This window comes from Lates calcarifer, linkage group LG10, assembly GCF_001640805.2.
Source record: "Lates calcarifer isolate ASB-BC8 linkage group LG10, TLL_Latcal_v3, whole genome shotgun sequence".
NCBI classification, from domain to species: Eukaryota; Metazoa; Chordata; class Actinopteri; family Centropomidae; genus Lates; species Lates calcarifer.
In genome coordinates, this window is record NC_066842.1 from 19,743,649 (window position 1) to 19,808,702 (window position 65,054).

Here is a 65,054-nt window from a genome sequence, read left to right on the forward strand (position 1 = left end):
CTTGAATCATGATCCGGGATGTTTTTGTTTTTTTTAAACATTTAATCGAAATTACAACATTACTATGCACAAATTGTAATTTTTGTGTTTTGGAGATTAAACCCTAATCCAAGCCCATGTCAGATAGGATGCGAATCCCAGTCTCCATTGTCAAAGTCCAGCAGTAACCAGATCACCTCCAGTTGACTGTGTGGCACAAGAACATAAAGATTCACGGAGAGAGCATATTAGGCAAAAACCATTGGTGTGTGTGTGCCCAAAACTACAGTATGCCTTTAGTATTAAACCAGAACCATGCTTTAAAAATTAACCACCCACATTTATTCCTACTGATAAGTCATTCCAAAAATATGTATAGTAATGCCAACCACTTTGAACGAAAACATCTGCTATTGAGTGTATGAGATGTAATAAACAAAGCAAAAAACAAAACAAAAAGGAAACTCTGCTTCTTTCCAAAGCATAAATCCGTGGGTGAAATACCACAGAAGCCTTTAGAAGCGACAGCAGCAGCAGAGGGTAATGATGCTAATCGCTGAGTGATGGCTGACTCATTACAACTGTCATCTGAGTGTCTCTAATGATGCTGCGAGTATCTTGCACCCTTCATATCTCTACACAGTGTAAACAGAAATGGATGTGCCAATGCGTGCACACCCACACACACATGCATGTTTACTTTAGTCACTTTTAGGGAATTTAAGTAGACTTGCATTTGTTTCCTGGAGACAACCCTAACCCTAACCACTACTTGCCTATTCGTAACCCGAACCTTAACCAAAAAACAGCACTATTCCCACTAGGGACATTTTGCCACCAGTTGCACATGCTGTCCCCAAATAACTGGTCTTTAGACTGAAATTTGTCCCCAAACGTACACACACACACACACACACACACACACTTGTGTTTGATATAATGTCCCTGGCCCCTTACCCTAACCCTAAAACCAAGCCCTGAACTGTTGGACCCCACAAGTATAGTGGGCTCCCAATTTTCAGACCCCATGAATGTAGTTAAACAAGCCACCCTGCATACACACACACACACACACACACACACAAATACCAAATACCAAGGAAAGGCTTTCTGCAGCAAAACTCCAGCACAGTCCAGGACATTAACTTCTGTCTTGGGTCAGTGAGAGAAAGACTTTCTGTTTTATTGCACAAACCACTGGTGGCTGCAGCCACAGTGAAAGCAAATACCTCATGACAGCAGAACAGAAACAAATAAATCAAATATGTTACAATGAGAGCACATAGCTGCTCATGGCAATAAGATGTGGTAAAACAAATCTGCTCATGATAAAAGAAGAGTTACACACATGTACACATATAGACATACACACTTTCTATTTTTATGTTGCAATAAATTCTGATTAATTAGAAGAGTAAAAGACTGAGAACTCCTGGAAATAGCTTTGTGCAGAAGATGGAAATTGGATTCCTTCCTCCCCTCCTCCTCTTGACGGTGAACATTAAAAAGCACTCCTTTGTAAGATAAGAGTTAATGTCAGTAATGTGACAAATGCTCAGTGACTGTTGCTAAGCGCTTCTATCAACCATCCCAGCTTCCATAAATAATAAACAAATTGCTTTTTCTTTCCTTTATGCACGATGAAAGTGCAGTGTTTGAGGATATCGCTGTAAAACATCTTCATTCATTCATCATGTATTCAGACAGTGTTGTTAAGGGTGTCCTGTGTTTTTTCAAATAAAAAGGCTGCATCACTGACTGTGTCCTGTTGACTTTACTGTGAAATCAACCTGTGATGGTGCCACTCTGGCAAACAGACATGACTGTCGCAGCAAATGAGCCACTGTCATTCCTTCACTTACTTCTGTCTGATGGATTTGTTCAACTTAGCAGGAGTAATCGGAACAGCAGACATGGAAGCAGAGGGAAAACTGCATGTGTGTGTGTGTATGTGTTTGTGTGTGAGGCAGTCCTCCCTGTTAGTGGAGATGAGAGAGCATCTGCAGTGCCCTAACTGTTCCTCTCGGCAGACGGCGGCTGCGTCCTGTGAAGCCATGCATCAACATGGAGATGACACAACGAACATTACGTTCACCACCACCGGGCCTTCCGAGCCACCTGCCTCCTTCTTACCCAGTGGCACCTGGCAGATGCTGCAGTGGCCAAAGTGCTGCAGAGCAAGTATCACAATGAACACATTTAATGAAGCAAAATGAAAGATATTCATTTGCTGAACCGTTTAGAGCCTTTTTAAATGGAAGGTAATCAAAGGAATAGTTAGACATTTTGGGAAACATGCCCATTTGCTTTCTAGTGGAGAGTTAGATAAGATTATTACTCTCATGTCTGCACCTTAAACATGAGGCTACAGTTAGCAGGCAATTAGTTGAACTTGGCAGAAAGTCAGGAAATGGGGGGAAACAGCTAATTAGGCTGCGTCCAAAGATTATAAAAGTTTGATAACCAGCACCACTAATGCTCACTAACACATTACATCTGGTTCATTTGATCTACAAAAACCAAAGCACAAAAATGATATCTTCTTGTTTTACATTTGCCTACCCCAGTCTAGCTAGAGTTATTCCTATGTTCCCAGGGTCCTATTTTTCTGAGGTTCTATGTTCCCCAGCTCAATATAGTACATAATGGGGAGCTGAATAAGATACATTGGGGGTGGGGGTGGGGGGGGGTGTTCAGGTGGTTGGGTTGTGTTGGGATCCATCAATTATCTTTACTGCTTATCCTAAAGGGTCACAGGGGGATGGAGCCAGTCCAAGCTGACACTGGGCGAGAGGCAGGATATACCCTGGACAGATTGCCAATATATTGCAGGGTTCACATATAGAGACAAACAGCCACTCAGACTCATAGTCATACTAGAGTCACCAGTTGACCTAACCTGCCTGTACCCACACAGGCACAGGGAGAACATGCAAACTCCACACAGAAAAACCCAGGCAAAGGGGGTTGAACCCGGAACTTCCTCTTGCTGTGAAGCAACAGTGTTAACCACTGCACCATTGAGCCACAGATAATGATCATGAAATCTTTCAACTTGTAATGGGTCAAATTTAACTCAAATAACTTAAATATATGTTTGAGTCAGATATGTTTCAATCAAAAATCACAATGCAGTTTGTATCCACTATAATCTGTGAGAATTTAAGTGTGTCTTGCAGCATATGAGATGAAGTTAAATAATGATTTCATTGAGAAGACTTAATATTCAAACATGTGCTCTGAGCTGTTTCCAGTTTTAAAATAAGAGTCTCCTGACTCTCACTAATGGATTTACATCCTCGGGAACTTGATTTTGAACGATATGCTCAAACAATGTTACCAATTTTGGGAAATATTCAATACCCATTTTCTCAAACACAAAGGTCTACTCTACACCCGGTGTGAGTTAGGCTCTATTTCCCCCCAACCACAGAGTGAATTCGGATGCAGCTTCAAAGCTTTTCCCTGAGCTTTAATCACGTTACAAACAAAGTGCATTATCCTCAGCAGGTAGCAGGGGAAGTAAAAGCACTCAGTCTGAGCGTTTTGACTGAGAAATCACAAGCCTGCTGTGCATCGTCTCTTTTTCCCCTCACAGTCATACAGAGTTAAACCTGATTAGAGAAGATTGGTAAGATTGGTTAGGAGCCACTGATGGAGAAAAAGGCCTCGGAGCTCTTCTTTTTCCCGTCAGTACCACTTTCTAATTAACTTGCAGGAACCTGTGAGTGAGTGCATGTGTGCATGTGTGTATGTGTTTGTAAAACCAGCAGGGTGGGCTTTGGGTCTGATTCGAACCTGATTATTCAGTCTAGACTTTACCAAACTATCCCTAGTGGGAGGGTAAACTGGCAAAGTGGGATTTTGTTTGTTTGGGTTTGCATGCTTATGTCCAATCCAAGTAAGACCAATGCTTGCGTGTGTCCCCTACATGCATATGTTTTGGTTCTATCTGGTGCATCTGATGGTAATCTGCATAGCAACGGGCTACTTCCAGATGGCAAATATGCCTGTGGGCATGTTCATGCACTGCTGTGAAGCCAGTCCCTGGGTGCGTTAAGGACACAGTGAGGAACGGACAGAATGATCATTGCTTTTCATGGTTTATCTTTGTCATCACCACCTCAAATACATAGGCAAGAAATTGAAATAATACCTACAATACAGCTGTCACATGAAAGACTCAGAACAAAGAAATCAGCAAGACGTAGCAGCACTTCACTTGGCCTTTTATATAGGTGTGAGCTCTCTTCAAACAAAATAGTTACAATGACACAAGAACAAGCTATTTCCCAGTTTTGCAACAAATACCCGAAGAGGTTGGGCTGAGAAATGGCCGTTCCTTGTGCCCCACCTCTCTTAATTACTGTTGCTAAGCCTGTCAACCTGTTCATTCTTGCATGACGAGTCTATGCAGTTTTGAAACTATGGTTTCTGGATTTCAAACAGAGATAAAAGAGTTTTTCTTTTCTGTTTGGCAAACATTGATTTATCAACGAAAAAATAATTAGGGTTAATTCCCAAAGTGGTTGAAAATTCTGCCTCTAGCCAGCTACAACTGATGATTCAAACATGCAATTGATGGCTACACACATGACATCAGACTAAAATACTGAGACTGAAGTTACATGCCCCAGGGAAAAAAAAACAAAAAAACTATAGAGTACAGCAAGATAGCCATAGTAATTGTTTGTAACATAACCTGTAACCCCACAAATTATGTGGTTAAGTAGTGATGTGCCAATGCTAAAAAAAATAATAAAAAGATTAGCAGAGCTGCAGTACCTAAATAGAGTTGCTAAGATATGATTGGACAATTGATGTTCATGGGAAGAGTATAAGTAAAACCAGAACTTCAGAGCTGAAGTCTTGGAGCCCTTCTCAACTCATATGCTTAGATAAGGACTGTAATTCTTATTTTTAGTAGCCCAACAAATGCAGTTTCTCCTAGGTCTTAGATGTTTGTGGATTAAATGTCACATCTTGAGAGAGGAGGTGAATCCATGATCAAGTTGCAGGGCTGCAGTTAGCTCAGACATGTCTGTAACAACAGCAAGTCAGTGGGAGTGGTAGCTCACAAAGTAATCATTGTTTAAAATGTAGTGGATGGCAACTGGTCTTGGAATATGGAAACTTAAAGACCAATTAATAAATGCTGAAGCAGATACTGCATTGGGTTAGAGATGCTAATAGAGCAGAGGCTAACCTAGGTATGATGTCACATCTATTTTTTGACTTGTTTTTTTTTTTTTTTTTTGAACGACACCTTGAGTGACAAGAAGTTATTGCTTTAGTTTTCAACACCCAGTGCAAAAACACTGTAATATTTGACTCTACCCTTTTATATTTAGTTCACCATCAATCATTAATGAAGTGGCTAGAGGCTCAGTATCAATTGTTATTGAGTATCAAGCTGACATTTTAATATAAGATATGCTGTACTCAAATATTAAATCCCTTACTCTACACTGGCTACACAAATTCTAGTATATTAGTGGTATGATACAGCAGTATAAGGCTACTAATAAGATGCTGTGGCCACATTCCTATTTTTTGTTCATCCAGTATGCATAAAAATTCCCCAAAATTATACTAATTTTAAGCTATGGAACACTGACAGATAAGAATTTGTGTCCTTTATGTTTTGGCATATTCTACAAGGTCAATATCACACTGATGACAAATGCAGAAGAGATGGCAAAGCTGGGAACAGCTCTGCATTCCTGTCATCCATTTTTAAGTCAGGGTGACTGAATATACTCAACATCTTTATCATTTTAACCTCTAGATTCCCCTCCAAATCTGTCTCACTGTGAGGGAGCAAGAAGCTCTTACACTGTCACCAGAGTGGGAAATATCAACTTATTTTTAGCTGGTGGAGGTCAGGTGTCCTTGGAGCCACCACCATTGATTCACAGGGTGCTCTCGTCTTTTATGAGAACAGTTATCTGTGAGGAATGTGGCCTTTATCATCGAAGCTCACAATGCCAAGATCAGATTTAAGAGCCTTGGAGTGGCAGCTCGATGCCTCAAGATGAATGACCAGCTTTCATGTAAATCCTTTATGTGTCTGAGAGCCTGTGCAAAGAACAAAGAGCAGAAACAAACAGAAAGAAGGTTTTCTGAGCAATGCTGTAAAAGCCATCATGCTCACAGTCAAATTTTTAAAATGATCATTTGGCTTTTAACCGAAGAACGCGATTTGATTCCTCACTTTCAATCGTTAACAAAATCAACTAACTTTGTCTTTCTGGGCTTATATCACTGAACTATGAATCAGTGGAATCTCCACAGACTGACAGAAGCAAAGCCCAGAGCCTTGTTATACAAATGCAGGATTCAAGCAGACAGTCCTGACCGCAGACAGCCTTCGTCAATGCCCTCTGAAGCCCTGTGTCTGTACCTCTGATCCCCCTGATCTGAATGTCAAATCCATAATAGGGTTTGCTGTCCATCATTCTCTGTCATCTACAGTCATCAAAGTCATGAAGATAGCAGCCAGGTAGCTCTTATCTTGCTGAGCCACAGCTGGGACCAGATAGACAGCCACCATCTTCACTTCCTCCACGGGCAAACCATCAATACACACATCAGTGGTTCTGTTGCTAACCAGGGTTTATAATCTCTACTGTCAAAACACAGATGCAGAGTTGACAGAGTTTCAGCCAAATCATGAATTACTGCATTAACTAATGTCTAGATTTATTTACAGTATATCATAAAATTAGTAAAGACTTTCAGAGGGTTTAATTGTTTTTCTTCAGGAAATGAAGTAAAATATGTGATAAAGCTATTAATCTTCAGATGGACAGTCATCTATTGAAGTCATTTACTTAAGTATTGTACAAACATGTATGAGGCACTTCTGTTGTACTAAAACAGCACTAATTCATATTTTTTTAAAATGTTTTTTGTGTTAATCAATAAAAAGAATTTTGTGGAATGTGAAAAGTTTCATATAAAATTTCAGCCAAATTTTCAGAAATTAGAGAAAAATAAGAAAATATGCATTAATGCACTTCTCAGTCCCCCTCTGTGACAGTATTAGGTTCACTGAGAGAGAGAGAAAGAGAGGGGAGAGAAACAACTTAATGCAAAATTCTCATACTTTTAAAAATGTTTATTTCAATTTGGATCTTTGACCCTTACTGTCCACAATCATCTGTGGTCATCTGAGTCATTTGAAATCACAAGCATGTTTACACTTAGAATGGACTTACCAGTGAAGTAGGTGACATCTTGTGTCCAGTGGTGAAACATTTTAAGTAGAAAATATTTGCTTAGTCATAGATTCTGGAGAAGAGGTAGAAGTGCTTTTAAGAAATTTTAACTTTTTAGTGAAAAAAAAAAAAAAAAATTGAGTAAGTTTAAATGTTTTGAAGCATTTGACGGGGGCTCTTTAAGTAGTCCCATGTTACATTACATTTTACCTTTATGTCAGAGGGAAATATTTTTACTCCACTACATTTATTTATTAACTAGAGTTAGTACTTTAAAAGTACTTCTTTTTACATATATATTCATGAATTTGGATGAATTATTAGAGATAATTACCAGTGTAAGCACTCTACTATTTCCAACATTTAAATGCTACACAGTAACACATATTGGTATATATCAACATTACACTGACAAGGCTTTTCTTGTGTGTGATCAGTACTTTACTTCCATACTTATACACAAAGAAGATTTGTAAACACAACAATGGCTGATGCCCTTTTTAAGTAAAGTAGAGCTGTTAATGCTAATGCTGGATATGCAGTGGTAGCAAAAACATACATATAGCACCTTTAAATACAGGTGAGTGAATAAGTAATCATGCATTATCTGTCTTTTTCTTTCACGGTTTTCTTTTCCCAGTTTTTTGTATGTGCTTATCCTCTCTGAGAGTGACCCACTCTCCCTGATGTTCACCCTCACCATTCTCATCCTGTCCTCACCCAGGACCTCTCCAGTTGGCGCTGCGCTCCTGAGACACCGGCGATAATTAATCAAGTCACACAGGAATGTAGTTATGGCTGATGGAAAGTTGGCTAACGGAGAAACAGTTTGGGTCTGCATTTTCAGGCAGTCTCAATCAATCTGTCATGTTCCGCAGATGTGAGAGTGTAATGAATATGAATTGGTTCTCCAGAATGAACGAGTTTTCAGCCTTTATATTGGCAGGATGCCCTCAGGAGGATGTCACCTGCAATGAGCCGTTTTATAGCCCCCCTCGCTCCTGCATACCAAGCAGGGCCAATTGACTGTTAGAGCCTGATGGATGTCCATATACATTGTTGGAAGTTTTACACCATATTGAAAGGGTGATAATCACAGTCTAAATTAAAGGTGATTTATTTAGCCCCCTTACACCAGAAAAGACACCTGATGTTAAAACTCAAAAGGCTGACGTGTGTGTGTGAAATTAGCTATAATGTAAGCTGTGGCAGTTGTGGCAGCCTGACTGAATGATTGGTTGGAATGACTTCTGCCTTTCTAAATGTTTAGGTTGTTGCATTTAATCTTAAAAGGAACATGTTAGGCCTGGGGACACAACACTGAGGTTTAAATCACTTCAGCCTAATGCTAAATGACTCCACCAGGAGTTATAACAAACATGGTGAGTGCCTGCAGCTCCGTCAAGGTCTGATGAACACATGAAATTGGTTTCATAGCCTGGCTTTGGGGTTTGGGATTTATGCACAGTTGCACACCGATATATACATAAACCTACACACTCATACATACACACACACACACACATAGACACACACATCCACACTCAGTGGTGTCATGTCCAACCTAAAGCCTAAAAATCCCAAAAGTCTGTGTCTGTTCCATGTCTGCGTCTCTAAAATGGCTTATTAGAAGTACTCTATACTGATGGAACTTCAGTCAGTTTGAGAAAAAATCTGAACAAAAATAAAATCAAAGGGTAATGATTAATGACCATGTAAACATACAACGCACACAAGCACTGATTAAGCTGCTCTGTCATTCATAATGTTTGCTGAATAAATACTCATTTAATACTCATTTTATTCCCACTGTGTACATACATGGAAAGCTTTGACATACGAGATGTGGCAAAGATCACTGTCAAACAATCTTTCCGCAAAATGATTTACTGTATTATAGCATGACACAAATTGATAGCAGAGGTCTTCTAGTAATTATATAGATATTTAGCTCTGAACCAAGAAAGTGAAAGAGCAGGCTAACATTTAATTCTGCAACTCTAGTTTATAGGCTTTAAAGTTTGGTATGGTCTGTCATATACATACACTGTTCAGTGTCAAAATGTTCTCCGGGTAGCATTTTAATGATTCATATTCTGCAAAACTGTCTGCCTGGCAGTGTGATCTAAGCCACCACACCTTTGCTTCACTAGATGAGCTTAAAAGGCACATTGTACATCAATCTGAGCTTCTGTCTTCTTATAATGGGATGGAGATCAGTGATGATAGGGCTAACAAAACAAACAGCTGTGACCGAGCAGCACACACAGACGCACACACACGTGGACAACAGCTCTTATTGAAAACGAGTGAGCGATAAGAGCTTCATTATGGGGGCTCACAACAATAACAGGTCAGTACAGAGAGGCAGTTATAGAAGCTTTCTATTGCTACCGTATTTCAGATAAGTGATGAGCAGTCAGCCTTTTGTGTCACCAATCTCATATACTCAACAAGTTGGAAATAATAAAATTGTTATCTGCATGGCAAAACCATACAGTATGACCATTATGTCCTATGATTGATCCCAAGTAAATTTTAACCATCTGAATTCAGAAAACCATGGTGGATGGTGGATTGGTCCCTGCAGGTTGGGAACTGAAAATTATCATTCAAGAGGGCAACATAGATCACAAGAATAAAAGCAGTTAAATGAGCTCTGCACAGGGCTTGCAAAAAAGAGAATTTAAACCTTTACATCTTGGGACAGGATGCAGAGTTTTAATATCCAGGATAAATTCAAAATAGAACCACTGCTCCTTCTTTTTTTTTTTTTTTTAAAAAAAAAGGGAACTCCAATTTTCTGCTACATCGATTTTGATTCTTTTTGAAAAACTGTCCATCAGGGTCTGACAACGTTACAGGGGCAAAATGCTAAACTGGTGGAGTACTCTTTTAAAAGGAGCCAATAGTGGTTTCGGCTCACCAGGATTGACAGACTGAAAGGAGACCACAGGGTAGACCCAGAGCACTGGAGCCAGATAGTATTAGCCAGGGAACGCCTCAGGATCCAATCAGGAGAGGCTGGAAACTTGCACCTGAGCAGCCCACAAAAAACTGAATGCAGTGCGTCAGGATAAATTAGGTCACATGCTCAGCGTGAGGGTCCAGATTTTTGTGCTGAATTGACACATTTGTGAGGCTACTTAAACATTATGATGTGAAAAGTACGATGCAGAAAGCCTCCCATATTGTGTACTGTAGCTGTTTAACATTCTCAGTCAATGACCCATTGAAAAGTTTAGCTTGCACCCTGCCATTGCTGTCCCATTAGGGGATGGATGTATTTCATTAACATTAATAAGATTTACTGTCTTCCTAAAATATCTGCGCAGCATTAAAAGGAGCCAGTGGGCCTGTTGCTGGGTTCTACAGTGGCCCATTTCCATGCAGCTTCTGCTGGGTCATTAAATATGGATCCTCTCCCCAGAGAATGGCACAACTGCAGGAACTTGTGGGAGTGAGGAAAACAGGAGGGAGGAAGAAAGAGACAAGAGCTGAGAGCAAGAAAATTGCAACAAGGCACAAACATTTAACTCTCTGTTCCCAGGGAAGATTTGAAACCAACATTGCACTGCAGTCCTTTTGATCATTTGCTTTTACCACGACCTTTGTGGGTTTTATTTTCAAGCACAGATTCTTAAGAAATCCATAAAAAACTTATTTGGCCTTTCTGTACTCTCCCAGATCACAGTTTACATCACAGAACATGCAGCTCTTTAGATTTGGCCCCGTTTTCAATTTCCTTCCCTCAGTTGCTCATGAAATACATTGATTATTTGTTAAATATCCTGAGACTGTCATAATATGATAAAGGACAGTGGACTGTTTATGATTTCAGTGGGAATGAATTGATCAGAAATGGCAAGTGATGTCTGTATCTTCCTCAAAGCCTGAGAATGCCACATGAAGAACCGCCACCCACCACCCCCTTCCCAAACACACACACACACACACACACACACACACCTCTAAAAAATTTCCATACCTCAAGACCCTGACGTTGTTACATTCTAGGCCAAAAGATGTAGGTCACGCTCCTGATGCCCTCCTACGATGCTGTAAGCTCACTCACCTCATTGCTCAGCATGACCTCAATTTCTCAGAGAGTGGGAAACAATGACTGTTATGGTTTTGCTCAGAGTGACTCAGCCTTTTGAGCATCTATTTCTGGGACAATTTATTTATTTTTATTTTTATTTTTTGCTTGTTGCTGAATGTATTCAATTTAGTATCATATCAGAGGGTTCTTGCAACTCTTCTGTGGTGAGAGTACATAGACTAAATCAAGTCTTTCCATTTCCGATGTCTCTGCTGTATCTCACATCTCTGCCACTGAACCTCACAGTTCAATTAGCACAGTTTCATTTATTGTGCCTGTGCCACAAGTCTGTGAAACACTTTCAGTTACATAATAACTGAGTAAATATAATAAGACTGTGAGAGAAAATAGGCAATTTACAATACAATTTAATAATGGTAATGTAATTTTGTATTTACATTACCATTATTAATCCCTAGACAGACAGAGAATTTGAGTGGGCGCGGCCGGCAGTTTGGTCTCTCTGTCCTGGTTCAGGTATGACTTTTCTAGTAGGCTAAATATTAGCTTGGCACAGGGACTGTGGGTGTGGGGAGGTGGTTAGCTTCTACTAAAAGAGGAGGAATATGACTCCTTATTTACATGTGTATCTTCTTTGCTGTCTGGTTTTGAGTGTGTTAACCCTGCAGCTTCACTGAGGGGATGAGATGTCTGAAGTGCTGGTACTGCAGTACCAGTGTCAGTGACAGGATGTTCACATCATGTCAGAGTAATTGTAATAACCAGTTTCTGCTTGAAAACAGTCTTGTTAACACTCATATGTTCACTCAACAAACAATTTCCTTGCTAGGAATCTCAAGCAATGAGTGAGAGGCGGCGGAAGACTGACAGCTGCCATCTTGAGATGTCTTATGATGTGAATGCTCGCAAGTTGTAAACATGGGAATATTTCCCATCATTACCTCCCCCCCCCATGATGTATAGGTGGCTTTGCAGCTGTTCAAAGCCGCCTTTGACAGAGCTGTGGTGAGTAACATGTAATGTAACAAGTTCTGCAACTTATTATTTTTTTTCCATTTTAATTGGTTATATTTCTCTGCCTTTGTCTTTACTCTCTGACCAGTAACTTGCATAAAGTTCAAGCATTAAAAGAAAAACAATACTGTATTAGAGAAAAGGAACAAATGAACATCTGCTTCTCTGTATTAACCATCACATTGTCACACACATTGTCAGTCAGATGAATTGGGCAGCAGCAGGTTTGTTTGTTTTATCTTCAGAGCCACATGGAATAAAGAGCCTGCCAGTCTGCAATGTATCTTCCAGTCCCATCAAAAGGGCAACAGCAGAGGATACCAAAACGACACTGGAATGACAAAAGCCATTTGTGCGTATGTGTGTGTGTGAGAGACGTTGGTAGGGAATGAGGAGTATCTGTGTGAGCCTGTCTACTGGCGCGCAAACATGGACTGTACGTGCTTTCCTGTTGCTCCCATGTGATTCTGCTCAAACGACCACCTTGCCTCATCAAAGTGGGAGCGCATGCGACAGTCAGTTAATTCAGCCGGCTCCATTTGATCCATTTCCAATGCAGAGACCTATCCCACAGAGTGCTCCGCGGAGCAGCTGATAATGAGTTGGAAACACAAAGCTTTATCTTTGAAACAACACTTCTAATGTGTGCAAAAGTCTGTGAAAGTATGATGCACATAATTTGCCAAGTTTTCTGTCTCAGGAATATAAAAATACACCAGCATGCAACTCGTACTTGCAGTGCCTCCAGCAATGATCAGTGAGTTCTATATGGAATGACTGATGGGGTTATTACTTTCTTATGGTTCCTCACATTGATTTGATCCTTGTCTTGTTGGGTATGTGTGTAAGAGTTAATCTTGAGGTTACATTGTTATGTTATCAAACTTCCATTGTGGTACGATAACCATACATGTCTTGCTAAATTATGGTTTCCAACTTAAGACTTTACACCAACAAACACTACTTTTTTTGGGGACAATGCAGTGTTTTTGCCTCTAAAGGCAAATAGCTACATCAACTGCTATAAGCCACAAACATCACCATGACTCATTTAAATTCATGTGTAAACACAGTTTATCATCAGGAGCCAATCACTGCCGCTGTCACCAATCCGTGACTGCAGAGTATCTAAACCAGCTAAAGTCAACCTCATACAATCAGGCAACATTTCCCCACAACACACAGAAAGAGCATAATAAGGTTCCCAGTCAAGCTTTGATCTGTCAGTCATCTCATCATGCACTGTGTTGCAGGAGGCATGAATGACGACTACATCCGTTCTTATCTTCAGCCTCATTTCACAACACAGAGGTCTAATCAATGTGGAATAAAAAAGAGCCAAAACAACACAGCTACCATGCTAAAAACAGCAACAGCATTTACTGTAGTGTACACAAGCATTTTGTTTCTTGCAAGCTCACCGCTGATGTGAAATTATTCAGTATTTGGTCTAACACTGTAATAACTGACAGCAAACATTGCAGACGAACGCTGCGGCTGGTCTTCAAGGGAAGCAAATTTTAATAAGAAGCTGTCAGGTCTACTGTTGCTTCGTGTCTTATCAGTGTTTTTGTGGGAGAGCAAGGGGGAATAAATGAGGCTGGTCTTGCAAACTGTCAGGGAGAGATTGATGAATTGTGGGAAGAAAGCTATCAGCAACAGAGCCTATCAGTTTTTTGAGCCTCATGGTGGAAAAACAACACAGTGATGACTAGCAGTAATGAGGTCCCAGGCTTACCTGCCTCACTAAGGCCAATGATCCACCAGGGTTCCTGTCAGCCCATGAGCCAACTTCCCAAGGTCTGATTTTGATTGGATAAGGAATCATGTAGGTACTGTATGATTGGTATGTGTGCCTGTGTTTGAGAATTTGAGTTTAGCCTGACTTCAGAAACACCACAAGGCACCTAATTATCAGTTCTGTCCCTTTACCAGCAGCCCAATATGTGTAGTAAGCTGAGTTAATGGTTTGATTAACAAGCAATTTAGGTTGGGCTGCTTTAGCGCAGATAAAAACACTGATACCACACATGTCATGATGGTGATTATTGCACTGCTATGGACTTTGCTTCACTCACTGCTGATGATTTTCTGAGTCTCTTCACAAATAAACCTGACTCAATTAGAGATAAAATCACTGGTCCACACTCCTCTCATAATAGTGGCTTTGAACTCGCCAGTATTTTGATGGATGCAGGCACTGTGACACAGACCAACTGATCTCTTTCACCATTTGAAATAATTTCCCCTGAGGCCTTTACCTGCCTGATAACTGCTTTTAAACCTACAACCTGCATACTAGACCCTATACCATCTGATCTTTTTAAGGAACTGTTTCCTGTTTTAAGAAGACCTGTTCTTGATATTATCAGTGAGTCACTTTCCATGGACTCTGTGCCCTCAGCTTTCAAACTATCATTATTAAGCTGCTCCTTAAAAAAAAAAAAACTAATATTGATCCACAAATTCTGAACAGTTATAAACCAATTTCCTTATTAAACAACAATTTAAAAAATAAAATAAAATTGTCTTTCTGTCCTGTCATTCTACTGAAACTGCCTTGACCAGAGTAGTCGAAGATCTACTAATTACTGTTGATTGTGACTTGACATCATTGCTGCTGCCTCCTGATTTGAGTGCAGCTTTTGACACTGTGGGCCTACTTTTAAGCCATTTGGAGAAGCATATTGGTATCCAAGGATGGTGCTATAGCTTCATTCATTCTTATCAAATAGAACTCATTATTCCTCCCAGGGATTGCTCCTTGGCCCCATGCTCTTTTCTATCTATGTACTTCCTCTTGGCAACACCATTTGAGTTAATTTTCATTGCTATGCTGATGATACACAGCTATATCTACCTGTAAAGCCAAATTAATTATCCCAGCACCTACATTTAAGCCAATCTATCAGAAATGAAAGGATTGTCGGGTATGGACCAAGACAGCATTTTTTTTCATCTTGGTAATATTGCTAAAATCCAACCTGTTATATCATTGTGTGATGGTGAAACTGTAATCCATGCATTTGTATCTCCCAGACTTGATTACTCTAATGCCCTTCTCATTGGTCCTCCTAGTTGTGTTACTAGGAGTCTTCAGCTTGTTCAGACTGCCGCAGCTAGAATCCTGACAAGAACTAAAAAACTGGTCATATAACACTCACTCTCTTCACTGGTTACCAGTGCAAGCTAGAGCCAATTTTAAGGTTCCTCTTTGAACTTATGAGGCCTTGAATGGACTTGCACCAACCTACTTATCTGAGCTAATTATACAATATACACCAGCACTCTCTCTTCACTCTCTCGATGCTGGTCTCCTGGTCATTCCTTCAATTAACAAAACAAAACATTAGATGTTTTAATGCGGTTGATTTGTTTTTAATCTTTATTGTTTTATTTGCTTGCTGTATGTTTTGTTCCATGCATTCTCTTTAATTTAATTCTCTTTATTGGGACCTTGCTTTGTGATGATTCTGCACTTTCAATAAAACTGAAACTGAAAACTGGAGAGGAAACCAATTAGTTGGTAAACATAATAGACTGAGATATGATGTACCGCCATATGGTAACAGCTGATAAAGTTTGGAAAATGTTTAAAATGTGGAGAACATCTTTGCAGAACTTGCACACCTGCCTGTAGCAGCTGACATGTATATATACAACAACAAGTATTTCAAAAGAGAGTTCTCTGGGTAATGTGTCTGTAAGTTACAGTGAAAATCTTGTTATTATGAGGTGAATAAAAAGTAGACAGGGAGAAATTTTACACAGGGGCTGCTGTGACATTCTTTGGTGGGGATGTTGAAGATTTATTGTGACAGCTTTGTTGCACAGATACATGACATTGTACAGGTAATCAGAAATGATCAGCAGTCATGGTCAGCTTTACAGATGAATAACAACAACCACAGCTTTTCTTACATTGCTCTGCTATTTGATGTTGGACTTGATACTGTAACACACACATAAAAGCAGCACACTGTGCAATTATCAGATCCACTGGCAACAATACAACATCAATGCCAAGCCTCTTCAACCAGTGGTTCATAATGAAATCAACTAGTTTCTGATCTAAAGCCTCAGATTTCTCATAAAGTGATATTTTCCAGGAAATTATTACAGTATAATTCAAACCAGCAGTGAGCAATCTGAGTCATGTTTCTCCAAAGTAAAATGTAAAAAGAGGCAGTGGTTACAGCTGTTGGATGATCATGATTTTCCTTATCATAGAGAAGGAATAGGCTGACCCATAATTCAAATGTGGGAAATCGTGAGCACAGTATCTCAAAATTATGAGTCCCTTCAGTTACAATGATAGATAAGGCCTTATGCTGCATTCATGTCATATAGAACAGATGATAGTAAAATATTTATGAGCCAGTTTCAACGCTATTTTCAAGTTGGAAACTAGTAAACATGATAACTTGGAGGTGACATGAACGCAACATTACAACAGAGTTTATTCCCTCTGTATTGCACCGTATTGTTGATAAGCTTCCTCTTTATCCCATTATCTTATCATTTTCCCGTAATGACTATACACCATGCATGGCATTGTGTTCCAGTTATAATGTTGTCATCACTGTCAAATGTTACAGCTAAGGTATTCAAGCTTTGTAATGAGGTAGGGGACAAAAAACATTAGAAATCTACACAACTGTGTGTCCACAAAGCTGTAGACTAGTGAGGCAAGGAAAGCCCTGTGTGTCTTTGTTTCGTATGTTTGTTAGTTTTGTCCAATTTGTCACTGCACCCATGGCTGAAAACTAATCTAATCTTCTGACATGAGCTGAATTTGCACGCCTGTGAATTTAGTTGTGCTTATGCATTATGAGGATATCAATAGCCCAATAAAAACTTAGGATTTTTAAAAATAAATTGAGTCAGAGAAATAGAGCTCCAGTTGAAAAAGAGATGTTAGGTTAAATATGAAACCCCTCTTTTGACAACAACAACAAAAAAAAGCAACCAATCAAGCTAGACTCCTCTCTGCATATTTAAATAATTCTGTAAAAGCAGGCAAAAGTCAGAACTCTCTATCAAAGCTCCTTGGTTACACAAGACGTGTAAACCTGTACAAAACATCTGCACCACGCTCTATCAGCAGGTATGAAAACTCGTATGTACTCTCTGCTAAAAAATACACAGTATGAAACAGTTGGAAAATCCCTTCACTCAGTTGAAGATGAACCCACCGTGAACTCTGGGTAAATAGACATGACAAGAACAAATGCTAAGCCCAAATCAAACGAGAGCACAGGAGAGAGGGTGAATGGGCAAATGGAATACAGTTTGAATATTTATTAAATCTGGCTTGTGAACTGAATGAATAAGTTACGCAGCAAATACAAGTGTGTTGATCTTTTTACAGCTGCCTGAACTGAATCCTAAACTCTTAAGCATATGATTAAACACCATCTGACAGTTGTTCCTGTAGCTCTCACTGTGCATTTAAGTTAATGAAGTCCGAGCCTTTTGCTGCTTCTCTTACCTCGTCTGTGTGTTTGTAAGTGTGTAACTACAATTCACAAAGTTCATGTTCAAATGAACGAAGCAGAATTGCCTAATTAAGCCTCACAAGGCTGTAGTGCCCTCTCAACGATAATGACTAGCTCCTTATGCACACACAGAAAGTCAAAACACATCCCCTCACTACGCAATTATTGTAACTCTGGACAATGGATTATTACCATTGATCTTAGCATTACTCTTTTATCAGAAAGAAAAAGTGACATGGAATTTTCAGCGGCAATCAGCCCTTGCGATGATAAAAGACCACGACGAGCACATCAGAGGGAGGCAAAATGAGATAATTGAAGTGATTTCAGTGCATCTCAGATTTTGTTCCTCTCAAAGTGAAGACTGAAGAGGAGCAATGTCCCAGTGAGAAAGCCAAGTCGTCAACTGCCGTCATCAGAAATGATACAACACATTATAGGAGAGTAATTAGACTGAGATCAAAGAACATCTTAGCGGTAATCTGCTTGACTGCATGATCAATTGTCTGTGTGGTGAAATATTGATCCTTGTGTTTTGGCAAGACCCAGAATTTGTGGGGCTAGTCAGGTGTTTTTGGCCATGCTAGCAGTCATGACTCTGGGCTTGGCAATGTCAGTCTGTGGGTTCACCAGTTTGGTCCAGACTGAAATATCTCAACAACTTTTAGATAGATGTTTTGAATTTTTTATGTAGACATTCATGGTCCCTAGATGATGAATCTTAATAACTTTAGGGCTGAACATTAACATGCAAACATTTACACTGTTATATGCTAGCGTACTAAAGTTGGCATATAGTTCTGATGGTACAGCTTCATAGCATGGCTGCAGAGTTTTAAGCTGGAGATATACTTGCTTTTAACTATGTGTTCACATGATGGCTGTCTCACATATCCTGCGTCTGTTTGGAGCATAAGTTGTGCGTGTCCTCAGAGATTAATGCTATTCATCCATACAATGCAGTATGCACATGAACACTAGGAGCAGAGTGGAGCAATTGCAAAAAGTTTTGAAGACAAGCTAATAGACCAAGAGACAAACATTTACCAGTGTCAGCATGTGCTTGATTTTCTGTTGTTGCTTTTTCTGCCGTAATCTCAGAATTAACAAAATAGCAACCTCCTCAAGTTTTGACATTCGCATCATGCAAATCTGGCACTTATATGTGGTCTGATCCCTCTGGTGTGCCCTCTATCTTCTAGTTATACGTGTATTATATGTATGTGAGCAATATGTTCACAACACAGCTGGTTGTCTATACGAACGCATGGTTAAAAAGCAAGTATGTCTCTGTCCTTAGTTCTCTTTGCTTGCGTGCAATCTGCATGCTCTCCTGCGTGACCGTTATTTTTACTCATTCAGTATCACTGAGTACATAAATCTGTACATAATGCACGCATACATTTTTCATGCATTACACGTATGCATGTAACAGGTGATGGCACAAGGTGTGGGCAACAAAAAGAGCATCAGTGCAGGTTTCTATCCTAGTGCCTGCCTGGGGCCTGACGAGCGTCTGCCCACCCTTTCTGATGAATAATGTAACAAGTGGTGAGTGGTGTGGGTGGTAGAGAGGGATGGCCTCTCCTCAAAATAGACTCCAGTGCAAAAGCAGAAGACTTCAGAGACAAGATACAGTAGCACGCGCTTAGTTATGAAACGGTTCTGACAGCAATGGCATTCTGCAGTAATTTACAAAATCAAAACCACTACAGTGAGAGCAGAATCAGTGTTATAATTATTATAACAAGAGTCCTCGAGAGACCCTCCTGATTAAGTAAAGGTCAAACTAAAGATTAAATTGCCAAAAAAAAAAAAAAAACTGAATAACACCATGGCAGCATTTTACAGTGGACTGCAAAGAGATATTTTCATTAGAGAGGTACAGTGTGGATGTCTTAGGGCTGGGAGAAGAAAGAGGTATCAAAGCAAAGGCTGTGTCATGTGTGTGCTGAGGATGTTCTACTTCATCCCTGGAGTGAATGGAGCAGGTGAGAGGTAGCCTTTATAATTGGCGTCCAAACAGCAGCCAGCTCTGACATTGCTCCTCCGGCCAGTGAGACAGGAGTGGTCACTCCCTTGCACACACACTCGTGTGCGTGCTCCACTCCTAATGTGTGCAACCTGAGCACAGAGCGTCCTCGCTTTTCAGCAAGAGAGTGAACCAACTCCAACTTTCTCTGGACAGGCGGCGTTCAGCACTTTGTGGAGATGGAGAGCGAATAAATGGAGCAAAGAGCTCGATTCCAGAGGAGTGACATTAAGGATAATGAGCGGGAGGAGGAGGAGGAGGGGGGCATTAACGGTGGCATGTGCTAATAAGAAATTCGTGGGCACGTTTTAAGAGTCATCAGATTTCTGTGCATGTACTCAGCAGCAAGTCTTTCCACTCTGTGAGGCAGCAGCGGCTGCGATACTATTTTTAGAAACAATGTTGCGGTAGAGGAATCAATCAAACTGGAGCTATAACAGTGTTTTCATGACAATCTGCCTGCTTTTAGTGCCGCAATCTTCTGAGATTCCTATCTGCGCTTACCGGGACATGGGATAGGACGTTTCATTTATATCATTTGTTTCATCTCAGCTGATGTTAATTATGCCGTTTCCTCTCCTGCTCTCCAGGAACCGGTGAACTGCAAACTTTTGCACCATGGAATCCACTACACTTTACAGCAACAGTGGCTGCGATGCTTTTGGGACCTCATGTAGTTTTGTGTCTTTTCATAGTCTCAGAATTTCCAAAGAACACTGCAGTTTGGGGTGTGAATGAGAATTGTTTTACGATAAAGAACAAAAGAGCCTGAGCATCGGGGGGCGCGCACTGTTTTTTCTGTACTTCTATCAAGTGTAAGCACATTTTTTTTTTGCCGGCTCTTATGGGAATTAAGCACTCATCCCGCTGCATGCTCCTCAGGAGAAAAATGGCGGAGTCTGAGAGCAGTGAGGTAAGTGTTTGACAGGCACCTTTGATTTTCTAAACTAAAACGAGAGAGCCCAGATTTTTTTGGACTCCTGCTAGAATCATAAACGCGCCCTGCAGCATGTGTCCTACCTTTTGTAGAAGTTGCATCTCGGACAAAATGCAGGATGCTGCTGACTGTCCGGACAGTGAGACAGCAATCTGAGTAATAGTCTCTCTCTCTCTCTCGCTGTCTCTCTGCGAGGATGTTTGCGGCCCCCCCCCCTGACAAAACAGGCATTTTGTGCAGAGCAGGCGCGAATATTTCCAACATCGAGTCCACTTGGAAATTTTCATGCACAGTCTCACTGGTCTCATTTTGTTTTAACCGTACTGCTCCGGTGGTTTGGACGCTGTGCAGGGCTTTGAGTGTGAGGAAGAGTAATGATTTCACTTTAATTTTCACTAGCAGACAGGACAGTAACAGGATGCAACGAAAAAGTATCTGTAGTCCCTCCCGTCCGGATCCATCAGACCATGTCTTATATCTAGTTGTATTTGCGGCAGTTTTAATAAGGAATATACTGTGAGAAATATATGTGTGAACGGAATGGATTGCTGCAGCTGTTTCATGCTGCGTGCGCTGAGATCGCAATGACTTGCGCTGTCCAAGGTACTGCAGCACCTTGCAGACGAAATGGGAAATCGCAGGGACTTGATGATGAATAGCAATTTTGCAGAAAGTAGGGTGAGGAAAAAATACGTGATGTTGTCACTCGCTTCCCAATTGGGCCCAGGGGAGTCTCTAAGTGGGGATCCCTCAGGATGCAGATGCTATTTTAAGTCCACCCTTCACAAGCTCTCCAAAAACCTTAAATCCCCCCCCCCCCCCCCTCTCCCGCTTGCACATTATTCTGACACATTTCAGTGAAGAATTCACCTCCACTGACTTTTCCCCCCCCTCTAGTGCTATAAATTCAGCACAGCACAACATGATCCCTGTGTTTTATTGAGTCCTGTCACCATGTGGTTGGATACTGGAGTGGGTGAGGCTGATTTGTTTCAAAGTAAGATTCAAATTCCCTGTGAAGTTGTGGACAGCCTCGTGTTGCTTCATTATACATTATTCATCACAAAAAGTTGCCTCAAAGCAAGCTTGATCACAGGAGAAGCCCTCCTCACTCTCTCAGAATTTTATCAGTACTCTTACCTCTGAGGGCAGGAGGCACCTGATACATTACAATAAGAGGAAACTGGCCGGATGGATGGAGCTGTCCCATCCACTGCTGCTCTCTGCTGTTTTGGAGTATTTGGGTTATCGTAAGCGCCTGAGTGGTGTAATGGCAGAGGACCAAAGTGATTCTCTTTCCTAACTTCCTGAGGAAGTTTTTCCATGAAATGAAAAATTAGGATGATGATTTGCTTTGACTGTACTAAAGTAAAAAGCCCCTCCCTACATTAGGCTATCACAAGTATTGCATATGATCTCTAAGGATGTGCAGGAAAACACTAAACTTCCTTTAGCGTTGACTTAGAGTTTACCCATCAATCAAAAGACTGACATCGCCAGTGCCCTAATGAGCAACAAACAGGGGTCAACTTCCCCAGTCAGACAGGTACAAAGTGGCTGTGTCCCCTCATACATAAGAAACATAAGTACCAAGTGAATGCCCTTCTTAAATAACAAGGCTCACCTCAGTGCAGACATGAGGATCCAGTCTGAAATAGAACCTCAGATGTGTTTATCTGTCTTGAGGGTCAGCGGCAAGGACATGTGCTGCCCGCTCTTTCCCTGTGTCAGGGCATCTCAGTTACACTTGCTGCAGCTGCTCTCCTCTGACCATACTGCACCCCAAGTCTACTTTAATCTGTCCCTCAATGACGCCCTATGGTGATGCTGCTTTTCTGCACTGCAACTTCTGACTCTGTATTAAACTTGGCATCCTTAATCACCTCTTCTGTGGCCCTGTCCGGTAATTATTGACTCTGAGTGTTGGCATATGCCCAGCTGTTTATCAAATGCAGATTTTTTTTGCTGCTCGCTGTTGTAAATTTTATTTTAGAGGATGCCAAGATTTAATCTGCAGCCTTTACACCCAGGAGTGTACGCATCTCAGAACTGACCGTAGTGTAACTTGAGATCAGCTGCTAAATAGAAACATGATTAAATGCATCAATTAAAACACATACTCAGGCAGTTACATTAAAGTTACCTTGATGACCCTGATGATTGTTGTGAGAATATCTATAACAGAAATAGCAGGTTAATACTGCAGATCAACACCACTGCTTAAAGGATGAGGAGAAGTTCAGTTGCCTTTAAATTAAAAGTCAAATCTTCATTGAGTATGTGATCTTTTATATAACAGACAATCAAAGCACCCTGAACTTTACCAAGCAGAGACATTAATGTCCTCCCCAGCAGCTAGTTGCTCAAGAGCTCATGTTATTCAACATTTATATATATGTGTATATTTCAAAGACAGTTTTTATGCTCTTATGTTATTCATACCAGTCAACTTCAAATCCACTAAAACCATTGAGAAGCAGCACTCAGATACTGTGGTTACTTTGCTATGGTATTTTAATGTAGAATGTTTAAAGCAATTTTAGGTTCACATTTTGCACAATTCTATTCATTATTCAGTTATTCACATTTGGATGTCAAAGCAGGAATTAATAGCATCTGGCATGTACAACTAGCAGCTCTGTGCTCACGGTGGTGTTTTAAAATAAATGCTAATGTCAGCATGCTAACACTGCTCACAGTGAGAATGCCAACATGCTGATGTTTAGCAGCTGAATGTTTACTATGTTCACCATTTTAATTTCACTAATTACCACAAAACACAAAGAGCATCTGAGGCTGATGTCTGTAGTTTTGTAGGTTTTTGGTCATAACCCAAAGAAGTGACAAATTTATATTTTGACCTGATGATAGTGCCAGATGAAAAGTCAGGGGATTACCAATATGACTATAATGCATCAAAGATCCTGAATGTCTGCATCGCATTTCTATCCATCAAGTCTGGTCCAAAGTGGTGGACCAACAGAGAGACTCAACCATCTCTAGAGCCAAACACAGCTTGATGGCTACTCTCCGTACTTAGTGAACACCTTAAATCTAACTGACCCAGGTCAGCTTCTGCTTGGACGTACCATGTTATGAATAGGAGTTTTCACACATAATTTTCTTGGTCACTATGTCCTGGTCCATGCTGTTTAAGCCTAGTGGGAAAATAGAAGACGAAAGTAAATACTGTATGAAGATCATTTTAAAGGGATAGATACAGTGGGAGGAAAAGGAGCAAGAACAGAAGAGGAATCGACTTGTACAAACAAGAAAAAAAAAATCAATGCCACTGACAGAAATCTGACTTTAAGTCCACTAGATCTATGTGCCACACAGTGCTGTCACTGTAGATCACAGCAGTATGACTTCATCTATTAATGAGCTTCATCTTATTGACTCTGTTACATGTCAATCCTATTAGATTAAAATGATGGATAAATGATAAGTCACTTATAAAAACAAAAGTGATAATGCCTTGGGCTTACTATTACAATAGTAGAAAATATTTTGTTCCTAAAATGATAGAAAAAGTGCCTAAGAAAAGACATTGCATAAGCCAAAAAGTGTCTTCTTCAGATAAAATATTAAACATACTGTAATACTGAAATATCCCCGTTAGCTGTCCAAAACACCTATTTCTGTCCACTTTGCCAATTATTTATCATTTATTTTTAGACGCCTGGAAGTTGGAATGAGAATAAACACCAGCATGGTTCCCTGGCTCAATACTGAGATGCTGGGAGTCCGTTTCTCCATCTCGCTCTCTCTCTCTCTCTCTGTCAAACTCACACACCAACACACACACTCAACACTGTGGCTAAACCTTCCCAGCAGGCCTTAGAGGTGATAATCAGGGCATTATGGGTGTACCTTCTGTGCAGAGCAGAGCCTTCTGCCTTCTGCTGACAGACAGACTGACTTCATGTCAGTGATCAGAGTATCCTCCAGACTCAGTGGGCTCTGTGGACTCACCAGCACGGAACAGCGAACTGACCGATGAGCTGAGAGGCATGAGAGCAGATGAAAATATTAAGGGAATGGGTGATGAGTCTGAGCCAATTACTGTCCCTGAAAGCAAACCATATTCTGAGTTCCTGTCACATCCTTGTTTCGTTTCCTGCTCCAAAAGGAGTTGGACTGACACAAGTCCAGAGTCATCAGCCTTGATGAAGTGTGTTTCATCTTTATGTCTCCCTCTGCAGCAGCCACAGTTGCAGCCACAGCCAATCCGCATAATTCCGTCCCAGTCGGCACAGCCCACCTCGTTGCCCAAGCCGGTGCCTTCCATCCAGCATGCCCCGCGGCCTCCTCTCCCGCCACACACACCCCATGCCGCCAGCCTACCCAGCTGTCCGGGACGGGGAAAAATGGCCAAGTTCCTTAATCCAGAGGAGATGACCTCACGAGACTACTACTTCGACTCTTACGCCCACTTTGGTATCCATGAGGTACACCTGTACTGTATGTCCTGTCACACTGATGTAAATCATGCATGATAACTGGTTTTTCACCCAATACTCTCAGGAAATAAGGAGTCTCACTAAAAATCCAGTTTGCACTTCTTCTTTTTTTCTGCCACATATAAAAGCTCCAGGAACAAACATGGGCTCTTGCAGCACCTGCAGTTGATACTTGACCCTGTAGAATATGCATCTTCCTCAACACACTCATTCAATGGTAAACACAGCTCCACATAAAACCATAATTATTGCAACTGCATCAACTCATGAATAGAACTCTTCTATAACAAATACAACCAGGCTTTTACTGCAGAGGTGTATTAAATTTGTCATTATGCAAACATCTTGTTTTTCACATTGCACAAGTTGTGTTTGTGTTAATCGTGCACTGCATTGCAAAACTGTGTTTGGAGATGCAAGAGATTAAAACTGAACTAGGAAATATCCCTGCAAGATCTAATTGACATTTACATGGACAGTTATGTTTGCCTTTTCTCTTCTCAATAACACAGATAACCTCAGACCTCCTGTTTGATCACTGGTGTGGCTTCTTAATCTACGTGTAGCAGAGTCACTGTGACTGCAGATCGATGCTATGAGCTCTGTGGACAGTGACAGCTAAATTACAAAAGTCCAAAATTGTAAAAGTTGTATAAAAGTTATTTTCTTTTTTTTAAATTCCATTTTTAATTTGGTTTAAAAACAAAACAAAATCAGGCAATATAACTCAAATCTGCAGAGCTTTACATCTAATAGGTACCTTATTTTTATGTTGATGTCAGTTTTTTTTTTAATTTTGCTTGTTTTTCCCTTTTTAGACACAGTTGTTTAAGACTCCCCTGCCATGTTTTGGTAAGGTACTTTAATGATGATTATGTGTCACTTTAAGCTCATCCTCTTGATCTGTGCTGCCCCAGCAACCTCTAACAACCAAAAACTTCATATCACAGATGGTTAGGGCCATGGTTGGGGTTTCGGTCAGCCAATCCCATCAAAGAACATGAGATCTGAACCCCGTCTGAGAGAAATTTCTGCCTGGGAGGCTCAGCTCAGGGCCGATGATACCACGCATAAGCTCTACACAGACTCTGGGCTTGATGGAGGGGGACTGGTGCAATTTTGATTAAGACATGCTTGTTCATAACTTCTGAAAAAAATCATATTGTTATATGAACGAACTAAGAGGTTCCTTTTTACTCCTGAGTGAGATGTGAAGATACCATAAGGTTATATTTAGGGCTGCCCCTTAAATGTCAACTATTTGATGCATCAGTTGGGAGGACCCTGATTCAACTCACAGTCAGTGGACGAGTTTTTACACTTTTTTCTTTTCTTTTTTTTTTTTTTTTTTTTTAGCTGTCTCACAGTTCACACACAGAGCACCGCAAGAGCAACAGAGCAACAGGCTGTAAACTTTACAACCAGATCTGGTTGGTCTAAAATGACCAAACCACAAAACTGCCTGTGGATTTAGATACTGATAGATGAAAACGGAGGGCAGAGCGACATCGTGAGGCAAGCAGTGAGAGTCTTCTCTCCGCTCCGGTGTCAGGTGAGAGCTGTATGCTAGTCGCGAGAACGGACACCGGACGGACGGTGATATGATGAGTTAAAAACAGGCTGAGAGAACTGAGCTATGACCAAGACGTCAACTTTATGTCTGCTATGTCTCCACTGTATACATTTTATAGCGGCGGCCCGCCGCGGGACAGTTATTGCATGACTGCTGCATTAATATAAATTTGCTAAATACTTGGTTGAGCCAAAAGGGAGAAGAGAGAGAGAATAGACAAAGAGAGCAAATGGTAGAATGAACTAGCTAAGCCAGATTTGTATTTGTATTTTGTATTTTTTGCTGGCACAAATCGCAAATCCCACAGTTTTTATCAGCTGTGTCTGTCGCTACCGGCTCTCTGTACCTGTCAGTCCTCTGTCATTCGGGGCTGTGTCCGTTGGGGCGTCTTCTTCAGTAACGCTGTCGCTCGAGTTTTCGTTAACACTTCCTGTCGTCATTTTCGTCATTTTATCTCGCTCCTTCTCCTGACGTACAGGTGCGCACGGCTGCAGTATCCAAAACATTGGCGCGTATGTTTACTCCTGCACTCTGTGCTGTGTGTGTCAACCTAACATGACCTTTGAACTCTGTTCCAGCCACATGATTGGTTCGGCGCGGCACTATTCTCATTATGATTGGCTTTTAGTACTGTCTGTGAAAACACAGTTTGGACGAGTTCTGTTGTTATCGACCATGTGTTAAACGTCTATCGAGGAAAAGTTACATCGCGATATAAATCGTCATCGTTTTACCGCCTAGCCCTAATTTAACACATTAAATAATCAATCTTTCTTTATGTGTCTCATGTTTCCACCATTCAAGATGATATTTTTATCTGTCTAATGTCCTACCTCAGAGTTCAGCTGCATTCTAAAGAGGAGACAGAAGGTATTAGAGGCTGTGTAAAAAGAACACGTTCTGGGTATGACCTGTGATATGAATTTTTTATATTTTTGGAATGTAGGTCAGATGTATTTTTGTCATTTCTGAACATTCTTCACACTCACATGGTGAGAGAGACAGAGACAGAGAAAAAGATGCAGACAGGCTGATCCTGCAGGCTCATGGGGCTTATTCAGAAACAGCAACTATGAATTTGAATGTAGAACCATACGTCTGTGGTGGAATAGAGCAAGATTAGGTGAAGCCTGTGTGTTATTTGTTGCTGCTCCACTGGAGATAACACAGCAAATCCAGGCTCCCAATGTCCACCCAGTGTTTTTAATTCAACAAAACAAATTGTTACTCTCCTCAGGGGTTAGCCTTGTCAACACCCTCCTGATATAATTTGTCGTATGCTAAACCAGGAGATGCTGAAGGACGAAGTGAGGACGCTCACCTACAGGAACTCCATGTACCACAACAAGCACGTCTTCAAGGACAAAATCGTGCTGGATGTCGGAAGTGGGACTGGGATTCTGTCCATGTTCGCAGCCAAGGCTGGGGCAAAGCACGTGTATGGGGTAAGATGTGATTCCTTTCAGTGGAGCGTTATCATGCTGAACCATCAAGGCCTAATCACTGCAGAGACCGGCCTGACAAGCATGTACTCTACGTGCATGACTGGCTTTCCTGTGTATCTGTACATACATGTTAACCATTTTCGTCAGACTCGCTGTAATCTTCGAGGAATATCTCGTCTGACAGGCAGGTGATAAAAGTGCGTGGCCTCTCAGGCAGGTTGACAGGCTGAGCCGTGGTGATTGGAGAGCTCTCACTGTTATCGTGTACTGGAGCAGAGGTAATTGCTAGTCAGGGCATATCTGAGAATACATGCAGGATACACACCACTAGCCTGGGATAACCACGTGGAACTTATTTTTGTACGGTGGCTCCAGACAGCGTATATTTGCTTCAGGGGAGGAATGATTAACTTGGAATTGCCAAGAGACTTGTTCTGAACTACTGGTTGACATTATGTGTTTATGTGTTTATGTGTGTGTGTGTGTGTGTGTGTGTGTGTGTGACTTTGCCTCGTGTCTTGTGTTTGTTTGCCTTCCCTCTTCTGCAGCGTCTCTCTCTCCCTGGCTGTCTCTATCATCCTGTTTTTGTATTTTAAAGTGAAATATCACTTCAGTTTGTGCCTTACCTCACATTTATGTTATTGCTGTCCATCTGGCAGGGTTTTGGCAGCATAAACGGGCCTAAGATTTCAGGGATTTAGTTCACTTTTGACTTAGATCCTCTCAGTTTTAGCTCTGCACCAAAGCCCCCACACCTTTATCATAAGGCTTATAAAGCACCATGTGAAAGCTGGGCCTGTGAGGTGGAAGGACTGGGCTCTGGGCCAACATGAACATCACTCTATCATGTGGACCTCATTAAAGACAAAAGAAAAGTGATAACTTAAATTCTGGACCCATAAAAGACTTTCTGGTGTTAAATTTCATATGTCTGAGCTACACACGCTGATACACTAAGCCTATATTTAATATCCCACATTTATATTCCATCAGTAAATGATTAACATAAAAATTCACTCATATTTAATGCTGTAGAACTAATGATAAAATAGATGTAAAGCCTTACAAATGCAAAATGATTTCTTAATTTTTTGTGTTGCTTGTTTGTTCATTATGCTTGAATATTTTCTCTGTGATTATGTAACTGAACATTGTTAAAGTCCAACAGTGTGGATGTAAATGTCTACGCTAAACTAGAATATAACATAAGACTTATCTGCTTTCAAACAATCTGCAGTACATGCAACACATTGCTAAGGCTAATATTATTTGTAGCAGGAGTGTACATTAACATCACTTACTCCGAGCAAAGAGTTATTGGTTACAAACATTACTTCAGGATCTGGGATTTTAGATGAACACCACCAAGTCCATATAGTTGAAGCACCATGGACAGACACTTCAGTCCAAAAGCACACACACTGATTATATAGTACCTGCCCAGCTTGAAATTGTAGAGAGCCGATGTAAACTAGACCTGCAAGACAAGCAGCTATATTAGGGTCTGAACAGTCAAAACAACTCAAAGGCGCACCAACCTGGGGAAACCAAGAGGTGAAAATCATTGTGGACTAAAGCTTTTACAGGTGGTTTGATATGTATTGGGCAGGCTCAGGCTGTTTGCAGTGCACAGTGATAGGATCTGATTCATTCAGCATTTCATTCATGAGTGTTAAAAGGTCTTGTAGTTCGGATACTGCTCTCTGCATTATACTTAAGACCTAAAAGACAAAAGTAACCTAAGTAACTGAGTTGTTAGTGTATTAAGTTGTCTATGTAGCAACCCTTCATTAGGTTTTTTAACTTTCAAGACCTCTTTGGGAAAACCGGAACTCCTCTCCCTTGAAGAAAGTAACCATTTCTCAGTGGACGTGCCCTCATGTGTCTGTGTCTGTCTGTGTTCAGTGAGTGGCAGAGGGCATTACCACGTCTGAGACAAGTACCTACTTCCATTAAAAATATCTGGCAATCGTAAATTTGCCAGATTGAGTTCACAATGTTCACATGAACAGAAGCACTACAAGGAGATATACGCATTGCTCTGATTCTACTGCATGTGCTCAAGGTACCTTTAAATTCCAAACTCTACAGAACCTAACCTGAAACTAAACTGAATTCGATATTGGCTAAATGAATAGAGCTAAAAAATAACATGTATTAGTATTTACAACATTTGCTCTTGTCTTACTTTACCCATTTCCAACACACTCATCGGTTAACAGCTCAGACGAGGGAGAAGTTCCATAACACCTGGGCAAAGTTAGAAATTTCTACTTGCTGTGTCTCCAGAGAGAGGGACCAGTGGGAGCCCACAGGGATGAGTACAGTGACAGTGACTCCTCCTGACACTAGTGAGAGGTGCAAGAGGCACAGTGTGAGGGGGTGTTGACTCTAAACACGCCTAGAGGCTTCACTGCTCCCACTGAAGCGTGACTCTGATGGACACATGGCTAATGGCTGTCTCTTCTCACAGAGATTCAGCAAGAGATGAGGAATCATTGCCAATTAGAGGGTCGGCGCTGGCAGCCCTATTATCACACACTAACAGGACAGCAATACACACATGCATGTACATGTACGCCTGCAAGTGCACATGCCTTATTACACCTGGTGCAACATTAGTTATTGCTGTTTTTTTAGCCTGAATTTTAATGGGCAGATGCATCAGTGTTGTGTCAGAGAGCTGTGGGCACCACCAGGAGCCTCCTGACCAGTCTTCTACTAATAGGCAGCAGAGAATAGGGCTGCTCCAGGGAGGAAGTGCTAATGTGAAGTTCCTGCATCTTGTATGCATGTACAGTGGAAAAAACTAGAGACGTCAGCTAGAAAACAGAAGTTCTTTTCAGTATTTATGTTATACTGCATTGCAACAAAAACAATGAATATCCAAGATATTTATTTTGTCCACCTCACAGTTGGCATGTTGCCTGTAAAGCATGCCTAATCAGTTTCTGCCCCCCGAATAAAAGACCCCATAGACCTCATTCTTCCATGAGAGGCCGAGGCACAGCTTCAATTTTTCAGCCCACTCTCCCCACAAGGGTCCCAGCCTGGCTTTGCCTTTTTATGATCCAGAGCACCTAGAGTTCATACAAGAGTCATCTGCTTGATTACGACCAGATGGATTTCTTTTGCAGCATGAATAAGTCCACACGCCTCTGACAAACAGAGTCCCAGGGTAGGTGGAACAGAGTGTGCACGCTCAGGTGAAAATCTATACTCTCAAACTTCCTGATGCTATAAAAGTCTGGTATTGACAAATGCCTCCTGCTGGATTATAATAATTATTTTAGTATCCAGAGTTTATCCTGATGAATGAAGGGGTTTTATTATATTATGACTCTGACATTGCTGGCACTTGAATAAATCATGCATGAGCTGCGCATTGGTGGGCAGAACAGGAAGTACAAAATATGTCAAGCAAGGAACTTAGTATTTGGAAAAAGGATGGCAGAAAAGAAAAGGTATAAAAGAGAGGGCATGGATGAAAATGTGACAGAGATGCAGATATTTGGGGAAGAGAGAAATGGGACAGAGGCAGTGGGGTAAAGATAATTTAAAAGAATATGAAATGTCAAAAGAGTAATGAAACTAGAAGTTGAAGGTACCATCGGGGCTAAATTGCCGGTTGCAGTTGAGCAGTGATTAATCGTCACCTTAATTACTTTAAGTAAGATGCTCTGGCAGCGCATCAGTGACTCTCACCGAGGCTGGTCACCTTGTAAATTCCATCCCTTTATAATCTTTTACCGTCCACTATTTTCAGCTTGACTCCAGGACACTTCTCGCAATGCTAAATTAACCTCAGTGCACGATGCCAGATGATAATCCCTCCCTTGCTAGTACCTGCTGCCTTCAGGCTCTCAAACATCAAGTCACAAACATACTGTAAGTGATAAAAACCTACTTACTGCTATCAAACACTGCAGACAGGAAAAATCCCTTGACAATAAGCCTTTGCAAACTCAACTCTGATTACCTATTGTAGTTCACATTCTCCATTTTTTTTTCTTAAAACTGGCAGCTGCCCAGTTTTCTATTTTGCCATCTTGCTTTGTTTAAAGAAATTAGGTAGACACAAGAGTTTCACCATCAGCTAAAATGCATGTCCAGCTTTTCTAAACAGGTGCAAGCCTACAGTGTTTTATTCTGGACTGGAATGGAAGCCATCCACAGAGAGATACTAAACAAAGCTGACCTTATTTTCTACCCCAGAGATCACCTTATGGGTGGCTGCAGTGTTGGACAGACATTCTAGCTAGGAGCAATGATTCAAAAATAAAGACTTAACTCTGTACTTGGACCTTATTCCAAATCACAGAGGGAATTTGGACTACACTGTGATAAATCGTTGGAGCAACATGAACATGAAAAAAGTGAATGCCACCACCTGTAAAGTGCCACACTAAGCTTCTCGGGGGAAAAAAATAGCACTAGAAATGGAAGCATTCTATTTTTTACTCAAAATTTAGCAATCTAGTTACTTTCTGGTTTAAGATTTTACATGAAGAAAAATATGATAAGCTAATAAGTGCTGTAACAGTGCTATGGTAAAGGTTCAGGTTGTTTAGTGACAAAAACAAGTTGGTTAGCTTTAATAAAAGATCATGGTTTGGTCTAAAAGGGACAAATAAACATGTTGCTAAGGTTATTCTATGATTGGTGTCATGGTGAAAGGCACAACGTTGATTGTTGGTCGGCACCTGACGTCCTCCATTGCTCCCGTCATAATTACAATGACCAGTAGGGACTTTCACTCATATAAACATGTTGTGGGGCATTTGCTGAATAGACTGATGCTGTGTCACATGACCACTAACTGTGGGTTGCAATAGGCTGCCTGCACATGCTAAGGGGATGCCAGTTTATCAGATGGGATAATTTATGTCCTTTTTGTCAAGACATGCTTGGACAAGCTCCCCACATCCAAACCAAACCACCAAGAGTTTATTATTGCTTTTACACAGAGCGACAGATTTGTTATATATTTTCTTTTTTCTTTTTTCTGGTCAGTTTTTGCTGTTCATCAAACAGGCACACCACCGATGGAAACAGTTACCTGAGATGTACTCTTTCCAGACAGCATCAGTACAGCAGTAACATTTCAAGTGTTATGTGTGCATAGGGAAACTGAGAACATGCCACCATGAGTGCATTAGATGTTTCATCAAATATTCTTCCCATAGCATCACAGTCCTTCATTTATGGCCAGTTAATTAGTTCTTCTTTCTTTCTGCTAGATTGAATGTTCCAGTATATCAGAGTACTCAGAGAGGATCATCAAGTCCAACCACCTCGACAGCGGTAAGAGCTGCAGCTGTTCTTTATCGCTCCATTTTGATGACACTGCACTTCATCCTCAGTGAAGGGAGCAACAAACTAGGTTACGGCTGTGATAGACATGAAGAGGAAGGATCAGAGGCTGGCAGAGGAGAAATAGAGGAGGAGTGTTCACTGACCAGGATTCTGAATGATTGTTAATCTGAATAACAGTCTGTGTTTGTCATTCCATACTGCACTGGGCTGACTCATTTTTATTCATTTGCATAAACATGGTTTCAACTTATGAAACTTCAAAGTGTATGTCATAACGTAACACCTCTACAACTCTGAAAACAAATTTACAGCCAAGCTCCTGACTGCATCCACCAAATAATAACTCCATAAACCTCCCTGTCAGCAAATGTCCTATCTATAAACCTATGAATATAAAGTATGTACAAGTAATTGAGAGAGGAGTTAACACTATGTTCACTCTTGAGTTTTGGACAATGACTAAGCAGAGAGTAATCACCAGTTGGAGTAACAGGGTTCACACGACATTCTGACAGACTTCTGTATCACCAGGGAAAGTCTTCAGTAACTTCTTGCCAGGGCAGAACAAACAAAGCTGAAGTCAGCTAATCACAGGCAGGGCAAAGATCCACTCTTGCATTGTGAGCCCCAGCTGGACTCATTTCCATAAGAACAGTAGGGCTGTTGCAGTGGCTCATACTGTTTGAACTCTCTCTGTCCTAAAAGATTTGGTTATGTAATTTATTAAATATTGATACCATAGACTTGTCTTGTTTTTATCATACTGTGTTGGCTTATTCCTATGTGATCATTTATACATTTTAAGCCTGATTGGTCCTAAATTTTAGTGTTAACTGGTTTGTAAAAACTTTTCATGCCAAGAGTGTTGATTAAGGTTTAAAAGATATATTTGTGTTTCAGTGATTACCATCTTCAAAGGCAAGGTGGAAGAGGTGGAGCTTCCTGTTGAGAAGGTCGACATTATTATATCTGAGTGGATGGGCTACTGTCTCTTCTATGAATCCATGCTCAACACTGTCATCTTCGCCAGGGACAAGTGGCTGGTATGATGTATGGAGTCTGTGTGAGTGCATGACATGGTATTGTTTGTTAATGTTTCCCATAATAACTTCAGGGTCTACAGTAAGCTTCAAGGGACAAAATAAACTATGAATGTAACTTTTAGCAAATAACATAATAATCCCCAGCATAAGACTTTTTAACAGCATCTAGGCTGAATCGATTAAAACTTCTCGCAATAGAAAATAAATGACTATTTGAACTGATAACCTCATAACAGTCAAAATTCAATTAGCGGCAGTAGTTCTTTAAAACAATGGTTTCCAACCTTTTCATCTTGTGAAGAGAGGCACTGTGTCCTTACAAAATATTTTTAATCCTTGTTGAATGTGAATAATTTTAGAGGTGAGAAAATGTCAAATTATCCAAGATAATAAAGGCAAAAATTCTGTTGCAGACATATAGTACTTTGCTTTGGTTTTATATGGAAGCTCAATACTGCCACTTGCTGAAAAAATAAAAAAGCATTTTTTTTTCATTATTATGATAACTGTGAGATATATGTGATACTGTCTCACTACTATGATGTAATAAGTCTTATTGTATTTTAAAAATACTAATTCATAAATTTACTTGTTAGTGCAAAGTTAGCATGATCTTTGGAGCCACAGTGGCAGGTTGAAAAATACCAAAAACTTCCTATTACAATAATAAGAAATCTCCAATGTAGTAGGATTGTTGTATTATTTACTACTACCTCATACGTCTGTTTGTACCTTTTTGTTATTGGAAAATACTAGTTACTGTCTTGTAGTCATAAATCATGAACAGTGCTCCTACTCCATTCCAGTCTGCATGCAGAGTGAACAATAACATCTGAATGATTTAAACTTGTTGAGAAATGAAATGTAACCAATGCTGTAATGTAGACCTTTTATTATGTGTTCAGGATTAATTGCTGATTTATTTCCTTGCCTCATTTGTCACACAGAAACCCGGTGGATTAATGTTTCCTGACCGTGCCTCTCTGTATGTGGTGGCCATCGAGGACAGGCAGTACAAAGACTTTAAGATACACTGTAAGTTCAGTGCGAGAGTGTGTATATGGGGGTGAGTGTGTTGATTACCTGAACTTGGATGGTGAAATGCCACTTACTTGTACTGTGCCTGGTGTACTCTACTGTGTAGCTCTTGGGTGGCTACATCCAGGATTATGTCTCTATATTATAAATGAGCCATGGATGTTGAACATCATCCACACCTCTGCATTGCACTCACACAAATGTGGGTGCGCTCGTACAGTACGCAACCTTTCCAGCTCTGCAAATGATTTTGAACTTTTCCTCAGGCACAACACTGGGGGCGATAATTGATATTATAAGTCAACAAGCCTCTCCATCTCTGTATCATCCCACTCTAAACCCCGCCAGGAGGACTGTGGGCGATGTTTTGCTGCTGGACACAAAGCATAAGAACAGCACCAAAGTCAGTGTTAAGCCAGTGCACAACCTAGATGACAACAGGCAAACTGAACAATAGCCCATAGGCCTCCTACTCACACTCCCCCATACATCTGGGAAATTATACAACCACAGTGCACCAGATAATATCCGGAGGAAGTTATATCACATTGTCTCACTGCATCGCAAGCTTTCCCTTTCATGTCTGGATACTTCAATTTAGTCAGCCATTATTCTGTATTTCAGAAGTTTACACATGACCGGACTAAAATGAGTGGTGAGACAAGTGCACATATTGACCACAAACTTCTTCTTCTCCAGGCAGATGGCCAAAGACAACCTTTAGACTGAGTCAGAAGTGTCCCTCTGAAATGCTTCAGTATTCTAAGAGCATCCTGTGGTCATTAGTGCTACTCTGGGCTTCACACTGCCTTAGTTAAGTGGGCAGCAAGAGATGCAAATACAGTACATTACAAAAATCCCCAGGGATTTGTGACCTGTTCATTATCACCAGCTCTCCGACGCACTCAAGTACTTCTCTTCTTTTGGGTCACAACAAAGATGTTTGCTCACACACTATCTTAAGGAGCTCAATGAATAATGTATGGGATGATTTAGCCTAAGCAGCAAGGATATCCGAGATGAGAGTGGAGTCTGCATTCATGGAGTCTCACGCTATAAATCAATACGGCGTGACTTTTATCTGTCAAAATTAAGGTTGTTCCAAAACGACATGGATGTCTAAGTCTAGGGTCATAAATCAAACTGTTCTGGGAAGCTCTTTGAGTAAAGTCCAGACTTGTGTTTCACAGCTGCAGCTCAGCTGTTTACACCACCTGTGGATTTTCCCACCCTAGAAACTGAATAAAAGGGAAGGAAAAAAAAGTATTTCATATGTTTGCAATTTACAAATAACAGCCAAAAATATGTCAAAATAATTCAATGATGCTGTATTTAACAGGGTGGGAGAACGTATATGGCTTTGACATGACCTGTATCCGTAATGTGGCAATGAAGGAGCCACTGGTGGACGTAGTGGACCCAAAACAGGTGGTGACCAACTCCTGCTTGATCAAGGTTAGTAAAATATTAATCATATTTTGGCTGATAATTGTTTTTATTACAAAAGCCTTGCAAGATGTCAGCTGTAGACCTAATGCAGTGCAGAGGAGACAATTTTGTCACACAATAGTGGGCTATAAATTTCATCAACCTGCCTATGACATAGAAAATAGTACTGCATATGACATAAAACAAATCAATCCACACATGATCATAACATCCTGAACAGATCCTTTTGATTGTTTTTTTTTTTTTTTTTTTTTTTTGAAGAATTGTGATGAAGTTACAGTCTGATACATTCTAAGTGGGACATTTTACGGTGTTAAAATAAACTTGTCAGTTTTCTCTGGTGGACACACTCTGTAATGGACCTCAAATCCCAGTTTGGCATTTCTGTATTGCAATTTGTTTTTGTCACATATACAGTGATACCAATAAATCTGCAATACTGGCTGATATATATCATCCTGGCTCAGATCAAAAGTATATTTAGTTATAGCAAGCTTGCTAGCAAATGATCATTATAATAAATTCATTGAAAAACACCACCCTCCAGATCCTTTAAATGCTGAGTACTGTTCTTTCTTGAGCCTCATGCCTGCCGTACCTACATATGGTTGCTAAACTATGACTGGACAATTGTTGTTCAGTGGAGGGTTTAGTGAAAGGTCAATTGTAGTTTATCAGATCTCTGTTTTTTCAGTCCATGTTGGATTGAAAGCCGAGGTACAACAGTTGCAGTAAAGACAACAATCTCTTAATATGAGCAATTTAAAGCTTCTGGTGCTTTCAGTCATATCACCTTAGCTTTTTAGCCAACATAGACTGTAAGTCTTTAAAGTGCTCAGAAAAAATGGAAATCTGAACTTCTAAAGTTCTATCACAACTGGGCATCGAGATGCCAAAGATCATGGAAGCTCCAGAATGGCTACTAAATGGACCTCATGATGGGGATGTTTTCTGAACATTATCACTACTTATGATTATCAAGGTGTTTATGGCACAACACACCATTAGCACCTCCACTTGTCAGCTGTGGGGACAACTATACCAACAGTAACCAATAAGGAGTGATTACAGTGTGCAGTGTATAGTCTCGGTTGTAACAGGGATGTCAGCATGATTTCGGTGGTAAACACACACACACATAAATCATCTATAACTGCTCAGTGACACTGATTGAATGGTAAATATATTGTGTGACATGCTGCGTCTGCTATGAGTTCGACCTTGATGTGTGGCTGTTGCCCTGTCTGTGCCTCACACTGTGTGGATTAGTCTGATCACGGCTGCTGTGCCATGCATGTCAATAGCAGCCCCGTCTGGTCCTCTTGATTGTGCTCCTCGTCATAGTGACCCTCTTATCGCTGGCATTGATTAGACAGCGCAGCCTTGCCTCACCTCTGTCCTGGGGGAATATTGCTTCACCACCATACCTTGACTTTGGCTTCTTTGCTGCCTCTGTGCTGCTGATTGTCGACTGTTTTTGTTTTCTTTGATATCAGTCCGCCTTTCATTTTAAATGCAGCGAGATATTACATAAAAACCCAGCAAAGATATCAGTCATGAGAGTTTAATCAAAATCTCTATGAAGCTGGTGGGAATGCTGCTTGTCTTTGGATCTTGTGAAAAAGAAAAAAGCCTTACAACAATGTTACCCTGCTGACAAGCTTTATTGTCTTTAAATGGATTACTGAATGACCTCATTAAACTTGTATAGCCGAGGAGAAGTACACACAGGACCTCATGTTATTAAACTGCTACTTCAAACTTTGGTAACAATACTCAGTGAGAATCATTACCAAGTATAATCCTGCAGAAAATAATTAATTTAACATTAACAACCTGCATGATAGTGCTCTTAAAATTTTTATTTTGCCTTTAGTGTAATTGCGAGATGGTACACATTGCAGTGCATTACATTGCTGTCTTAAACTTTGAAATGCAACTTTAAGAAGTTTATACTGCATGACCAGAGTAAATGCCTGGTAAATGTGTTTATGGGAATGATTATTTTTTAAAGACAGCAGGGGGGAATCTGACATTAATATTGCGTTGTTTTTACTGCCAGCAAACATAAGGCTCATTCCTCCACAGCAAATATGGCATCTGGCACCAAAGCCAGCGAGCAAAAGCAGTGAATATCTATTAGCACCGATGGTACATGAAACAAGATTATAACACCTCTGCCTACATGTTTACCCTGCAGCGTAGGATTTTCAGGTGAGCTGTGCTGTTCCCCCTCTGCTACTCAGTAATCAAAGCTAACATGATACGTTGGCACAGTGCCGTTCACACAACAGCGAAACTGGGATGTGGAGCGACGTGTTCCTCTCTGAACATGGCCTAGCAGGGGTGATGAGATCAGATTGAAGATATCAGATACCCTGTTAAACTGATTGGAACCAGGGGACATGCAGAGATTTGGCTTGCTACCACCATGCACAAATAACACCTGGAGTCTGGCAACAGTTAGAGCTCTCACATGCATGACCCCAGGCCCCCTCTCCTTGTCCTACCTATAGAAGGGTTTACTGCCCTCATTCTCGATGGTTATTAGGACCTTGGCACAGTCCCCGTGCGGTTTAATGGTGACACTATATCTTTTTGCCAGGTGGAAGGTGTACTGTACTTCTTGATATTGTTCGTCTGGCCTCCTTTATGTATTGTACACAGTGGTATCTTTTCAACTAGCTTGTGGCAAATAAGAACAAGCGCCAGAATGAGAAGATGAATAAGGGTAAAAGAGGGAAAGGTTAATATGACTAACAGCTTACACTGTCCAGATATGTGAGAAGAGTCAGTCTCTTTACTCTTTCAGGAGGTGGACATCTACACAGTGAAGACTGAGGACCTCTCATTTACCTCAACGTTCTGCCTGCAGATCCAGAGGAATGACTACATTCCATGCACTGGTCACCTACTTCAACATCGAGTTTACCAAGTGTCATAAAAAGACTGGTTTTTCCACCGGTGAGATGCCTCACACTTAACCCCACATTACATGCATGTGTAATAAAGCATTAAAACTGCACCACAGCTACTGAAGTGATGGTTATGATAATCTATAATTTTAATCACTGGTTTTTGTTTTAAATTCCTCCACAGAGGGGTATGAGTAAAACTTCAGCAATGAAACAGCACCCTCCAGAGCTCAGATTCTGTATCTTGCTGAAGGCCACTGCTATTACAGCAGAGTGGATATTTTACCGAGGCTGTCAGTGCTTTTGGCTCCACATTAATATACTGCCTTAGCCTCACTTAGAGAGAGATTGTCCATGAGTGTCCCACCAACACACTGCAGTGATTTGTGGGATATGTTTCCTATAGGTTGCAAGCATTTTATACACGTGCTGCAAGGGAGGAAAATGAGGGAACACAGGAGACAGTGACTGAACTTCTATGTCCAGCAATGTTGGTATTATTATGAACATTTTATGTGGGAACTGATACTCGTAGAGATTTGAAATCCAGTCCCTCAGGTCCAGGGCGGCTTCACTAGTCACTTGCAGTATTAATCTAGCTTAAGTAAAATGGGAACGCGAGGCTCAAACAGCGACCCATTTCTCAAGCTCATTGTGTTTCATCCCAGCCTAGGAGGAACTGAGTGGCTTTCATACTAATTACTAACCTTGTCAGCTGGTTACTTCTCTTAGAAAGGACAGGTAAGACATCTGGCTGCTTGAGGTGAACTCACTCTGCCATCTTCCCTCATGATGATTAGAAATACCTCTAATCATAGATGAAAGACAATTTGCTAACATGGTCCTAGAGGAGGTTTTAAAGGCATGAATATCGGAGGCAGGTTCAGATCAGGCTGACCAACATGGCTGAAACAGTCCAGGACTTGTGTGACTTCCCATGGCTAACCTGGGTGCTGATGCATCAAAATCTGTGTGTGACTGACATCTAGTGGCGTGTGAGTGAAATACATCTTTCAACAAATAAATGAGACCTCAAATGTTGGTTTTAGTAATTGGTGTTGTGGCCCTCTGTTATTGATTATTGTGCATAACAATTGAAAAGCATTTACTCTCAAAAATATGGCATCACCTCTACCGTCTCTTTTCCTCATAAAGAAATGTGCAAATAAATAATTTCCTAACCTCAGCTTTTTCTGCCCTACCTGCTTCCCCTCTATTGATTTTCTCGAAGTTTGTCTGTCAAGCAAGTTTTCCTGTGTCAGACCTGCAGATTGTTTGTCTGCCAAAACTTTAAGATACAGATCTAAACTTAGACTCAAAGAGCAAAAGTGTGCGATTGATTCCCCATACGGTCTTGAAAGAAGTTTATATCAGACACCCACAGACTCAGCCGAGGGGGAAAAGGCAGGCAGTAGTCAAAGATTATAATTCATGCTGGTCAGTAGAAATGCCATCTCATCTGCTGAATTAGCATAAGAAACACGGCTAACTTGCCCGTAAACCAAGAGCCCGGCCCGTGCAGCGGCCGTGCTGATTGGCAGGGCCTTTTATCTGTGGGCTCACAAAGAGGTTGTCTGTAAAGGCAGAGCTACCAATCTGTCCAGGACAGCTGGCAGAAATTCGATTTAAGTGCTGCTGACCTTTTGAATCTCGGCCAAGCGATCAGTGATGGTCAGGGCACTGGGGAATGCTCGCATTTGTTTTGGGGCTTGGATTTCAGGTTTTACCCATATGTGTTTCCATGCGTGCGCACATACACACACACACACACACAAAGTAGCACAAAAGACACAAAGTGAAATGGTGATGAAAGCAGACTGACTCAAGCAGCAGCACAGAGGTCAAGAAAGCAGTCATGCATTTTCTGCCTTTTACTTCAGTGCTGTCATCTTGAACTCTCTTGAAGAGAAACCTGCTCCTCACAACAAGGACACTGACTTGATTCCCTGCCTCTGTTCTCTCTACAGTTTGTGTTTATTCTCTACCTGACATTCCCGTCAGGTAGACAGGAGACTGTATAGGCGTAACTGTCTCTGTCTGTTGGCCCCCTGACAATCTGTCCAGGGTGTCTCTCTGACTTCTGCCCTGTCTATACATCAGATCCTTGGCAGCAGTAAAGAGGGTTAACTGGCCAGAGAAATGAATGAATGCATCGCTGATGTGTTTACTGTTGCTTTACCTCAGAGACATTTAGTTGGTGTGTTGCCAAAGTTTAAAATTTTGTTGGTACAACTTTTCTATAAAGCACCCTTACGGGCTTAAATTGCAACTTTTGTAATGGTTAATAAATCACTCACTAATTCATTATAAATCAGTTATAGGCCATTAATAAGAATGACTTTTGAGTTGCCAGGTTATGGAAAAATGTTCCTATTTAGTAATAAAGCAGTTAAAAATGTTGGTAATCATAAATAAATGCTCCTGGGTTTCTCACTTTCTAATAAGTCAGCACTTATGAATGTGAAGTCATTATTGAGAATTGTTATAATGATCCATCATATCTGAAGTTGTAAATTTTAAAAAGATGTTTGCAAGTAGATTTTGGTCCAGATTCTCCGGAGCCCATAATAAACACCACCTTACAGGATTTTTCACAACCTGGCAGCCTGTCACCCCTTAAAGCATCAATACAGTGCATGATTTATGAGTCTAAACTAAAAAGTTATTACCTACAACTTTACAAAAGTTGGTACAGCTTTGCTGTAGGTTAAAATGGCTGGTGTTGATTTTAAAAGTCTGTCTTTGTGTGTGTGTGTGTGTGTGTGTGTGTGTGTGTGTGTGTGTGTGTGTTTGTTCCAGCTCCAGATGCTCCATACACCCACTGGAAGCAGACAGTGTTTTACCTGGAGGACTACTTGACAGTGCGGAGAGGAGAGGAGATTACAGGCAGCATTGCCATGAAGCCCAATGAGAAAAACATTGTGAGTATTGCACAAGCTAATGTTCATATTGTTCTGCCTTTAATCATTAGGGCTCTTATCTTTATATATAGCTAAGCAAGCAAAGACATGACTCATTTCCTGAGCTGCCTGCCCACGGCAGATTGTTTGCTCCTCAGTGCTGGATAGTGGTCAAGCACTGCAGTGACTTCCAAACAAACAACAACAGACTCTACTCTTGCCCTTGTCAGTGTCCTCTCCTGCCTCTCTGGGGTGGAGAAGGGACTGACTCACACAGTCTGTGCTTATTTAATACCATGTTCTGCTTGCAGGTCACAGTGGAAAACCAGACTGCACTTTCTCATCTTACATTTTTTCTCACTTCTGGCTTCATGTTTGCTCAATCATACCTCCCATCTTCCTTTTCTCTCTCTGTTCACCCACAGCGCGACTTGGACTTTACCTTCGAGCTGGATTTCAAAGGACAGCTGTGCGAAGCAGCCATATCTCACGACTACAAGATGCGTTAAGTGCGGCTGAGGGGACCTCAGTGCCCTGTCGAGTGCAACCCTTGAGCACCAGAGGGAGACAGAGACACTCCCATGACCATGGACCGACACATTGAGCGTTGTAAAAGGGGCAGTGAATAAGAGGAAAAACCAGGCCAAAGACCGGGCAGAGGTGCCCCCACTGACAATATCACTATTGTCACCACAGTGTGTGATGAAGGCAGGAAGTTACTGATGCTGACTGTTAAACAATTCTGAATGTAACACTGACAGTTAGAGGTCAGGAATATTTTCTAGTCTTGATGAATGTTATAGATTATTGATGTATGTGTGGTGTGAGATGGAGTGGTGTACCTGTGTGTTTTGTTCAGTATTTGTTTTCCATAATAACTTGGACCTAATGGAGGGATAGTTGACATTTTTAAAACAAAGTAGAGCTCACCTAATGAATTACTGTATCGTCCACATTCTGTTATAACTAGATAATAAATTTAAGGAGTAGTTTTTATGTCATACTATGTACTGTAGGGAATGATTGTCAGAGAAACCGTTTCATTTATAGTTGTATCAATTTAGCAGTGTTGGAAAACTAACAACAATCGAACATCACAGCAAGGGCAAACCTGCGTAGGTACGTACTGTGTATGTGTAATGTGAAAGGTAACGTGTTTGCATAGTCAGTATGTGCTAGTAGCTTTCTGTGAGTGTGTAATAGAAAGTGTCGGAGGTCACACTGGTGCACTGCTTGGACTCCAGATGTGCCCTGTGTTGTCAGTTTGAGCTGTGATGTTGACATGCCAATAACATCCCCTCCCCGTCCTAAATGCCTTGACCAAGTGCCGAAGTGTACCTACTTCTTTTCCGCACTGATGCATTTAGCTGTTTTTCTTTAGTTTAATGTATAGACACTAGCCACTCTGCTTTTTATTGTTTTGAGATTAGGTATTATTAAAACACAGGCTCAAGCCATGAAGCTTCTTTAGTCTACATCTGGACATAATTAAAGTTAAGCAGTCTCACTCTAACTACAATATGAATTCCTTATACCTGAAAGTTGTTCTCTTGGACCAGGGTTGCTTGTAAGCTTTTTAACTCTGATCTCAGATAACAAAGGAGGAGGACTGATGAAAACTGGAAACCTGCAGTATTGCTGCACAACTATTTTTGTTCATGTCTAATGAGATTGAGAATCATGTTTCCTGCGTCAGATACACAAGTTCCATGATGTGGCACTGGAGTTTACAGACTGTGTCTCAGTCTCCAAGTTTATTGAAGCTGATGGAAAATATCTCCCATCTCACCTTTGCTCTTACAAAGGTCATTGCCAAGGTACCTATTAAAGGGAATTCTTCAATCAAGACATGTGGAGCTGGGCAAAGTTTTGTTAAGAAAGTTTTGAATACTTTTAAAACAGAGATATTAGCCTCAAATATCCAGTAAGGATTACTATATGAAATACACTGATTTTTGAAGAGTTTAAATCTTTCCCAGATTGTAACTGTTTTATGATATCGTCTTGTCCAGCCAAGAACCAGCCTCTGTTCTCATGCAGTGCATAGCCCCTAATAAATCTTTTCAGGGCTGCAACCAAAGTGTAGTGTGAACAATTGAGAGCAATGAAAGAAAACAGGTCATTTATAAAGCATGCAACTAATGCTATTAACAATCAACAAAAATTGCAGTATCAAACTGGGAGCTGCCTCCTGAGAGCACACAGTTTGACTATTTCTTTGATCCTGTATTTTACAGGGTGCTGGCTGGTACAAAAAAAGCAATACAATATTATGAGTCATTAATGCTTACAGTCAATTATACATGGTAAGTCATGATACTCATTTAGAATAATTGTATAATTGCACTGACAGAGCACATCTGTCCACAGAAACATGTTTGAGGAAAGCTGCTAAAATAAAACACAAACCTAGAATGCCATATGATTTATAAGTCATAAAACTTCTAATAAATTGGCATGTTAATTCCACATGTATTACTTACTTTGAATATGTTGTTTCACATATTGTCATGTCAACTTAAAAACTGAATAAACAGCAATGTCCAAACTTACTTCACTGAATGACGCTCTACAACTTATTTTAATTCATATACCAGGAGGAAATTAATTATTTACTTTATTACAGATGATGCACACATAAACAAATCTTTATTTAGTCATTTGTTTTACGCTATTTACATTTTTATACATACAACAAAGTGATGTGCAAGATACCGGCAGTAGTGAAGCACTATTGAGTTAGTGATTATAGTGCAATATCAAACAGTAAAATCTGAACTTTTTAACAAAACATCTACAACTGTAACCTTCCTGTAACATACAGATAACATAAGTTATGTAACATGTTACAGTGACACTATTTTTGTAACATACTGGGCACTGAGGCAGATTAAGGTGATGTGAAATATTTTGTGCACTCAACCTGATTTGGTTGGTTGGGAAAAAACAATATAGCTGTATTGTCTTGCACCTGTCAAAATCACAACTGAGCCAACCTCCTGTGCAACAGTTACAGCACAAAATTATAAATCACACACTTTCCAATTTACATGGAATGGACAAAATGACATGAACACCTGTAAAATGTAGAGTAAAAGCAAATGATTTTCATTTTAACTGCACACACACACATACACACACACACACACATACACAAAAATCTTGGGCCAAATAACCACACAATTAAATTAACACATCTCTGACAATAATAATATGTAATGTCAACAAAAAGTGAAGTGATGACTAAAAGCTTCACTAAGGTAGAGTTTACTGGTAATACATTCTATTTTTAGGTGTTCATGTGACTTTGTCCATGTCATATATGTGTACAAAAGGTGAAGAAGACAACAGCAAAAACATTACACATAACACTGAATGAATATATTAATACATACAGTAAAATGCCCAAATGTGACAGACAAAGGGCCTTTGGAGGCTAAATAAATATCTGAGAGTTAGTCAGAGTTTGAGGGAATATCCTACATTTAAAAACTGCAACAGTCTTAGTTTGATTCCAAAGGGACACATTTGTTCAGTTATTTTTACATCTAAAACTCAAAGGGAACATCTGAACTTTTCTTAAATCATTATTAATGTTATTATTTCGCTACATCTTCATATAACATTACCCACAAATTTGAGGTTATTTTTGTACTGCAACTACCACAGGAAATCAAATATAGTAGGCTGTTAATAGTGCAGTAACATCTGTGAAACATCATATATTCTGGTGACTGCTACAAGGCTGAAGAGTGGGTGACAAGCAGTTGAGCTGACATTTTAAATAATGTTTCCTTAATGACACAGTGGTCACACTATCACATTATGTGTCTCAGGAAAGGGTAGTGCTACTGTGTATGTGTTAACTTTCCAGCTGTTAGCAGCAGGATTTCTTCTCTCTCTTCTCTGAGGGGCTGCTGACCAGCTGCACAGTCTTCTCCTTCTCTCGGTCCTCCTGTTCCTTCAGAATTCTAAGAAACACAATGAGACGTCAACATATGAAGTAGCTATGACAGGACATCCTAATGTGTGTCATAATGTCCTACGTTCTTTGTGCTTGCTTTGCTCTTACAACTGATGTGTGTTTTGTGGCTGCAGCTGCTACAGCATTTCAAGCTGCACATGCTGTATCAGGTCTGCATGAACCCTGCAGGGTTGTTATTTTCCACAGTGGCATTAGTTGCAGCACTTCCTGCTGTTATATGTCATGCTGCTGTGTAGCAAATATTGTAGAACCATGAGGTCAAGGCCAACTGTAATGCTATCCACATTTGCAACAGTACTGTGTGGTTACTCTATGCAGAACTGTTAGTGACAGCAGATTACTGACAGTTCTAGCACTAATAGAGATAGACTAAGGAGCTGGTGCTGCTTTCTAATGCAAAAGACTGAAGCATGTTTCAACAGTCTGCCAATATCTCTAATTAAAGTAAAGAAAGTCAATGACATACACACAGATGAAACAATATGGTGCAGACAATGAAATTAACATTTCATTTTCCTCTTCACACCAGTGAAATTGTGAACAATGCCAGATATTTTCACTTGGGAGTGACAGCTTCCTGTTGTGCTGTACAGAACCAGGTTTTAAGAAAAGGTCCTTTGTGCTTCCAACACAGAACAAATGAAACATTTGGCTGTATATGACTTCCCTTATTTCAGTACAGAAATAATCCCACTTCAAAAGCTGCTCAAGCAAACAGTCGCTCCATATTTAGTCTTATACAATTATTGTTTTTTTGTTTTCCTGTTGCATAAACTCACACACTCACCTGGCTAAATGAACCATGGATTCCACCACGTTGTGTCCGGAGCACGCACTGCACTCATAGAAAGTCATTTGGCAGTCCTGGAAAAGAGACAAATGATGATGATGGTTGTCATTACCACAAAAGAGAAAGGCTCCTGTGATTAAAACAGGCTGTTTGAGCAATTTCAACTTTTCACACTCTGATGAGTGTAGGCAAGTAAATTTGTAATAATAGCCGCATTTCTCGTGACAATATTGGCTCACATAGTCCTTTCTAATCTCCATAGAAACTACACTGCACAACAGAGACTAGAGGAATTAAAAACTAACAAAAAATGAGAATAAAACACCCCCAGAATTATACTGGAGTAGTTTCCACATAAAACTCAGATTCAACAATCATCATGTTTCTTCCATTTATTACTGAACTGAAAAAAACACAATTTAATGACTGTGTGGTCTGAAACCGACACTGATTTGTGCAGAACTTTGAGCTTAGCAGAATAAAACAGACCTTAGCGAGTCTTTCGCCCACTCCTTTCTGAACTTGTCTCTCAATCTCCTTGTCTGTTTTGTTTCCCAAAAGCATGATGGGAATGTCTTCACCTGCACCCTCCTATTAAGGAATAGAAGGACAGAACACAGACAGAAAATCATCTTAAGAAAGTCCACTGTGGTTAAGGGAGTACTGCAGCTTCACTGTTGCTCTCTGCTCCCACATGGAAAATCAGTCAGCAGTGAACAGATGCATCACTGTTAACAGATAAAGCAACTAAGCTATATTTGTCTTATATTTTCTACATTATTATACTGTGAACATATTCACTGTACAGCATACAGTATAGTACTATTTCAAAGAAAGATGATTATCAGTCTACTGTAGGGAGTCAAAATACAGAGACACAAAGTAGAACAAAAACATTTCTTGTTTTTGGGGGGATTTTTGTGTGCCACACATGGTGAACCTTACTGCATTACCTTTACACTCGTCAACCATTGTCTGACAGCTGTGAAGCTCTGCTCGGCTGTGATGTCATACATCACGACCACACCGTCAGCCTTGCGAAAGAATTGTTTGGTAATGCTTCGATACCTGCAAGAGGAGGAGGAGAGAGCAGGCAAAAGAGGAAGTGTTATGTTTTTGCTGGTACATCAAAAATGCCTGAAAACTCCCTCTGTACTTTAACTGCATCTGCACAGGTTGTAACAGCGCAGGAGTAATGTTTTCGAATTTGCTTGCTGAGGTGGATTAAGTTTAAAACAGCCTGTAAGACTGTCATTGAATGACTCAGCATTAATAAGGAAAAACACAGGGAGGTTTGTTTTAAACTTTTTACCAGACACAAGGAAACTACTAAAAATCCATCAAGTACATGATTCATCTAAATACCACCAAGAGTAAGAAAAGAATTAGTTACGGTTTTCTTTAAATGTGACTTTGGCCTCATCTCATATGTTGAAACTTCACCTTTCCTGTCCAGCTGTGTCCCACATCTGCAGTGCCACCTGGCTGTCGTCCACAGTTATAGTCTTTACACTGTAGTCTATACCTGCACATAAAGACAACAATTTCTGTAATCAACAGCAAACATTATATTCCTACAGCACAAATTTCTGTAGATACATGAGCAAATATACAAATTGGAGATGTACTCTATGACCTGAATGACCCAATCCTGACAAATTTGAAATGTGAATATGTTCATACGGGAAAAATAATGCTTGGATCAATGCCAGAAACAGCTAAACTGAAACTGGAAACTTTTACTTGAGAAACCCCACAGCTTTTATTGATGAATACAACACATTGCTACTTCTCAAATATTTACACAACATATCCTTTCAAAGGCTTAACTGAGGTACTTCATCAGTATAGCCTTGTAGACTTGTTTCGTTGCTGTGAGAAAATGAAATCCTACAACAGTTGATAGTGATCAATGTATATTGATCTACATATTTTATATATCTACTGTGCGCCAGCAATCTATATATCTATATATACACAATGCATTTAGATTGATACTGTATACATATACCATTCAGCCACAACATTAAAATCTATAACCAGTTTTGTTGTGGCTAATTGGTGTAGATATACAGGATTTACACAAATACCAGCCACAGTAGAAGTGTGTACACAGTATTTAAGTCTCATAGTCTCAAAGATTCCATTTTCATTTTTATTTTCAGTGTTAAAACCAATGAGTACATTAAAGTGCTTTGTAGACACATACAGAAACTGAGGTCAACCACAGGGCTAGTTGCTTCCAGAAGTGTGTACACAGTATTTAAGTCTCATAGTCTCAAAGATTCCATTTTCATTTTTATTTTCAGTGTTAAAACCAATGAGTACATTAAAGTGCTTTGTAGACACATACAGAAACTGAGGTCAACCACAGGGCTAGTTGCTTCCATGCCTTCGCTCACAGGAACTGACAAGGGTCATAAGTGTGTGTTTGCAAAGTGAAGTACGTACCCACAGTGGCAGAAGTGCCAGGGTGGAAGCAGTCATCACAAAATCGTCGAAGGAGGGACGTCTTTCCTACACTAGAGTTCCCCACCAGAACGATCTTGAAGAGGCGGTCTGGAGGTGAGGGACTACCTTCCTCCTGTATAGAGAGGAACGATGAGAGCAGATATTAGAAGAAAATTATTACAACAAACAACATCTTTTTTTTCCACAAACAAAAGGTAAAACATTTAATTAGTGACAGTAATTGCACTGTTGTAGTTCCTCAGTGTTGATCACAGAGTAAAAACATCATTCTATGTCGTAGCTTACATGCAGTATATCAACTGGTGTCCACATGCTTACATTTATGCTGGTCTCCTTGCCAACAGGCTGACCCCTTGGAGATGTGGGGGTCTCCCTTTTCTCCACATTTCCCTTTGACTGCTGCTGCTGAGCAGAGGACTCGTGTGGGTAAATATCACTCATTACCAAGTCTATATTCTCCTCATTATCAGAGGCTTCCTCGCTATACTCCTGAAGTGGGGGTTGAGCCGGACAGTCTGTCTGGAGCAAGTGTGGGAGGTGGTCCTCTTCAATAGAGATGATCCTCTGGAGGTGCCCTCTTGTCTCGGCTGGGCAAGATGGCTGACATGCCCCGTTGGTTAGGTTCTGCCTCATAGCACTGGAGGCCAGCTCCTCCACATCCCCACTACATATACAAAATAGCATTAAAGCCCACATGGTCCAACACATTTGACACACAAATTAGTGAAATTTGCATGTAATATATCACTTGGTGATGGTTTACCTTTTGAAGAAATTAGTGTTTGTGTTTTTCACAACACCAATTAAAGGCCTCTGCTTCAAACTTGGTGTTTTCTTCAAATTCTTTGGATTCTGCAGAATTAAAACATGAAGATTTTATTCATATTGTAAAATGAATAAAATTCCTATTCCTTCTAACTTCCTATTCCTATTCCTCTAATCTTTAAAAAGAGGACACATGAGGTGGTGACAGGGGAAATTTAAATACTTGATTGAATTAATTGCACTATAATAAATGGCACATACCTGATAACACATGTCCCTTTCATCCCGTAAATGTTTGTTCATTTCTCTGGATAAAACAAAGAAATAAAGATCCTGAAGACACAGTGAGAACATCAAGTTTTTTCATACTATTGACCTGTTACACAATTTTCAGTATTGCTTAACTGGCCAAAGTCATTATAAATTTGAATGCCTAGCCTTGTAAGATATGCTGTTTGCTGGGGCATGATAGCTGGCATGACCCATTGGCAAAGTTCTACATCTTCCATCTGTCTTCAGTTCTGTGTCTTATTTGGATCATACCTCAACAGGTCCAGTTGTTTGAGGAGGCTTGCCCGCTCTCGCTGCAGTCCCTCAGTCAGTCTGTAAACTTCCCTGTGTTGAACAACAATGCATCCTTTATTACTAATGCTCTATGACTAAGCAGACAGAGCGTGTGCTGTGCTTACAGTTTATTAAAAACTGGCCAGAAGATATAATCCAGAGCAAAGACAGGCAAAATGACAGTGAGTTAACAGGACAAGCACACATGGTCTTTTCTTGTATACTCTCTCCAAGATACAGTCCAATGAGCAAGAAATAAGAAAGCCAAAGTAATTAAGATTATCTACAGTATAACTCACATCTCCTTCTGTTCATGAACTTGTGTGGACTGCTCCTGCAGCAGACTCAGCTGCTCCTGTGCCAAAATCAGCTCTTGGCTGGTGTGCTCCAGCTCCCGTGCTAACTCGTCATTCGTCTGTTTCAGCTTCACGTTCTCCACCTTGGTCACATGTTGTTCACTGTGAAGTTCCTGGCACTGGCACTCCAACTGAAGACAGACCAGTAGTCAAAAAAGAAGCAGAAGAGAGTGGAGACATCTCAGATAAGATACCTAAATATTTTTGGGTAAGCCAGCCATCGCCTCCCTGATCACATCAACACAAATAAAATCTATAATAGTGTGTTCTGTGTATGGGAAGATAAAAATATCTGACTTGGGTGTTTCCTAGTGGTGCAGGGACTTTTGTGCTCTCAGCTCTAAAAATGCAAGGATATTAAAAGTACAGTGAACTCTTTAGCCCCTAGTCATAGAATAAATGTGCAAAGACAGCATGATATGAAGACACAATACCTTCAAACAACTGACTGTCAAAATGTGTCAAAATAACAACTCCATATAGCTGAGTGTTAAAGGTTAATGTGATCGTTCACAATAGTTGGACTGTACTGTACATATCAAGTATATTAAATTCACAAGCTTGGTCATAGGGAGTAAACTCAGTCACCCACTGGCCAACATACAGTATCACTAAATACTTTTTTATACATATCTATCACAGTTATATAATGATATTTTAATAGGTGTGGTGATGGTAGAGTTGTACTATATTACTTTATTAGCTTTTTTACAGCATTGTGTTATCTGTCATCTTGTTTAATGTGCCTCACATGTGTTGCTGCTCTGACAGTTGTATTGTTATAACTGAAGTTAGATAGTGTACATGTAAAGTCCTTCTGTCCTTCTCCTGACTGTAAATACTGCAATGTACTCTCATGGCAATCATGTTGATAGATCTTACTTACCCTCCTCTGTTTCTGGAAAAGTTGTTCCAGCTCTTTCTCTTTACTGGACAGCTGCAGCTCCAGGTCTTGGCTCCGAGACAGAAATCGCTCGTAGTCCTTTAGTGCAGGGATAAGAGAAGGAGGGAAGATTTGAACAAAGCAAAAGGGTGAGAAGGAAGGAGATGCATAGTATTTGACAGAATTAACAACAAAGAGAAAAAAGTGCTTGATGTTAATGATAGGTTTGTACCTGTAGCACAATCCTATCTTTTTCATTTTTTATTTGCTGCTCCATTTCTTCATAGAGGCGCTGGATCTCATCATCATGTGTTGCTGCTTTCCTGTATGGACAAAATTCAGATGTGATAACATGCTATGTGGAGTATTTACCTCACATAACACATGTATGGGAAACAACTGCTTAGATTAACACAATGTGCATACACATACTTATTGTATATTATAGAGGTGAGAAATCCCTTGATTTGCCCAAAAAACAACAGGTCTATAAGAGCAAGCATTCAAGGGAACAAAGCAAGAAAACAGCTTCATTAAATGACATGCATACACTAATTAGGGAGCCACTTCACAGCTCATCTTAGGCAAATACTCCTCAGTGGAGACAAAGGAATAATCCCTGAACCTCCCACATTGTCTGATAATCAAATACAGAGAGATACTCCGCCCTGACCTTTTGAGAGCACTCTCCATCTCACTCTTCTCCTGGTTGGCCTCTATGATCTGGGATGTCACTCTGGCCAAGAAGTCCTCAAAATTAGATAAAAGGTGTGGTTCATCCCGGCGCAGCTGGGCCCACAAACTGCGCACCTCAGCAGGACTGATGGGATAGAATGAAGGAGCAGGTGTAACAAAGTGGAGCATCGCAGTCAATTTCTTTAATGACATTTGCAGTCTTTGTCACGATTTTTCAGTCGGAATTAATTACCCTTTTTTAGAATGCGTAAAAATAGAAATAATATGTGAGGACATGGGTGGAAATTCTAGCACAGCAACAAGCAAACACAATCGCAAATATAGAGGCAGCTCAGGTATCAGATTATAGTGGCTTTTAAGAGGACATGATGTTCTTTACCTTGAAAAATACAGTTATCATTACAGCAAACACTCTGGCAATTGTCATAACTGTTTTGGTGTATGATGTGCAACCAATGCGCTCACAAAACAGCAAAAGCAAAATACTGGAGATTTAAGTAGTGAAATTTCCATTATAATCACTTCTGAGACAAACAAAGCTGTGATGACAGAAATAGAACAATTATGTAATTATGTTTCCAAAAGAAACAATGTAATGTGGCTCTGAGTTATGATAAAGTATGACTTTTCAACAGTTACAAATACTTGTCCTTAAAGTCCTGCTGACATCAATATCAGTTAGTGCTGCACAAACTGATCTGATCTAAAATGTCATCTCAAGCTTGAACCAGGTAGGTGGAAGCCAATAGGATGTGTAAATCTGGCATCCACCTCTGCTACTGTTTACATTTATTGAGTTTGAGTTGTTTGCTAAAGGTGAGTCTAGTCATGCATTTCATAAGATCCTGTCATTAGATATCTTTCAATATAACAAAGCAATGCCTAAACAGATGTCAACTAGAGTTACTAGTGACCTGTTAATGTGGGAAATACCAATGCAGAGATGGTTAACAGTAATTATTTATGAAGTGTGACTGTTTTCTGGGGGTAAAGCGCTGTCAGATTTGCTCACAGAGGGAGCACAGGAACAATTCTGTTTGAGAGTGGAAACTTCCAATTCTTGTATAGTTTGCACAGCTGATTACAGTCTCAGGCAACGTCACTTAAAATACAGTGTAGGCTCAAAGGAAATGTTGACAAAGTGTGCAAAGATATGAAGTAGACCTAACAAGGCTGGAACTGCAAGCACATACATACAGTACTCACTCTTCAAAGACACTGTTGGCTCCGAGGCTTTCCATTAGCATCCGGAAGTGTTTCTCTTCTTCATCCTCATCACCTCTTGCCAGGTTGTCCTCCCAGTGAGTCTGGTAGAGGACTTCTGGAGGGCTGTTACAGGGGTTTTGGTCCCCCATGCCTTCCTCTACAGAAATCTTTCGGCCGAATAAAAACTCACCTTGAAAAATCAAAGGCACAGGTGTACAAATGAAACATCAGATTACCCTAACTGGTGACACTAGAAGCATTGTTAAATGTAGAAACAGACTATAAATGTACTAAAGCCTGAGGAGAACTCATCGAGGGTAAGGAATCCATTGCCGTCGGAATCAAGGGTATCAAATACATTCTCCAACTCCTCTGCACTGAGAGGGAGCTCTCCGTTCAGCCTCTGTTAAACAAGACACAAAACACAGCTGCTATTGGCAAGAGCAAATCCTCAAGGACATTAAACACACTGTAGCTATAACAACTGCTACTTCAGACTTATAAGGACAGTCATTTGTGTAGTGGTGATCATGTGCTACGGTGAAGTTGGTGGTAGTCCTCTATAGTTTTAACCCTTGTCAGTCTAAATTAATGAACATTTGCTCTAATAACACAGGATGTGACTTATATGTTTAATGCACATACATCCTCTTCAGCAATGCAGTGCTTCACACCCATGCACATTACATAACACATTAACACCTGGGATCTTCCCAGTGTAGCTAGTCTTCAATGACAGGCCACGGGGCAACTCCAGTGGAACAGGTGCTGGCTCAGTTCCGCCCTTTAACAATGGAAATGGAGATAGTGCGTGAGAGAGGAGTGACAGCTGCTCCTTAAGTAAGGGGTTAATCCAATGTGAAACCCTCCCAAAAAACCTTCAGACCATGACAGTAACTGCTGCACCATTCAAAAGAAAAGCCAACACAACCACACCTCTGTAAGCAGCTTGGTTTTAATGCTGTGTTTACACTGCCACAAATGTTGGCTGTAGCCAACCAGGGAAGGGACAGGGACAGGATAGCATCAGTGTTAAGACTATCAGCTGTTCTTGTAAAATGTGTTATCTGGGCAGAACATATCCCGTATGTCAGCAAATAGTAAAACTGTAAAGCTTGTCTGTTGGTGGTCATGGTGTGAAACGTACTTCAAGCTATGAAAATCCAGCAAAAATATTGTGACCGAAAATACAGCGTCAAAAAACATAGGCAGTATCACTTATTTAGCTCGTCTACAAACTTTGGACGATGTAGTGAAAGTCTAAAACAAATAACTACAAGTACCAAGCACTGCTTTTAACTACAGTCTGTACTCTTCATTAGAAGTGGTGGAGTGGAACACTGTCCTGCTCACCATCTAATTTCCAATTCATTATCATAAACACCAGATCAAAGCCTCCACTCTATGTATTTATGCTCCTTGGAGTGAGAGCCTAGAGCCAAGTGGTTCATCAAAGGATTAGCCACGGCAGGGATGAATATCTGAGGCACAAGTGAATCTGCACAATAATGTGAGTGGAGGAGTTGCATGACAAAGGTTCCGCATGGCTCGCTGTGTCTCTTTTATGCTGCTTTGAATGAGATGCACATGTCCTATTCGTGTCCTGTTCAGAATCATTAATGAGTGCACAAACCGTCTCTGTATTCCATGCCCATTCTGGATGAATGACTCGTTATCTCTAAAACTAAAAAAAATATGAATGGAAAGACCTGCACACTGTGGATACAAAAAATCAGTGCTGATACTTGGTCTCCACAAGTTATTAAAGTTAGTAACAATATATTTTATAGTATGCAAGTATATGTAATCTATGCTAACATAAAATCAAAAAGTTCAACATAAAGTATAACAGAGATCAGTCTTTACACTATCTTTAAGATATTAGAGCTTAATAGGTCCACAGCACTCATCCTTGTATCAGCAACCTCACCTGCATATCACGTCGGTTGATGAAGCCCTTGTTCTCGATGTCACACATCTGGAAGAACTCACGGGTTTTCTCCAGGATAGTGTTTTGTCCCATGTCCCCATCCTCACATTTCCCCTCCTCTTCGCTGCTTCCTTGCCTTTGCCATACAGTCTGGGCCACCGTGCTGGTCGTGGTATTGGTGGTGGTGCAAGGAGCAGTACAAGCTGCCATGGTGATTGTGAGTCTGTTGATATCAGAGCGTTTCCCGCGTCCTTCACATGAGCCAGGTATGGACAGAGGTGTGGAGGAAACAGAGCCCGGAGAAGTCGAGCCTCAGGCTGCTGTACATCAGAGGCTTTCACCAATGTCACAGATTGTCATCTCTTAGCAACCACCTCTTTAATTAGTCGATGAAGCCTAGGAGAGAGACAGGAACAGAGTCTTCAGTTTAAATAAGTACAACCCCTAGTTCATTGAAAATATTTAATGATATTATATTAAATGTACACTGCAAAAACATGCTATTGTACAAGTCTATAAAACAGCATGGTTTAAAACTAATAAATCAGAAAAAAAGAGCTGAAATAAGGATGTAGCACCACTGTTTTCCAGCACATTAAGAATTCAATTAACACATATGAATTAAAAGAACAGACTTGAGAGAACCTGATCAGCACAATAATATCCTCATAGTAATTATACATTCACTGTAAAAACTGTAAATGTCAAACACTGCCAGTGTTTGTCTCCCATATTACATTATGTAAATTTTATCAGTGTTCATTTTCTATCCTTCTGCCACATTATGAGTGTGATTTAGATATAAATGTAATATTAAACATGGCCCCCTGTGCTGCTGTATACCTAAAACAACTGTTGCTCTTCTGATTCACTTCAGGCACAGCCCTTGCTGACACTAATGTCATCTGACAAGTAAAAAGTAAATCCAAAATTGAAAAGAAAGTTGTGGTATGACGGGGTGGGTCCTGTCTGCCTGGAAATATTGACTGATATAACTCACTTAGTGGTGGGTTTCATACTACAAGTTCTTTGTGCACTGGTTTGGAAGACTGCCTTCCGGAGGTTGCTGTGCACCATGAGTTGGCTCAGTCGATTCATGAAGAGCATCAGACAGTGTGTGTGTTGACCCACGCAAATGTAGATATGTGGGACAGGCATATGACAGACAGGAAAAAAATGACATGCATGTGGGCAGGTAGAAGGACAGAGGAGGACATAGAGCGAGAAACATACCACACACACAGACTGACTATAAGCCCTTCTAACTCTAGTACTGATACAAGTACAATCTGTATCTTTTGCTCATACAGCTCACTGATTATAATGAATACATTTAATCTAAATTTCATGTAGTCGTCTGTCTCCCCCACTTCTAAAAAACTATGTTGGAACTCACATATTTTTGCAATATGTTTATTAAATATCTCTATTTAATCCACCTGGTTTTTAGGGGTGCTTGAAAATGTGTGTTAACATTTTATTTGTCTTAAATGACATGGCTGGTCTTTATGAAATCTTTGGTTTTTCTGAATATGTCATACTTGGAAGTTTGTACCTCAACATTGTGCAACATCACGAGGAAAGTCACAAACCCTCAGTAAAAAACAGACAAAGTCTGAGAAAGGGGGGGAGGAGGAAATAAGAAAGGGAACTATTGCTATTTGGTCAGAGTGATGTAGTGTTTTTGTCCACATACACATGACCACTCAGATGGTGTTTGCCAGGATCCTTGCTTCCATACAGATACTACAACAGAGAGACATTTTGTCCACAGACCACACCTGGCACTGTCTGTGCTTAACTGTAAAGATAGTATTCAAGAACACACTTGATCTAACTTTACTAAACTGTGTTTGATTATAAGTTTGGAGAATAAAATAATATTTACATTGCAACAAAACTATTTGTCATTTTCCTATGTTCTGTGGTTAAACACACTTACTGCTTTGCATAGAGGCACCTTATCTGTTATACGGTTTGACCTGGAACAGCTGGTAGAGCTACAGTTATTACCCGCTGACCAAATTAAGTTAAAAAAAAAAAAAACAACTTTGTTTAAAGTGACACAAATTAATGGAGCAGTTCATGACAGATAGTTGTGAAATTATAGTTCTAAATAGTCACTACATTCAACAGGCTACACACAAATGAAGTACAATGTGTGCAACAGACTTGAGTCTCTCTTGTCTACCTGAAGGTCACACAATGCTCATAAGCTATTTTTTAAGTCACCTATGTTGTGGTTGGGAACCAGAGAAACAAATTTAGTTTGTGGCCTACAGCTGTGACCACACCAGCTTAAAAGAGGTTTCACTTGACTGAGTCAAGATGATCAACAGTCAGATTATTAAAAAAAATAATAATAATAAGAGAGACAATGACACTTTAAATTTTTATACTGCATAATGTACATTATATTTATGTAAGAGGCACAAATAAGGTATTTGCTATCTCTCACTCCTCTTATCCTGATCCCTTTTACAGTCCCTGACAAAAATGACAAAGAAACTAGCTGCAGTAGAAACTAGATGCAAAAACTCACTTGGCCATATTGCACTTCATATTTCCAAAAAAAAATAAACACTGTGCATACAAGTATCTCAAACACAATGAAAGGCTTTGTAACATGCTGCCTGTTTTACTTCCACAACCAGAGTAATATTTAGTGCTTTTCTGACACTTGTCTGTTGAACACTTTAAGTGAAAAAGTTTTGTGCTCATGCTGTTGCACACCTTTTAATGACACTGTTTTTGCATTTATGTATATTGTCAAATCGTGCAACCCTTCTATAGCGCTATGGGCTGCAATATCGGTATCAGTTAAGAAATATCCAACCCAGCAAGACAAATCTGTCGAGTGTTAAGGGGATATTAAGTATTACCAAAATATTTATCCAGCTTCACATTCGTCTCACACGCTGAAGGTGTTTCAAGTATAACAAGTCGTGTCGCGAAATTAAAATCTACCCCATTTCCTGGAGAGAGGTCACGGCCATTTTTCACAACAGTCACCAGTCACCTGCAGTTACAGGGGGACACCCTGTGAAGAACCGCAATGTGCCAAACAAATACTAAGTTACTCCTGTCACGGAGTACTTGTTACATCAGAAATGTCATAAAAAATAATATAACAGACGCTTACAATATGTATACAGAAGAGGAAAAACAGAAGAGGAAAAACTTGTGATAAACAAAACAATAGCCAGATAAAGGAAACCACGGGTTCCAGTTTAACAAAACACGTGTATCAAGATAAAACGTTGACTTACTTCCCGGTAGCTACGCTCTCTTTGATTATGAAATTTCCTGTGACAAAAAGCCTCTTTGAAATTGTGTTAATAAACCTTTCAGATGAACTAAAAGTTAACACCCAGAAAGGACTTCCCTAAAGTACCCAGTGTAGTGGCTGTAATATCAAGCTAACAGCAAACTGCAAAGAGCAGGTTGTCAGGTTAAAGAAGGTAAGGTGCTCACTTCTGGACCGGTGGGGAACAAAAGTTAGCTACGTACCGGTGAATGAAAAGTGAAATTCAGGCTGGAGGAATTCATTGACTCGCTCTGTGTCGCTCTTATCCGTTTTATGTGAACTTCACTGTTTACATATGTCAAGTGGTGAGAGTGCAGGAATTTGACTGAGCACTGACGGAGCAAACCCAGAGGGAGGGACTTCAACAAAATCATCGTCGGTAACCATAGCAACGTTAACAAGGAAGTCTCCCCGCAGAAGGTTCTTTTTAGCCCCTTGTTTCTTTCCTTTTCTTTTCATTCTTCTTTGTCAGAAACAAGAATTTCTGTGGCAAATTTACCTCAGTACTCAGACATGAAAAAAATTAAAGCACACTTGATGTTTACCTATTTCCTATAGTTTCCTTCTATTGAAAGTTTTGTGTGATCTTTATCTCTTTAAGTCACGTACGAGGAAATAACCCAAACTAATTTCAACACAGCCTACAGTATAATGATGGAGTAGTTAGTTGTTACAGTATAAGACAACAGAATGTCATGTGGATAGAGCTGCTGTGGTTGGCAGTAAGAAACAGGATTTGCCTGCGATGAAATCTTGTATGTGTAAAGAGAAGGATCAACAGCATTGTATGCACTGTAGCCTACAATACTGTATTCTGCTGTTGTCATGATGACATGTAGGAATTATGTAGGAAAATTATTTTTGATAGTTTAAATATACAAACGTAGCATGAAACAACCTGTGCAGAATTAACAGAGAAAACAACAGTGGTCAAGGCCTGTGCATCTGTATAGACACTGAGCACTAACCACAGTGGCGGAAGTAAAAGCAACTCTTAATTTAAAGCAAATATTTCGGCATGTCATCTCAGGAAACCAGGGGTGGTGCTAATAAGATAAACAATGTGACTGTTCCATTTAGGTGTGACAGCGAGCCATATCAGTGGACTTAGCTTCTACAATAGACAGTTGTCACAGCAGACATTTTGACTTGATGTAGCAGGAAATTTGGCACAGGTGTGACAATAACCGTAATGATTGCTGAGTCCCATCCAGTGTCCCAGTAAACCATCCCAGTGTGGAAGAATGTACAATATTATCAGATACACTTGTGCGATTCATGTGTGTATTACCTGAAGTACAGGTGTATTATCAGCAAAATATACTTCATGTATCAAAAGTTAAAGCTTTGATGGGCCTTTTTTGACAAAGGACATTTTGACAAGTCCTAGTATAAAAAGATTAATAAATGAATGATGGCTGAATTCCATTTAACTGCTGCAGTTTCAGGGTCCTGTGACACTTAAATAGAACTGAGCCAGTGTTAATGTTATTAACAACACCTGTGTTTTTCCTGCTATGACAAGTCCCAATGTCTGCTCTAAAAAGTCTGGTATGCAGGGAGAATGGCCTTATTTGTTATATTTGTATCATCATCTGTATTATTATAAAATTGTATTATCACTATCACAGATGTGTTCACTTGTAAGCAGCATTTTTATGTTGTTGCAGAAGTTAATTTGAACCATTTAACATACATTATTATACAAGTGCATTGTATGTCAAGGTTATGGGAATATGACTACAGACAATTCTAAAAGAGTAAAGAATATTTTCAAAGTAAAGAAGCTGAATGGTTCTTCCACACTGAGAGTAGACACTGTAGTTGTCAAACGCAATTAATGAAGCATAATTTGAATGAAATGAAAATATTCAGGTGTATATGTACCTCCAAATTGTCCCTAGGTACATTCCAGTGGACTCCAGTTACAAATAATCTCAAAGATTCTTACGTATTTTCTCTATAGGAAGTGGCTATTAGACTGTTGACCTCATTTATTCATCATTCATCTTAAAATCTGTTCTAACTGTACATGCTTGCTTGGCATTTTTGTCTTTATGTGGTGTAGCACTCTGTGGTAACCTGCAGTTCCATCCCATGTGGCCAGATTCATTTTTGCAAACATGTGTGGCAGCACCAATTTTCCACTTCAAAGGCATCAAGTGCTTTGAATTACCAATGCATAACAAGTGGTGTGTTTTAAATGGCACATATAAAAATCAAACCAAAACAACTAAATGTTATTTTATACCCTGTTACTGTATAATGAAGAATAATGACTTAAAACAAAACAATTTCTAGTTTGTGTTTGTCTATATTAACTTTTACCTGTTTGAGAGAAACATAATGTTCCATTATAAAAAAACTACCACCACTGATCAGTGGGGAAAATGCTCAGTTAATACTGTTGACAATTAATTGTTGTACAGTTGTAGTACCAATGAGCCTCAGATGAGGGCAGTATAAGACCTCCTATGGATTCACTTAAATTGAATGAATAGCAAGTTTTCCATAATAAAACAGAAAACGTATGTTTAATCAGCTGCTTTTATAGAAGTTATTATTGTACTTATTGACCTTTCAACATACTGTAGCAGATTTTACACTCTCCATCTGGCCAGATATAGTCTAATAAATGGTACAGATGAGCTTGGTCTCTGTTTTATAACAAGTGGGTTTAATCTACAGGCAGAACAGTCTTATACTGTACCATAAAAATGTGTCTGCTCCAGCCAAGCAGGTGTAAAAACACTCTCCCAGGCCACGACTGTCACTCTTTCCCACTTCACGGGCTGAAACTACATGGATGTTCCACATGTATGGCAGTGATGAGGGCCCTTGAGCTTTGACTGTCTCCTCTTCAAGTTGTTTTTGAAAGTCTGATTTGCAGCAAACAGATGCATGCAAGGCAGTGCTCCAGCTGAGATTTCAGAGCCAGATGTGTTTACACTGGAGGACACTGAGTAATGATCATTTGAACAGCGCTCATTTCGCGCATGAATGGAAGCAAACAACCGCAAGAATATGTGATAATCCTTTATTTGGTTTTAAATTCTGTATGTTCTTTATATGTATGGAATGCAGAAAACTGCTTTTAAAAACCCGGGTAGAATCTGCTCTAAGTAGTTGTATCGATTTCCTCAGGTTGTCTTATTAGGGCTACAGTTCGTCCAACCCCATCATGTGTGAAGCTCAAAGGGGACATAGAAAACTATAGCCAGGCTCTGAACCAGAGCAAAGATCCACCACTACAGGACCTCTGGGAGCCATTTCCACCAGTGGAGAGAAGAACCAGAGCAGAGTGGCAAGAAAGAGAGGAGAGGGTATGCAGCCAGTGTCACCACACTGCTCTGGTTTAAGGCCTTGGAAGGACTGACATCACACTTGGAGAGTTTCATTCGGCTCTGCATGTCAGAGTACCGGTGGGGGTGTGTGGTTGGGGGCTTGGAGTCATCTGTGCCACTGCTTTAGTGGTCTTTCAGTGCCTCTGGGATCACGCTATTGTGGCTATGATCAGAGATATGCCAGTGGCAAGGGATGTTGCAATACATGTGGACAGTTCTTCCATTCAAAGCCATGGCCTTTACTGTATCATTGTGTGTCTTTGTGGCTACGGTTTCTGGTTTTACTCATATATAGATGTGCTCTTTTGTGCTTTCAGTCTCATAACGATCGAGGGATATTGTGCCAGGGAAAACTGAGGAGCTCATTCACATATTTGTGCCGCAGCAGAAAGACTTTTAAAACTTTATGAGGAGTTCTTGATCTTTTGTCATTGCACCTCTGCAGTCTGGGTAAACAATCAAAAACTCACATGTAGGGCAGACCTACTTTGAAGGGTTGTTATCACCTACAAGGCCTCCAAATTTAGGCCAATTCTGACATCTATGATACAGTGTGTTTGTTCTTATTTTCACCTAGAGGCTCCCTGCTGGCACCCAGACTTCATTTACTTCAGTGCCCCTTTTTCTTAAGGTTCACTGGCAATTGTTCTGTTGTAGCCTCAAGATGACTTTAACCTGGTTGTTTCCAAATGCCCTTTTTCATTTAAGATCATTTGTTTATGTGCACCAGAATGAATGATGAATGATACTTTTGTTTTGTAATCTATGACTGGGTTTTATAATCCCTCACTGACAACTGTCAGTTGAAATGAGAGCCCCCACTGGGGTTTCACTGTCTTACTAGAGCCTCTAGGTGGCACTCCAAAGTAGGTTAATGTGCTGAGAGAACCCAGCTCAGCACCTGTGGACTTAATTTGCCGCCAAAACACTCACACTAATGAGCTCTGGATATGGAGATAGAGTATGTCATGGTTAATTTATCGCTGCTGAGTAGTAGAAATGATTTTATGAATGGATAATCTAAGTTCCTCCATTCTATTATCTGCATATTTTTGCAAGAGAGGGAGAAGACTATAGTGTGCTGTTCATTCATAGTATCATGTGTGAAAAAAAGCAGATTATTTTTGGAGAGAAAAGCAGGTGCTTCTTACTGCAAATTGGGTGGTGTAGTAAATATGAAGTGGAAATGTTGATTTGTTTTTAATCTGATGTTGCCTGGGAGCTATGGCTAAATTGCTGTTACAGCAAAATACCACATGCTGCATTCTTCTGTCACAAACAACTCCATCCTTCATGTTCTCCCTCTGTTATTCTGCTATTTCTCAATACTTTTACATTACAGTGATGAAAGATCTGACCAATCTGACTTATTTTCCAAGAATATGGTGATGGTCGGGCGCACACTCACGTGGCAACCCTGCCCCTGACTGTTGCCAAGTTGGAAGCATGGTCTTGTGCATGTAAAGCGAGCATACTGCTGCTATTGCTTCTTATCACACAAAGTCTTATTGTGCAAGACAAGTTATTACACGCTCCATTTACAGGATGGCTGCTGATACGCTGAGGGCCGGAATTTTTTTGCCTGACGTGTGACATAATGGAAAGCTGCCATGGCTGTGTCACTAGTCCATCCTGTTTGGCCTCTGCGGATTCCATTATGATAAACACTTTACCTCCAATTGATTAGTGAAGCTCTTATGGTGGCCAATGAATATCTGCACTGAACCTTACTGTACATTTGCATCAGGGATTTCCATTCCCTCTTGCAGCCGGATTTATGCCATTAGACATGATTGCATGTAAGTACCACTTGCCATAGGCCCCACCCCAAGGGAGTTTGAAAACATGTGTTTCCCATTGTTTTATGGGTT

At 40.3% G+C, this 65,054-nt stretch overlaps 2 protein-coding genes across 4 annotated transcripts; one reads left to right on the forward strand and one right to left on the reverse strand.

The window, feature by feature from the left end:
• The first annotated feature begins 19,861 nt into the window (after positions 1–19,861).
• Positions 19,862–45,437, forward strand: LOC108901829 (protein arginine N-methyltransferase 8-B). Its single transcript, XM_018703479.2, is given in 11 exon segments — positions 19,862–20,719; positions 24,949–25,194; positions 28,069–28,224; positions 33,465–33,528; positions 34,441–34,583; positions 35,531–35,618; positions 36,961–37,076; positions 39,883–39,966; positions 39,968–40,034; positions 42,785–42,906; positions 43,311–45,437. Coding segments are annotated over 11 exon segments (1,239 nt in total). The 5' UTR covers positions 19,862–20,650; the 3' UTR covers positions 43,395–45,437.
• A 47-nt stretch (positions 45,438–45,484) lies between these two features.
• Positions 45,485–60,228, reverse strand: cracr2aa (calcium release activated channel regulator 2Aa). 3 transcript variants are annotated; one of them, XM_018703476.2, is made up of 18 exons: positions 60,043–60,228; positions 56,533–56,928; positions 54,894–55,005; positions 54,603–54,792; positions 53,374–53,520; positions 52,933–53,023; positions 52,704–52,799; positions 51,761–51,948; positions 51,441–51,512; positions 51,159–51,204; positions 50,896–50,984; positions 50,451–50,796; positions 50,112–50,244; positions 49,104–49,185; positions 48,614–48,728; positions 48,150–48,251; positions 47,658–47,734; positions 45,485–46,856 (listed from the first exon to the last, which is right to left on the reverse strand). In XM_018703476.2, the coding sequence occupies exons 2-18, from the start codon at positions 56,740–56,742 to the stop codon at positions 46,763–46,765; spliced, it is 2,190 nt and encodes a 729-aa protein (XP_018558992.1). In that variant the 5' UTR covers positions 56,743–56,928; positions 60,043–60,228; the 3' UTR covers positions 45,485–46,762. The 3 variants fall into 3 exon arrangements, with proteins under 3 accessions (XP_018558992.1, XP_018558994.1, XP_050929486.1); XM_018703478.2 differs by lacking the exon at positions 60,043–60,228 and adding an exon at positions 59,802–59,946; XM_051073529.1 differs by lacking the exon at positions 60,043–60,228 and adding an exon at positions 59,500–59,517.
• Between the last annotated feature and the right edge of the window lie 4,826 nt (positions 60,229–65,054).

Coding starts and splice junctions, on each gene's coding strand:
- cracr2aa (XM_018703476.2), bottom strand. CDS start 56,742: ATGGCAGCTTGTACTGCTCCTTGCACCACCACCAATACCACGACCAGC. Junction 53,024..53,373: donor ATGGAGAGTGCTCTCAAAAG/GTCAGGGCGGAG, acceptor TTGTCCATACAG/GAAAGCAGCAACACATGATG. Junction 51,949..52,703: donor TTTTCCAGAAACAGAGGAGG/GTAAGTAAGATC, acceptor GTCTGTCTTCAG/TTGGAGTGCCAGTGCCAGGA.